Source organism: Gouania willdenowi, chromosome 1 (assembly GCF_900634775.1).
Source record: "Gouania willdenowi chromosome 1, fGouWil2.1, whole genome shotgun sequence".
NCBI lineage: Eukaryota > Metazoa > Chordata > Actinopteri > Blenniiformes > Gobiesocidae > Gouania > Gouania willdenowi.
Genome location: NC_041044.1, coordinates 31,368,985 through 31,441,073, shown reverse-complemented (window position 1 = coordinate 31,441,073; position 72,089 = coordinate 31,368,985). Strand labels below are relative to the sequence as shown.

Below are 72,089 nucleotides of genomic sequence, written 5' to 3'. Positions count from 1 at the left end.
CTAGGGGTGTGGGGTGGGGGGTGCTATGGGGCCTCCCCGGGGGTCGTGTTGGGTGGGTGTGCGGGGGCGCGGTGCGTGGCTCTTGAAAAGTTTAAAAAAAAAAAGAATACTTCATGAGCCAACCCACCACAATCTGTCTTGTTTTTGTGCAATGCCTTACTCTAATAATGATCATTTGTATATTGAATGTGTTACAAAGATATTTAAATTGGCTTTTATTTACTTGTTTGTGTTCTTTGTGTATGTGAAACCTTTTTATTAAAATTAAATAAAATGTCAAAAATGCAATTTTGCTCATGTTTTCTCCTTATATATAGTGTCTTTGTGGATATGGTGAAGACCACCATGCAAGTGTTAGAAATGATTCTGATAATAATAATATTAATTCTGATTCTGATAATAATAATATTAAGTACTTGGTACAAAAAAAAAAAAAAAAACGGCATATAAGGGGTCGCCAAAAGAAAATCTTGCCTTGGGCGCCAAAGAGGCTAGGGCCTGCACTGCTCCCAAACAACTACTAACCAGGCCCAGACCTGCTTAGCTTCCGAGACCAAACGAGATCAGGCAATGACAGGCTGGTATGGCCTTTTGTTGCTGGTCTTGCTCCAGATTTGTTGTATTTGTTCCTGATTGAAAACTTGATCTTTGTTCTCAGCATTTGATGATCTGTGGAGCAGTCAGCTCCCTTCATGGCACAAGTATCGATTAAATCATGTCTGTCCTTCTGCCTGGTGATGACAAAATCTATTAAGTGCCAGTGTTTTGCATCCATATAGCCTAATTTGATTCTTTATTTCTAAAGATGGTATTTGAGCACAATGCAAGTATTCACAATTAGTGTTGCACTTTTCCATACCTTGGCCTCTGATGACATCTGACCATTTGTCAGCATCGTTTCTCACCGGCACATTAAAATCTCCAGCCAAAAGCAATTAATCACCTACTGGAGCTTTATGGACGACTTCTCCAAGTTTGCTGTAGAAACATTCCTTAGCATCATCCCCATTTGTCATTGTTGGAGCATAGATGCTAATGATGGTGGCATAGGTGTTCTTCTGCATTGGTAGTCTCAGCGTCATAATCCGATCATTCACAGGTGAAGGTCCTGTTCAAGTTTGCTGGCTATTTCATTCCTAATGGCAGATCCTACTCCTGACTCCCTCTGTTCTTGCCTTGATTTCCCACTCCAGAAGAAAGTATATCCATGGTCAACCATACTGTCATAATCTGGAAAACGAGTTTCACTCAGAGCTGCTATGTGGATGTTGTAGTGATTCAATTCTAAAGCCACCAGAATGGTCTGAATATTCAGGTCTTGCCTCTGTATATTCCACTCAGCCAATTCCAAAGATTTCCTCTTGCCTTCTAGCATACTTTTCACTGGGCCCTGGAGCGGAAGGAGGCCAGCGCGAACCTTGTTAGTCCGGGCGTCTTTTGAGCTGGTATGATAATTCAACTGTTCAACCATTTCATGAAACTGCTTACAAAAAAAAAATGTTTAAAGTACTGCTGGCTTTTGCATTCCCCGCAGCACTATCTTGGCAGAACGTCAAAGTTCTCCAGTGGCGAGGACAGGCCAAGACGACGGCAATAACGCCTGTTGCAACGGCTGGTTGATTGTACAAGTTGTTGGTACGCAACCTCTGGTGATACCGCAGCACCCCATTGGGATTGGTCATATTGGACCGTAATCAGATCTTGTTTTTCGTTCTGTAGGATGTTCAGCCTCTCACCCTCCTCACTGGCAGCCAGTGGGGTTGTCGGTTTAGTCGCCGGCATTTTGACCTGCGGCATGTAGTACCAGATTACATGGTACTAGTAATTTTGCCTGACCTGACTTAGGCCTTATATATAAAACTTCAACAAAATTTCACTTTGACTTTATTTTTTCAAATTTAGTCATTGTCTGTGAAGATTGATCGAAAATTTCTGCCATCAAAGCTAACACTGAATAGTGACGGTGAGCCCTCAAACCTCCCACATTTCCCACTTCAATCATATTTTGACTTCACTTTGTCATCATTCCCAAGCTGACAGAAATCATGCAATATATTGCCGCTTGGTAAAATAGACTACATTTGGTTGGCTGCACATCAGCAAATATAATGTAAGCTTGTGGCATGATTCAGTGTGACGATGACCAGTGAGGTGCAAAAAATGCAACAGATCATCTGATGTATATGTTCATGACACCCTGAGCCAGTGCAGCCAGTGTATGGCACATATATGTTCAGTTAGTAGCATGAAATTGTCTGCAACCTGGGTTTTTTTTTCTTCAATACACATTAGGCATTCGTTTGTATTTACCTTACAAATAATTAAAAAAAAACATTTAGTTGGCAGTTCATTACAATGAAAGCTTTTTGCTGCCTTTTTAGACCAAAAGATTCATATAGCAATTAAAGGATGTAACCCATAAGTAACATTTTCACCCATTTTGGCTTCTGCTGTAGTTAGTTAGATTTATCCAATGAACAGGTATTATTACATTTTTTAGTATAAAGTATAAAAGCTATGACAGCAGCTTTACGAAAAGTCACATTTTGTTTAACGCCTTGAAAAAGAAACGTTTACAGTAGCATTTTATTGATTGTATTGGATGAGATGCATGTACACACAATTCAGTCAACTCAGTGAGGAGCACTATATCTTTACTAAATTAAAGACACCATTAGTATTAAAAATTGAAGGTACTCTGTGCAATAACATAGACTTTACTTGTTTGACGTTTGGGTTTCAAGCAGGTGTCATAATGTTAAAGTTATGTCTTTTTTTAATGTTGTTTTTTTATGTTTCTTTGTGAAGCACAATTCAAGATGCATCAAATTATTTACCCAATAAATAGCCAAGACGTAGTCTTCCTATACTCACATGACCAGTCCTATTCAATTATTTCTAGTTCACTAACTTGTTGGCTACACAGAGCGAGAAGATATTGTCAAATTGACAATGAAGGAGTTTTTAAGATGCTTCATAGCATTTATTAGACCTTTCACAATGCTTTGAGAGTGAGTAAAGAAAACAAGCTATGTGTTAATAGGGATGAGAGCTGTTTTTAATTGGTTGAGCAAGTGTGTTACCCTACACTGTTACATACATATTAAATACTGGTGAGATATCAGCCTGTACAACTGGGGAATTCAACTATACATAGAGCACAAGCAGGTCACTGTTTATTAAAAAGCCAATAATGAATCTGGCAACACCTCAAATTACATACAACATCATGTAAAATATGATAAAATTAAAATAACACAAAATATCACTTTTGCAGTTATATACTGTAGTTGCAAGGCATTAGCTCTGAAGAGCCTATGTTTTTTGGGGGGCTTTAGGTATATGAACTTGATGACTTCTCTTACCTCTACATCCAAGGACTCATTACTTTTTTGTGTTCCGAGAATGGTACTTTGATCTCTGACTTTGTTTTATGAAAGCTTTTATTCATTTAGTCCGTTCCTTTAAGAAACCTATAAAATGTAGTACTGTTATGGCAAATGGTGCTTTCAAAAAGCAGAGGCTTTTCATTATAATATATACCCTTGATAGAATTATTCTGAGCGTAACCAAAGTGTATATGTGCTCAGTGAACCTTGATCTAAAAGCTGGAGGATGAAAATCAAAATAAAGAGGATACTGGAAGCAGATGGATTCTGGTTTCACAGAAGAATCTTGAAGAAGATGCGTCATGGAAAATTAATTCAACCTGGTCGCTTGGAACATTAAAGCTGATATCCGGAGGATGAAAAGAGAGAGAGAAAATTACAGGAGCGAACGTCTCGATGTTCCTCCACTTCCTCCCCCTGCCTCTGCCAATCTACCAGACGTCTTTTGTGCATGCGGATCGCGAAACATAATAACAATGTTTAACACACCAACACACATGTAATATTGTTTTTCACTAATGAAACACTTATGGTAGTTTGATTAAAACATGTTTATTAGCTGTCCATGAGAAATCTCGCCAAATCAGGGTCCGTTTGGAAAGCTTAAAAGCCGCAAGTCCCTCCATCTTTGAAAAGCAGCTCTGAGATAAATTCTGTTGCGATCACAAAGGTGTTTATCTGCAAGCTTTGTATACTGACTTTTCTTTTGTTTTTTAGTAGAAACTTTGGAGTTTCAGAGCGCTCCTCCATGATGCTATGCTGCTCAGAGTGATACTTGTTTGCTGTTGTGACAAGCTGCCTTGTTTTTGTTTATGCACCCGCATTCATGTTGATTGACAGTATCTGCTACAGGAAGTCAAAGCCAATTGGCTGGGCGAACGCAGTGCAATTTGCAATTTGTATAGGGATCTATAGGATAAAAGCGGGACTTATATACATTGACATTTATGAATGACCACCGGCAGTAGACCATAGTAAAAGACTAGACTGGGTGACAAACATTAGCATTAACAATAATACTTTTGTATACTGCATTTATGACCAAGAAGTAGAAGAACCATTAACACAAATGTCTCCCAACCTGCCAAAAGAAACCAAATATGATACATTTTATTGAAGCTACAAGATTGGCTTAATGTTGATTTAAAAAGGGTGGAAGAATCTCTTAACATGTTCTTCAAAACACTGTTAACATCATGATAATTATAATACCAGGGTGAAACAAGAGATTTTAGCAAAGATACAAATCTCTAATTTTAAAGTCACAAATACTTCTGGTAAACCAAGACAAAAAGCAACCAAACATAAAGAAAAACATTCTGTCTCATATGATGAAACACAATATGCAAAGAAGGTTGATGGAATCGTGATGCAAGCGGTTTACGGTACATTTCACCTACACTTGGTTGACTGCAGTTAGTCCAAAGGGTAAAATGTGTTTGGAGGAAAATATTGTCTGCACAGCACCCCGGAAAAAAAGCGCGACAGATCACCCAACACATTATCAAGCAGCAAGCCTCAGGAGAATTTGTGTCTACAGCTTCTTCTTGTGATTTCACAAATTGGGATGTCTCTTGCATCTTGTATCGCGCCCAGTCACTGAGTGTTAGCCCACCTAATTTTGGTTATCTTCCTCTTGCTCTGTGGTGTCACTTTGTTTTCCTTTTCTTTGGGAGCTCAGCCTTTTTTTCTGTTCCTGGCTGCTAGCTGCCATTTACTTTCAACAGCAAAAATTGTGCAAAACAAGGCAACAATGTACGTCTTATTGGCCTATGTTTTAAATATACTTTGGCTTCCTTGTTTCGGAAGACGGGAATCCATAGCTGAATAACTTAGTGGTGCATTTGCACAGTATATTTACTCGCTGATATTTTCAAGCAGGTAAGACATTTGGCATACGGTAACCATGTACTTTTAGATTACTGTATTTCTCCTTCTCTTAACAATAGTTATTGTGTCAATGCATCAATGGATCATTGTGTATATCCATTCATTTTTTGACCTGCTTGCTTCATTTTCAGGGTTGCAGGGTCTACTGGTGTCTATCTATCTATCTATCTATCTATCTATCTATCTATCTATCTATCTATCTATCTATCTATCTATCTATCTATCTATCTATCTATCTATCTATCTAAACTGACACAATAAATGTCTCTTAATTGTCCATAACCTAAAGCAAAACAGACATTATTTGTTGGCCAAACTCAAATGCATGCAGAAGTTTATTCCCCGTAGATTCGCAGAAACGCAACAAATCAAAGACAACATACAGTTTAATAGGTTCCTGAGCCACATAATGTCACTTTTATGTACATGGTCCATAGATTTTTTTTCTTTTGTGGGGCCACAAAAAAATGGCATCATGCAATTTTTGAGGGAGTTAGAAAGGAAAGAGATAAAAATAAAATCCTACTTAGTGGCTGCCTTAACCTGCAACAAACATTGAGATAAGATATATGATGGCTTGGACTTAGTGGCATTACCAAGTCACTGTTAAGTCACTGTACTGAACATTGTATTTAAACTTTACTTTAGTTTTTTATTCCTGCTTATCCAGAACTGGGATACGCATGCTGTTGAAGTCTCAGGGTGTAAGTCAAGACACGCCCACCAAGATAGGAGGCTGGTCTATTACAGCACTATCACAGACAGACTAATTGCGAGGCCACCAGCATGACTTGAACTCATAATCTTTGCACTGCAGACTTTAACACAAACCAATGCCCCAGCAAACAGTCCTCTTTAATACTGATGAGTGATGGAAGCGTTCGGGAAAGTATGTATAAGTTTGACTCTTACTAACTCAATCAATCAATCAATGGTGGGAATTAAACTAATTATTTTGAAGTCATGATTTGTAAAATGAATATGATAAATTCAACTTAAAGTAATGTGGTTAAATGAGTTATGCCTGTAGCATTACTGTAGTTGCATGAGGAGTGGGACTGAGTGTATTGCAAGCCTCTGGGTACTTAAATGTTTTAATGTTTCTTTTCTCTGCAAGCAGCTGAAGGAGGTATTAATCTCCCTGCAATGGAAGAACATCACAAGAAACTCTGACTCATTACTTACATTACAGTTTTTCTCAGTGGCTTTTGTAGATTTCTGGAAACATTTTCGACAGTTGCACAACTCTGAGTGCATTTGTCAAACCAATTTATACAAATGGCAAAACACCATGGATCACCTAATAAAGCCGGTCTCTTGCTCAACATCCCTCATTCATCTCTCAACAGTAAATGTCTGTGGTAAGTGCCAGAATGACAAGTCCTTGTGTGATTGTGTGCGGAAAAGACAGTCAATATGCTTAATCATGTTAATATAACAGAGTACTCTGGAGGGATGTAAGCTGTAAGTTACACCATAGTGCAGTCAAACTATTCTAGCTCAAGAACCCCCTTTGTCCGACTACAGCAATTTGCTTAGAAAACTATTTAAAAACAACTATAGAGCATAATGATGGAATGAGTGAGTGATAACACACATTCTAAATAATCAAATTTTATAATTAAGTGGAATGAAACAGTGCTTAGTGCAGTGGTTCCCAGTTTGATATCAACAATTTCTGGCGCCCCCAATACATTTTTTTCAGAATTTGTTTTTGAGCTCAGATTATTATAATTTTTTTAAACTGCATTTTAGTTGAACTAGATTGAAAGTATAGAAATACAGTTGTGTGTCATTTTAATTAAAAAAAGAAAAAAGAATGATTAAAACATTTCAAAAATGTATTTTAGTTTTCCAGAAAATTCAGGCAACTGAATGGATTTATTACTATACTTTTTATAAGTACCACCTGTAGTGCCATTGCATAACCCTAGGGGCACACGTACCCCCATTTGAGAAACAGTGCCTTTGTAATTTGTTGATGAATCATGTCATTGTGATACAGTTCGAGACTATTCAATAGAGACCCATGAAATACATTCTGATCAACATTATATAAACAACTGATAATGTAGTAAACAGCAGAGAATTGCACATTATCATTTGAATGGATGTAACAAAATATTTACTGTTCAAAGTAATTATTTGCGGGTCTATTCTCCCGTCTGGACTCAAGCGCTTCTTTGCGCGCCTGCAGTTACGCAGTTCTCTCCAACGCGTATTCTCCGGTCCCACCGCGCGTAAGGAACCAAAAAGCACGTATTTGTGTGAATGGAGGCATTTTTTTTGGGGCTGTCTAGAAATCACGGAACCTGAAGTTTTCCCAACGCTTGTAAATGTCATTGAAATTCGTGAAAATGATAAAGTTCGCTTTTAATTTGAAACGCTTTCATTGATAAACAATGTAACAGGTTGATTTGATTAGATTATTGAAATGTGACTGAGGATCGGCCGCATTCTGTCCGAGTCACAGTTAAAATCTCTCTCCTTGATCATCATCATCATCGCTGTAAAGCGTGACTGAGTTAGATGCTGGAGATATGAGGAAATAACGCGGCCGCAGAGCGACCTGCTTTAATACAGAGGGATGTTTGCAGTGAAACAGAACTATTGGCTTCCATAATACGCAGTTTTAAATATAAATAGTTTAAAGCGACCTGAGCTGAGCCTCATTGAAATATGTGTGGAACAGTTTCTAGTCCATCCTCATCTGCATATGACAACTTGTTTCACTCTGTAGTGAATCAAACCGTGACTTTACGTTGGACATAGTATGAAAATAGTTGAATCACTGTGACCAACATGAACAGAAGCCTGCGTCTGTCAGAGTTTTAATTAATCGAGCAGCAGCAGCTGAGTGATCACAGGTGCTGCTGCACGACGCACGTGTCCGTGTGGCTTCAAATGTAACTACGTCCATATTTCTAGTGCAATATAATGTTTCACCTTATTGGGGCGCTGCACTTATTCCAGGGTTAGAAGCACGTAGGAGGAAAAGGACTTACGCACACCGGAGAATGCGCATAAAGCCAGATTCAACCCAGTACGTAACTTTTGGACTTACGCACATGGGAGAATAGAGCCCTTGATCCACACAAGTGAAGATTGACCAAGAAGTCCTGAGAACTTCAAATTTCATCATGACTGAGAAAAGCTGTAAGGAAAGTTAATTCATTTAAAGTAGATGCTTAGTGTTAATCAGCTACCAACCTCTTGCTTTATTTGATTTTGTTTTAGAAGGTTTATTTGTTCTTCGGTTCAGGGATGGATGTGGCCACCTAATCCACTGGGAAGCAGGAATGGAGAAAAAGTGCATTTCAGAAAAGGAAACGGGACCTGAGAGAACTCAAGGAAAGCAAACTAATCTTACGTGTTTGTCCAAACTAAATATAACCACATTTCTAGCAAATTAATTTGCTGGACACTGTTTCAGTCCTTGCTCCTGATGTTATGTTAGTATGTGACGGACAGCAGTGCTGTGTGTCTTCCAGCCACTCCACAGCCAGAACTCTAATGATGATGAATCTGAAAAACAAAAGCGGGACAAGATAGGAAAAGGCAGAGTGGGACTGAATGAATTACCTTAAGTGATATAGTTCAATTGTTATTTAAAAAAATGTGACCTAATGTTCAATTAGATTATCTTTGCTCACAAAACAAACTTAAAGTGTAAATCTTAAGCTTTTTTTGTGGGATGTATACTTTTACTCAATTTGAAGCTGCAGGGTGTTAATTACAGAAGCACATGGGCTATTAAATGAGCTCTGAATGTAATGTATTTGTTGGCTAGTCAGATATTTATGAACCAAGTGTGTAATGTGTTGTTCTTATAATAGAAAGAAGATTGATTGTAGAAACACATGAAAAAAAATGAGTTAACTTCAACATAGGACTGCTGTTAAAGTGAAGCAAGCAATGATTTTTAAAAAATCCATAAAACAAATTAATCCCAGAAGTCATGTCTATACCACCTGAGCCACAGCCACCCATAGTTCATTAAATTGTAATTATTGAACCAGGTTACCTAACATCAAAATCAGCTGTGATATATTTATATTTTTGTTAAAAAAAACCGATGGACAAATGCTTTGAGGTTTAGAGCCTAAGGGGATTCTTTGAAAAGTTAGCACTGAGACAGATGTAATTGCCCTGGCTAAAGTAAAGTAAAGTTTTCTTTTTTTAACACGAAGTCACTCTTGTCTCAAATATTTGATTCTTCTGGCCTTTTATTGACCCTCAAATGGAATGACCTTTAAAATTCTCCTTGGCACTGTATGTGACAAAAGCCAGAAAGTTGTAAGTCGGAGTTTCCATAGTGATGCAAAACGGATTTCAAAAGTTGCTTTCTTCAAAATTACGTTCCCATTAGAATACCAATTTTAAATTATCCACTCAACAGTGAACAGTCCTGAAACTTCGAGGCTCGAAAAATGAGCTTTGGACGACTCACAAGAGGTTTAACCTGCTTTAGTCACGTAATAGGCTTTTGAATCAATGTTACTCTTTAACTTTGTTGGACTGAAATACAGCATTTGTTGGAAGATTAAAATTGGTTCTCATCTTATTGCAAATTGCCTTCCTTGGTTGGTTATTAGTTCTAGTCCTATACAGGATCTCAGAGGATCTCTTTTGTTTGATGATATTTAAGCAAGTGAATCTGTTCAACAGGTTATTTTGCTATTTGTTTCCTGTCTGTTTTGTTATTTCCTCCTTAGATAATCTTCAATGGTTTGTTTTCAAAGTAATTGTCTAATTTTTTGCATCAATGTGTTGGTTCTTTTTTTCTCCCCTATCCCTGTATATATTTACTTTATTGCTATCTTCATAATTTCCTCCCTAGAGTATGTTATTTTTCTTATCTGAATCCTGGTTTTCCGATTCCATTCGATACAATCTTGTATGGGTTTATTTTTCTCATCTTCATTTTGTTTTGTGACACATCTCAGTGGTCTGGGTCACAGCACATCTGGTAATCTTGGCATGGTACTAAATTTGTCTGTTCATTGTATACATTTCCTGTTGGAATTCTTAAGACTTGGTTCTTATGATGTTTGGGAGGTAAAAAGTAAAAAAAAAACCCACTACAACAGAGATGCAAACAGCTGTGCTTCAATCGAAGTCTTGTTGTGGCAGACATCCTACACCTACAAGGTTGAGAGGCCATCTGGGGTCACAAATTACAGACCATTGGCCCTGACGTCTGTGATCGTGAAGACCCTGGAAAGGCTCCTCCTTTAGCTCCTGGGGTCACAGATGCAACAGGCACTGGACCCCCTACAGTTTGGGTACAGAGAGAGCATGGGTGTGGAGGATGCCATCCTGTACTTGCCTCACCGGACACTCTATTTTTTCAGTGGCACCGGGGGGTATGTAAGGATAATATTCTTTGACTTCTCAAGTGCTTTTAACACCATCCAGCCTACAATTCTGAGGAACAAGCTTGAGAAACTGAATGTGGAGCCAGCTTTCATCACATGGGTCACCAACTACCTGACAAAGAGGCCACAGTGAGTCAGGCTCGGGGACATGGTCTCTGAAACTGTGGTGACCAGCATTGGAGCCCTCCAGGGAACTGTTTTTTCCCCTTTTCTTTTCACACTGTACACATCTGACTTTGCCCACAGGTCTGCATCATGCCACATGCAGAAATACTCAGATGATATGGCTGTGGTGGTATAGGAGGGTCATCTCTGACTTCACACAGTGTAGCAGGTCAAACTGACTGGTGCTGAACACAGCAAAAACGAAGGAGATGATTGTGGACTTTAGCAGGTGGAAACCTCATCATCTACCCATTCAAATTGATGGGGAGGGCATTGAAAGTTGGATAATGAGCTTGATGAAGTCCATCAGCAGTAACCCCCTACACGACACTGTGGTCACACAGAAAAGCAGCCGGAGTGACAGAATCCTGTCCATGCGCAGCAAGACTGAGAGGTTCAGGAGGTCTTTTATCCCAGCTGCCGTAATGGTACGTTCACACCAAACACGTTTTGGACATCAAAATCGTGCCTCACGCACGTAGTTGGACGGTTGTGCTCATTGAATACAGACGAGGGGAGGGGCTTCTCTGTTGCCGGTGGTGTTCATACAATAGATGATCAATGGCGATCAGTTACATTCATAATTCACCCAGTGACTGTGAAGTGGTGGGGAACATTGTGTTGAGAAGGCAGTGTTTCCGGTCAGATGTATTTTGGTGTGACTCAGTGTGTGCACTGTGATGTTAGAGGACTATAGAGAGGTGTGGTTGAATGGAGAATAAAGTTTGGCGTTCCTTGGTGAACACGCCCCCTCCAACTCCCGTTCATCGGCTCTACAGAGAGTGGCTTGCCTTTATTTGTGCCTTGGCACCGTTTATGGATTCACCAGAGCTGCGCTCAGACAAGAGTCGCTTTCAGCGCTACTTCCGTCTCTCCTGTGCTCAGTTTGATGACCTGCTAACACGCATCGGCACTTGCATCTCCTATCAGGACAACAACTACAGGCGCTCTATTCCAGCAGAAGAGCACCCGTCCATCTGTCTCCGCCTCCAGTTAGTGTTTTTTCTTCTTCTCATTATTCTGAATATGTCACGGTTGGGGACAATCCTGATTGGTCGACGCGCCGCGATATGCCCTAAAAGTTCAACAATCCCAACTCCAGCATCGACCGCGTTGGAGGCATCGGACGCACGTCAAACGCGTCTACCCCGCGAAAAGATTCAAAACGCACCACACAGGAGGCGTGGGACGCACAGCGGGACCTCGGACGCTCCCTGGAAGCGCGTCCACCATATATTGTGAATGTACACCTGCCGCTTTTGACACTTTCGACACGTTTGGTGTGAATGCACCATAACACTGTACAATAGGTCCTGCTAATGTGTATTTTTGTTACTATTTTTTTGTAACTTTTTAACATTTTATTTATTTATGTATTTATGAGTATGTGTGTGGAATGTATGGCACACTGTATTCTATTGGGGACTTGAATGTCCCCTTCTGGGGATGAATAAAGTATCTATCTATCTATCTATCTATCTATCTATCTATCTATCTATCTATCTATCTATCTATCTATCTATCTATCGATCGATCTATCTATCTACAACATTTTAGAGTTTTGAAGTTTTGTTGTTTTTGTTTCTAAGTTATATATTACTGTACTGTATGTAGGTAGATATTTGTTTGGGAATACATATATTTATATGCTTATCCATATAAATGGATATATAGCTCTATATATAAATTTAATTTTTATTGTATATTTCATTTTTTCCTTTCTGCATTTGTATTTAGCTTTCTTTTTTGCTTGCTCTTTGTGTCATTTGCTACTGTAACATGTGAATTTCCCCACTGTTGGATAGAATAAAGGATAATCTAATCTAATCTAATCTATTTGCACTGTATAAATAAAGTTACATTTAATTTCATTTAACATTATACAAAATGTGGACATGTACAGGTATAAGGTGGGGTATTGATATGGATATTAAAGAAGTGTGCATACAGTCGTGAAAAAAATAGGACATCCTATGAAAGCCTGTTTATTTTTCTAGCATTTTTAATACATGGATATTTAATTTCAATTTTAACAATACTGCTAGATTAAAGTAATTAATGAAATGAAAATATTTTTTACAAGATCATCTGAAAATATGATTCTACAAAAATGCATATTCTAACTGAGGAAAAAGTTTGGACACCCTCACATTCTTTTCCCACTTATAAAGGCTCAAATCCCACAAAGGTGTTTGACGACAGAACTAATGCAAAAGATAGCGGAGGCAGGTAGAGTATGGTGACTCGAGGGTATTCTGGGAACAACAGGTAAAGGGGTACAAGACACACAGAAAGCCTTAGTTTTTTTTTTTTTGCTATCGTTTAATACTTATTTTTGTTAATGAATTAAATATCAATGAAGTGATATACAGTAACCCTTGCAGTAACTCCGGTATCGTAGGTGGCGGTATGCACGTAATAAGTCATGGTTGCAACCTGCCATTAAACCAAAAGAAGAAGAAGAAGCAAAGTGTTTGACAACAGGTGCAGATGATTGTAGATCATTACTCAGCATTTTGAATGAGTCCTGCCCTATCTAAGCCTCAAACATGTAGTTTGGTGTGCTCCTGCCTGTTGAAGTGAGACTGAGCACCATGATGGGAGCAACAAAGCTGTCTGAGGCCTTCAAAAAGGACATTGTAGCTGCTTATGAGTCAGGTAAGAGATTGCCATTGTCTGGAAAATAGTCTACAAGTGGATGGCAACTACCATCATGCCGTGGTCTGATAGTAGACCAAAAGATACTAAAAGAGGTCTCCAAAAACACTAAAATGTCATCATGGCACCTACAGCAGCTCTGGCTACTGTTGATGTGAAAGTGTATTCCTCTACAATCAGAAAGAGACTGCACAAGTTTAAGTTGCATAGGAGTTGTTTAAGGAGGAAACCTTTGCTCTCTAAATATCAAGGCGAGAGGGAAGTTTGTCACAGAGAATGTTGACAAAGGCCATGAATTCTATTCTTTGGACAGATAAGTCCAGAATTGAATTACGTGAACACGAGAAGAAAGGACATAAATGTTGATGTAAACCAAATACAGCATTCCAGGAAAAGAACCTCATTCCAACTGTGAAGCATGGAGCAGGAAGTGTCATGGGTGTGAAGCATTCTCAAACAAAAAACAACTTTTTGCAACAATTAACAACAAAACACATTAAAAAAAAAAAAGCCAGGTTGGCTATGGATACGTTAAACATATCCATAGACTGCCACTCTATGCATATGCAGCTTGCCTCATTGGCCGCTTTAGATCACATGATAGGTACACCACATGACTTAAAGTTCCATCAGTGTTATTTTAGCTCATATTTATTTTTTGAGCTACCCCGCTAACTCTTATTTCATGCCCTAACCCAGGAAATACCCTGAAATGTTTTTTTTTTTTTTTGTCTGAGATGTATTTTTAAAAGTGTAATTTGCCATAATTTATTTTTATTTTTTTTTGACAGTAAAATTTGTGAAAGAGATAAGTGTATAGTTTGCTATACTCCTTTTTCAAACTTGTGTTTTGATTCCCAATGTGATGTAGCCCCACAGAAAACTATTCCTCTAAAGGATTTGTTGATACTGTTTCCTTCATCTGTGTGAGGTGGAGTGGGAAAGAGCAGCTTAGTTGATGATGAAAGCCTGTTTGTGCTTTCCTGATTTTAGGGGCCGTTATCTCAGCTCTGTCTGACCCCTCCCTCTAACATAGACTTGGCTTGGTTCCGAGTTGAAGTTTTGTTGTTTTAATATTTAAATCTCTTGCACACGTACACACACAATCATACACGCACCCTCATTTTCATTTCTTAGAGACTGTGGCACTAGAACTCCATGCATAGTATGGTTTATCTTCATCTCTCCTACTTTGTCTTGAGTCAGATTCTGGAGTCACTTGGGTGGAAAGAGGACATTATAAACTGTGCTTTGATGTCAGATTTTTGCTCCTCCAGTGGATGCATGCTACCTAAAGAAAATACTGTAGTCCTTTGATGGGTTGAAATAGTGCTGTATATGTATATTATTTGTGTGTACAGCTATTTAGTTTTACTGAATGGTTGAAAGATAGTGTGACTATTGCCATTAATAATAATTCCATGCCATTATAGCTTCCAAGATTTGAAGGCAGAGTAATCAGATACTTGTGCATGTCATTGATCAGGAGGGTTTCTTATTTGAAGGTTGATTTTTTTTTTTTTTTTTTCTTTTTCAATGCATTATAGGTGTGCTGTTGCCCACAAAAGTTTGACAACTACTGTTGTACATGTTGAATCACTTATTTATTTTAGTGATATTTGTTTTTACAGTGTCAAATTCTACAATGTGGGAATAAATATATTAAATGTGACGAAGCTCTGCTTTTTAACTTTTCTTTGGTTAAAGTCCTGTTTTGTGTTTTTTAAAAACCTCGGTTTGGCTGCTGATTTCACTTTAAATGCGTGCAGACTTTTTTTTTTTTTTTTTTTCATCAAAGTGAAGCAGAGAGAGCCTTTTGAGCAACCTTAGCAGTCTGTCTATGCTCTCTTCTTCTTCACCATCTTTTTACTGTGTGTACAGTATATATATATATATGTGCTTTCATCGCCCATACAGAACATATTCAAAGAGCATTTGTAAACACAAATCTTTATATATTTTTTTTTCTTGATCGCAGTACCATTGTTTACAAAAATCTATATGCTTAAAGAATTATCATGTTATACTTTAAAGGTTGTAAAAAGTTGTAGCATTAACACAAAGGGAATGTGATGCATCGATGTGTTTTTGTAACTGCTATGATAACAAAAATGTTTTTACAAAACTATTTCCGGTATAATAAAAGCAACAAGAAAACCAAATAATTGCTTTACCTATTTTTTTTTTTTATAAATTATTACTGTATATGTATATAATTTAAAACAAAAACATTAGGTAATGACTTGAGGTGGGTCAATATAATGACATTTAACTGACCTAAGAATTACTTTAATCAAAAAAAAAAGATTTAAATGAAAAAAAGACAGATTTTGTAAATTTTTTAATTTAAAAATCTGTTTTAAAAAACTGAAAATGTAAATATTGAAATTTGCTTTGTCTAGTGTCACAGCTCAGCCAACATATAAACCACTGAGGCTGCAGGTATACATTCTGGTTAAAAAAACCTGCTCCTCATTTCTGCTGATGAGAATCTGATGCACCAGGATTATTGTTAATCTGCATGGAAAAAGGACAAGACTATACTGCATGACGGAAAACCTTCCTCAACTCCCAATTCGCTCCCAAATGATTTTGCAGTGCAAACAAGCCATGTGACAACATTTAATTGATTAGATCGTGGTTGCAGTTGATCAATAGCTACTTTGCCCCCACAGACGCACGCTACTCTGAATGTTTTTGTTACGGTCTCAATGGATCTTCTTCCGGGGAAGTTATATTAACAACTATTAATCTGTGAGGCAAGACCTAATTAGAAGGTAACTGGAGAGCAGTGCTCCTATATTAGCAAACGAAATTGTGGTCTCTGTCTACATTTGGAATTGATTGAAGCAAATAGCCCCAAGCCTTGACACAAAGTCTGACACAGCACAATGTCAGCTCCAGCTCAGAGCTGATAAAAACTCTGCCGTTGAAGCCACGTCAACACTGACCTCCTATTTTCATTGGGAATAATACATAAAGTAAAATTTTGTCTGCCATTCTTATTACTTCCTATTAACAAGAAGACATAGTCATCAACATCCCCCGCCAGATTGGTTGTCATCATAACTCACAACCTTTTCCTAAATGTCCTAAATCTAAGAACTTCGATGTATACATAAGAAAATATTATCACATCAGAATATAAAATTACTAACCATCTTGAACGGTTTCTAAGAAAAGCTGTCCCCTTTGAAGATACCTCAGTTTAAAAAAAAAATAAAAAATGGCGTAAGGACAATAACTCCGGAAAAAATAGTTGTGCGCTTCTCATTTTCAAACTCCGTCAAGGTATTGTTATCCTGAAGCCACACACCTAATTGGTTATCCTATCTTAAACAGTTTCTGAGAAAAGCTGACCCCTTTAACTCAGACGGACAGATGGACAAAGCTCAAACCTATATCCTGCTCCTACACTTTGTGGCAGGGGATAAGAAAAGTCTCAGCCACCTAACATGGAAACAGAAATGCTGAGGTTAAACAATGATCCCACTGCGCCTCATTAGGAAGGAAGAAAGGGCAAGGGTCACGAATAACATGTAGGCTACAACAAATATCTATTGATCCTGATTTATCAATATATTCACGCAATGCCTATATGTTCATGAACACTGACTGGTTTAACATTTACTCCTGTTTGACTTTGTGGCTTTTTAACACTCTTACTCAAAGGCAAAGGTGTAAATAGTACTGATATATCTCTATAAAAGCAAGGAATCTCTGTTTCTGTGTGTTCCTCAAATACCTCTGCGGATCAGGATCAGACTGAAAACAAACTGGAATCAGAATAGATGGGGCTCATCTCCGTACAGTGTACTTGCCAAAAATATATGAAAGCACAAGTTATCACTCTACATATTTCACAACAAAATTAAATGGCCCTGACGCCCGAACTTCAAACACAACGTCATTTGGCCATCCATTCAAAAGCTACTTAACCTCACACTTTTCTATAGCAATGCATACTTCCTACGGGCACTGCACTAGTTCTACTCAAGTAAAAGTACAGTTACTTGATTTAAATTGTACTCAAGTACAAGTAAGTCATACCTAAAATACTGAAGTAAAAAGTAGCTCAATTAAATAGTACTCAAAGTGAAAGTTACAAATTACTTTCACCCCACGGTTCCCTTGCATACAGTAAACAAATCATGTAGATACAAAGGAAGAGACTAAATCTTGTATGATTGGAACTTTCTCAGGCTTTAAGTATAGCTACGTTTATTTTCCTGAAACCTGAGTACAGCAGCCCGCCTACCTGCTTGTTCTGATTGGCTGAGTTGTCTGAAGTGCACCCTCGTCAGCCAATAGAGTGCGGCCTATGTAAGTCTGCGACATTTGAGTGGATTTTTCTTAGAAATTTGCTAAATTATTGCAATGCGCCCAATAAAACAGTGTGCTTTATAGCCTGGAAGTTACGGTACTTAGAGCTTCTTTTTCGTTTTGTCATTTGCAGAATGTTGTAATGAGTTTAAGGACTGTAATTATTCTTCTGCAGTGAAATAAAGCTTCAACTCTCCATTAACTAGCAAATTAGCTCCCAAACACTCAAGGTGCCCTTTGAGAAGTTTTACATTTGCAGTCTATGATGGGCCGAGCTCAAAGGGGAGATCCCATGGTTCATTTGGAAATTCAAGTGGCAACATCTTTTAAGCGCTGCAGAGAAAACAGACTACCAGTAAACCTGCTTCATGTTGGAATGCAAAACTCGGCACTAATGAAGCACATTTTCTTGAGGGCTTTGTAACAGAGTGAATTCAAGTTTATAATGGTACCCTCATCTAAATAAGATGGAGACATGCATATACAAGTAAAGATCTTTGGGGGTGACTTTGGGCAAAAGGGAAAGTTTTTGTGACAGTATTTCTCTTACAGAGAACATTGGTTTTGTGTCTGTGGGGGTCAATAATAGAGTGCTATTCACCTTTGCAGCCTCAGTGGGGGAGGAACAAAAATAAATGATTTCAGATCTAAATTGGATCCAGTGTTCCAAATGGACTTAAAGAAAGGTACAATTCTGCCTCAGGCTTAGTTTTGGGCCTGTTTTCTATTGTACAGTTGATTTTACCCTTGTTTTCTTGTTTTACATTGTTTACATTTGCTGTGCAACATTTTCTCATCATTATATCCTTCTTTGCACTTAAATTTAAATATTTTTAATCAACTGAACGTGGACCTGCTATCAACTAGAGAATACAAGCACTTATTCATTAATTTTTTTATTTTTTTATTTTGTCAAGTTTTTAATTTGAAAGTCCAAGTTTTTTTTTGTTGTTTTTAGGTTGGTTTTTTTTTTTGCAACATGTAAAAATGCTAAGGTGAGCTTGGACCTTTACTCAAATAATGTTAGGTAGGGGGCCAAGAGAACCGCGTTTATTAATTCAGTAATTCATTCTTTAAATCTGTCCTCCATGCTGCAGACATGTTTTCAACTGGCTTTTAACTGTTTTCATCCTTTCATATAAAATGTCAATGGACAGATAGCAATGTTGGAAATGCTGGGATGGCACTGCAGGCAGCAGGAGAACCCCCTCGAGGTTTGAATAGTGATCAAATGACACCACAGTGAGGTGCACGTCTTCTATGGATCGCAACCTCAATTTACTGTATCTCACATCCAGGCCTGTAATTGAGTTTTTCCCTCGTTCTGTTACCTGACAACCTGTCTGATCTTTTTAATGTTGCTGTATAGAACTGCTTAGTATGTATAGGTCTTACTGTGATTGACATGAAAAATAGAACAATGGATTGATGTGATTTATTGGATTAGGATGCTTAATTTCCTTACACAGGCAATCTATTTATGGCAGTATAGTTGCATTGCATCTTTGCAAGCTGTGTTTAAGAAGGAATACACTTCAAAGCTGTTGTGTTACAGCCCTCCTGGAAAGTTGGATTTTATTTATTTATTATTACAGACATTAAATTGAATTGTTCTCTTTGGTGCCAGATACTCGCCAAGTAGGTCACGGTATGCATAAATAAAGGTGGGACGATACAGTAGCTATATCGTATGACAAGATATCGTATAAAGTATCACAAGATGTATCATCGAGAGTTTGAGTTGTATCTTGAGTTAAGGATTTAAAAAAAAATATTCCTGTTGAGTTGAAAATGTCATACCCAATATATCAAGATTCAAGATATATTGAGTTTTCTGTTTAAGCGATATAGGAAATTGCAATATCGATTCACAATATATTTTTATTTTATGTCAAAATACTTGTTTTAGGAGCTGATGTTTTTACTACTTCAGCATGAAAACCACAGTTAGGTTTCTGAGTGCATCCTAATCATAAACCCATAAACGAGCCACACTACAGAACTCACTGACACATGATGTCCTTTATAGGAAAAAAAAGGCAAAAGTGGCACATATTGTGCAGCTGTTTAATAAATGTGCCTGTGTGGCATTTTGAATCAGCTTATTAAACCCGGAATTGTCTTTCTAGTAAGACTGTTGAGAAAAAAATATTGAGGTATGAATTTTGGTCGATATTGCCTAGTCCAGTTAAAGTCAAATAAAAGTGTGCTTATTTTTCCAACTGCATTTTTTTAAATGATCATTTTGCAGTCTTTTTTCATTTCCCAAATAAGTATCGTTATCGTGAGCCTCGTGTCGTCAATCGCGGCTCAACTAGTCTGAGACGCTCAGATGTTCTATCCTTCTATCCTACTCTGTTTGCCCCTCTGTTCATTAACCCCAACCAGTCAAAGCGCATGGCTGCCACCTCTGATCCTGGTTCTGCTGGAGACTTCTTCCTATAAAAAAGGGGACCTTTTTCTTCCCGCAGTCGCTAAATGCTTGTTCATGTAGATCTTGTTGGGTTCTATGGCCTATATTTTGTTAAGCACTTTGAGACGACTTGGTGTAATTTGTAGTTTGAAGGCCTACTGTAGACTTTTATATTTTTTTATCAATACATCTTTGGCTAAGTTAAATTTCAAGGTCTGAGTGAGGACAGCCCATGTTGTGCAAACTGAACCGAACAAATTTGAGTCATTGAAACCATGTAAATAGAAGGTTACGATGGCCTTAAAAGCTCTGGGGGGGCTGATCAGCGAGGTTTATCTGATGTGAACGGTGGGATGTCTGGAGGGAACCTCATCTTGCCAGCTGTGAATGCTGTGGTGACACTTAAGGAGAGTCGAAGCCCATCTGGCAGCAGTGTAATAAAACAATGCAATCTCTCCACAACACTAAGCTGCAGGACGTCTTCATGGAAAACATTAAAACATCCACCTTGAAAGTCATACAAAATATATACAACTGTAGGACATGAACTGCAGAAAAACCAGCTATGATAAAGGTGCACTGCCTCTAATATTCCAATATCCTGTTGATGTCTGCTGACACAAGATCATGAAATGATTATAAACCGCAAGGAAAATGCATGTGTTATTCATGAAGTTTAAAACAGTGGCAGCAACAAGTATCAATCAATCTTACTGCGTCACCGAGTGCGCGCACGGCGCCCTGACTGGCTGCTGCAGATGAGGGTGGAGGAGAGGAAGGAGAGGTTCTCTGTGTGAGTGCGCGTCCACATTCAACAGGCTCTGAAAAGATACGCGCACATTCTTGCTGATCAAACCTCAGAGATCAGAGCGCAATCTTGGCGAACCATGAATTGGGTTTTGGAGACATTTGCAGTGTGCGTAAAGGCGCATGAGCAAATCTTGTAGCGAGGCTCCTACTTTTGCTTAAATCGTGAGAAAGTGACTGAGAAGAAGCCGCTGGAGACGAGGATGGCAGCTCCGCAAAACGGATCCAACATTACCACCAACTACACTAACCAGTTCGTGCAGCCGCCGTGGCGCATCGCTTTGTGGTCGGTCGCCTACAGCTCCGTGCTGGCGGTGGCCGTGTTCGGAAACCTCATTGTGATTTGGATCATCCTCGCACATAAGCGCATGAGAACGGTGACCAACTACTTTCTCCTCAACTTGGCATTTTCGGACGCATCAATGGCCGCGTTCAACAGTTTAATCAACTTTATCTACGGCGCGCACGGGGATTGGTACTTTGGAGAAGCCTATTGCAAATTCCACAACTTCTTCCCGGTGACGTCCGTCTTTGCGAGCATCTACTCCATGACTGTGATCGCAGTGGACAGGTGATAACAGAAATAAAAGAAGCAATTATTAAATGCTGGACAAATAGATTAATATATACATAATCAAAATAAAAGGCTTGAATAAAACGACCTGAAAAAAAATAATATTTGATAAGAACTTTTCTGTTGCATCATAATTAATGCTGGCTGCAGGTGATACATTATATAAGAAATATTCCTTTTATTATCATTTGTACTTGTTTTGTTTAATTTATTGAATTTTTTGTTGGGCTTCTATTTGCATTCAATCACTTTTTCATCATAATTAATTTTCAGCGTTTGGGAGCTACTGTATATGTGGAATATGACCTTTCCGTCTTCATCACCCTTCATCCAGAGACACAGAGTCTTTGTGTGCATAAATATCAGATCATAAATATGACATTTTGAGTCACAAATAATGTAACTATCCACTCCATCACAATCAATGTCTTCTACTTTGCAACACACTTGTAATTAAAGCCATTTGTACCAACTTGTACCCCCCAGGAGGAATTTCCATTTGCTGAGCTGCTACCAGGATTGAACCCCTTTCTTTGTGCTGTTGGCATTACATTATGTAGTCATTATAGCTTGTCCCTTCTGCTTCCCTATTGGTAAAGCCTGGTACCTGCTTGAAATTGGCATGATTGTGCTGGGAAACAGGTTTATAAGCAGAATGACTACTATCTCATACACAAAGGAGCTATTCCACAGATTTAATTTTGAATTTTATTGCCATTATAAACTAAATCAATTTGTAGTGGTGATGTGTGTGCCAACACCCTGGAGAAGAAAAGCCTTTCCTCCATGTTTTTTTTCATGCTCTGATGCTCCTGCACCCTGTCACAAGCAGTCATACTAGCTATGATCTTTGCTCGTCTCCACTGTAGCACTTTTCTTTTGATTCCTTTGTCAATTAATCCCTGCATGCCCCTGTGGTTTCCAGCAATGTAAGGATGTAGTGTAGATCATCAGCTGGGCTTTGATACTCATCAGTGAAGCATTAAATGCCATAATGTTTGAATGAAGGGATTGAACTGATGAAGCAAGCCGGACCTAATTAAATGGGAAAAAAAAAAAAAGGAAAACATACAAGCTGCATGCATGCACGGTCTCACATATGAAGATTTGTGGGATATCTAATTAGTGGGGCGCTTTGCTGCTTCTTGACACGCTAAAGGAGCATTGGGTCACACCAGGCACTGTTCCTTTTGGCTGTTCTCCAGCTACTTTCTAGCATTTGTATTTTTGCCCTCTAGCATCCTTTCTGTTTAGTGAACTGTGCGCTAAGAAGAAACCCACTGGCATGACCTATGTGATGCAGATGTAGCCTCCGGGTCATGCTTTCCGTAACCTTAGTATGGTGCTGTCTGTGCTCTGATGTCTGGAAATGGCACGAGGCCACAGTTCGTGATCATCTGGGATTGTGTTCTTCCTGCTGCTGGATGACTTTCCTTAGGAAAATTCATGAAAGCAACACTGGTTTCTGCATATGTGAGAGGTAAAGCTGGTTGTGGTTCAATCAGACCACAGCTGGCTTTGTATTATGCATTTACATATGCTGTATATAAATTTAAACAGTGGCTGACATCAGTATCAGTTTTTCTGCCGATATTGAAAAACTGGTACAGTATGTGCTGTTCTTTTAGGTAACATATTAAAAATGAATATGGTAATTTTCCATTACTTAAGTTAAATATGTTTTCTTATTTTACACATATAACGTTTATTTGTGGAATACATCCAGTTATTTCCATGGATATATCATGCAACCTAAAATTAGGTTGATGGGGAGGGGGATCTGTATATAAGTGTGTGTGTGTGTGTGTGTATATATATATATATATATATATATATATATATATATAGACCCTTTCCAAAAAATTTGAATATCATGGAAAAGTTGTTTAAATTCCATTCAAAATGTTAAACTTTCATAGATTATAGATTCAGGTCCCACAATTTAAACGATTTCAAGTATTTATTTGTTTATTTTTATATAATTTAGGCTTCCAGTACAGTATTTAAGCTTCCAGTATCTACAGTAAATTATAATTTACTGTACATAAAATAGTGAGTAGAAATTATGTGGTTATCTAAAGGCAAACCACTGTTATAGCTATAATCCAGTCTGTGTGAAAGCCTTGCAGACTAGAGTGACAGACAAGCAAGTTATTTGTTTTACTATAAACAGCCTAATTTATCACTTGGCATGAATACTGTTAGGTTTTGTTCACTTGGTACTACATTATTGCCTCTGTTACAGTGCTTTGAGTTTGTACACATCAAAACGATATCCCATCCATGGTAATCAAGTGATACTTCTGTTGTTCAAAGGCTACTGAGCCTGCTTGTTTGATGCTTAATATAACTGTGCTGCTTTATACTAAACACTTTATTGGATATTTAACAAGAGTCGGCAAGATACAGCACTTGTAACAGCCAGGGCGTCCTAGTAGTTGTCCCACTGTGAGTGTTGTTAACTGAAGTGTCAAGGCCATAGCGAGTGTTTACAATCTTATGAAGATCAAATCGCCGTCTCCAAGCATGCATATGATCTGGTTTCAAAAACTCCTCAGCAGCCTGAGGTCCTGCAGCTCTCTGGTCATATCTGTTTCATTGTTCAGTTACAAAAAAAACAACAACCTAAAGACATTTTTTATCCTTTTTAGGACAAGATTCTCTCTAAAACATCTTGCAAATGAACAAGTGTGGATGAAATAAGTGATACCCCCCCCCTCCCCCCCCATCAAATATAATTATTGATTTTTATATATTTAAACAGAAGTACACACCAAAACCGAACAATCAAGCAAAAAACAAAAATAGTCATAAACAAAAGAGAACATGGCACTGAAAATAAGAGCTGTTTTCCGAGCAAAGTAAATGCATAAAACCAACACACATTTCTTGTTTAAATCGGTTCTTTATTTGAAAAAAAAAAAATTCCTTTTCATTTTCATTCATTCTATAGAGACAGCTCAAATGTGTTTTAATTCCAAACAGAATTACATATTGATTCTCAGGTCAGAGTTTATTACCTGCTGAAGAGTTATTTTGACTGTTGTCTGAATTTCAAGGAATTGTCTTATTCAGTCTGTTTCGTGCAAAATAGTTTGGTTGACCTTATGGATATTGTAAAAGCCTTTTAAAATGAAATAACTCATGAATGTTAGCGCTAACATCCAAAATAAAACTGATGCTTTATCAAGTTAAGCAGAGCACATTTCACAAAGAATGATAAAGTTTTAATAAATATTAATATATATATATATATATATATATATAGGATCAAGCTGTAAGCCTGCAAATTTATTCTCCACCAAAATCATACAGTGTGATTGTATTTTGCTGCAGGTACATGGCCATCATCCATCCCCTGAAGCCTCGACTGTCTTGTAAGGCCACCACGGGGGTCATCATCTGCATCTGGAGCCTGGCTGTGGTCCTGACTTTCCCTCTCTGCTACTTTTCCACCATCCGAGCCTATTCCAGCAGGACCCTCTGCTACGTGGCGTGGCCTCGCAGGAATGATGACAGCTTGATGTAAGACACCACAGCAGCAAGTCTTGAAACCTGAGGAATCTATTTAAAAACAAACTTCACCAGGAAAATTAGTGTTAGACACAGGTTGAACTATATATTGCTGTTTTTAATAAGCTTTTAGAGCTCCGTCAGACCTTGTTGACCCCAAACTTTTGATATGTTTTGAAAATTGGGAATACGGACACTGAGCCATTGAGATGTCAAATAATGATTATAATTCACTTTTGTCATCATACATTTTTTTTCATTTCTTTTAATGCTTTAAATGAGCATAGGGCAGGATTTGTGAAAAAAAAAAACATTCATTTTAAGTCTTTTAATGTTAAGTAAAAACCAAAAACAATGAGCCTGCACACATCTGTGTGATTTGTACTGCGATTCTGGACTAGAGTTTCCCATGTAGTCCTGCAGACGTGACGTCTATTGACGCTGATGCGCGCTCTCAATGGCTTGAGGCGTCCACTCTGCTGGAAAAAAGAAGTAGAAGAAGACGACGACTTGGAGACTGAAAGAGCACAAGCACAGTGGACTGAACTACTGTTTGGTTCCGCTAAGGCATGCAGGGGCATGCGCGGCTGTCTTGCAGTTACAGTGCGGACCAGGCCGCATTTTTTTTGTTCGACCCGAACCTGACCAATGTGAGCCCGACCCAAAACCGACAGTTAAAACCTATTTTCTTTTCTCATATGAATTAAATATTCATGTTTATTTTAGTGGTAAGCCTGCTTTTACTAACAAACACAAACAGGTGTGCAGTGAGTGCAAGAAACCCTGTGGATCTACTTGCATAATCCACGTATCAAAACTAAGGATAATCCATGTTCTTGTGCAGAAAAAGGATTGATTTGATGGTTACTAGATAGGTGAGGAATCCCAGTCCATACCCAGATGGACTGCAAATCAATTGCTGACTAATCTAAGAAGTCATTTCTCATGTTGCTCTCAAGGGGACTCAGTCAGTTTAAGATTGAAGTGGTTCTTCTACTAGTAGTTAAACCTGCAGAGGGGAAGCAGCTGAGTTCTCGACACCATAAATGTGCTAATTCCAACAAGTGAAGTAAAGCATCAATCATTTAATGCACAATTTATTTTATTGTTTTTATTGTAAAGCCAAGATTTTGCTTTTTGAAGATTAATAAAACACACACACACACACACATGCACACACTGCGAGGAACAAGTGTGTTTTGCTGTTGCAGCAAAATTGATAAAGCCTTGGTTTGAAAGAAAAGTCCAAAGGAAATACAACATCGTTCAAATGTGCCATCTGTTAATGGGAGAGATAAAGAGCAACTCCAGGATGCATACTAACACTTTAGCAGACCCTTGGAGCCAATGGACCCAAGTTTAATGAAACACAAGTGAGGAAATGAGCGCATGCTTAATTCTTTTTGAATCAGTGTTTCCCCATCATTTCTGTTTAATTGTTTATTTTAACTAATGCATATTTATTAAACTCTTGACTGAAAGCTACTTTAAGTGTATGGGGAAAAAAAACATCCTGTGTCATGTTTTTCTTTGTTCTTGCTTCTTCCTTTAGGTATCATATCATTGTGGCAGTTTTTGTCTACGTGCTGCCTTTGGGGGTGATGGGCATCACTTACACTATTGTGGGGGTGACGTTGTGGGGAGGTGAGATCCCTGGAGACTCATCTGACAGCTATCACGGGCAGCTCCGTGCTAAACGGAAGGTAAGTCAGCATGAGGGTAAATAAAGCACTGAGGCATGGCAGAGAGAGTAAGGCATCTTTTTTGACAGTAAAAGGTAACGATACTCAGACTTTGTCTTAATTTTGTCAGCTAAAGACCTGTGGCTTAATTTATTCACTATATAGGTAATAATCTGATGAGAAAAGAAGTCATTTTGACATTTGAACCCTCCGATTATCCTCAATTATAACTCATTTTACCCTTGGGGTCAATCTGACCCCAGCGATATTTGCCTCCAGAAAATTATTTTTAGAAAATTGTTGACCGTGTGTTGGTGTCGGGCACTTTTTTTTGTTGAATTTGTTGAATACGTAAATAACCGCTTTATAATTAAACCATGACCTGTTCTCTAGCGCCACCATCAGGCCAAATATTTAAAGTTGAATCAATTTATCTTGAATAATTTTCATCCAAATCTTCTCAAATTTCACAAGAGTACAAACCCTATCGGTTGTGAGTATGCTTTGACCTTTCCCGCAGCGCCGCCATCAGGTCAAACTTTCAGTTATCTTGAAAATCTTTCATCCAAATCTTTTTTTAATTTGGGGGTGCACATTCATGGCTCTCACAGAACGAACCCTATTGATTAATGTTCGTGACTCCCCTTTTCTCTCATAAACATATTTATTTACTTATTTTGATCACTTTTTGTCACATATTTGGGTTTATTCCTTATAAAGTCCTCTGTCTCAGCGCGTCCTCTTCTACGTCACAGACAGACATTTTACACAGTAAAATAGCTTGAGGTGAAATTGACCCCAGAGGAACGCCAATGCGTGCAATGTGTTCAGCACTTAAAAAAAAAAAAAAAATCATTTTGATAATTTTATGCTTAATAAGTTACACCAATCAAATTAGGAAAAGTCATAAAAAATGAAGCAAAAAACCAAAGTCAACTATTATTTTTTTGATGATAAACATTAAATGGGGTCAAATTGACCCCAAGGATAATAGGAGGGTCAATCACTGCTAAGCTTTGGGCTCATACCAGTTTTTTACACTACGTAGTCTATACTGCAATAGAATTGATGTCACTTATCTAGTAGCTTCGAGGGCAAAAGCCAAAGTAGATCATCAGTTGTTCACCAAGCTCTATCACAGAAAAAGGACATTTGTTTGCACTGTAAGGCACATTGACAGCAGGAGAACCATAAACCTGTTACTGCGAGGCAACATAATGCACCCATTCACTGCTCAAAGTCATTTTCACTGCTGTTGTTCGAGTCTGTTTTCAACACCAGACAACAAAGAAGGGCATTAAAATCAATTTTCTTCACTACATTAAAAGGATTGGAGCGCTTTAATTGCCACACGAAAAGTTCGATTGAAAACGTTCTCGCTGGTGAAATTAAAACGAGCAATATTGTAGACACAGCTCAACAAAGCCAAGTGGACTTTTAGAGAGTCGGAAAAACGGAATCCTTTCTCCAAAAGATGAGAACATCAGTTTACAAAGAACACAATAACAGTTGTGATTGAACGTGGAAACGTTTGAATGAGGGAAACCTAGATTCCATGAGGCACAACCTTTGTGACTGTCAATAATGGACATCAAGTCTGTAACATTTATCCAAACAGACACCAGTGTCTGGAGGCAGTTTGAGATCGTCTGCTCTGTGGTGGATGTATTCCATACCAACACCTTTGTCCTGAGAAGTCAACATCACGTTTTAAACGTGTCAATGAATTGCAGACAATGCTGCTGCCGGCTAGAATAACCAAACAGTGTGCAGCACATTTCTAGGTCATAAAGCGATAAACCGTTTTAGACACAGTCATACTGAACTTTGTTTAACTAGATGCTATATTTCAAAAAAATGTCATGTTGGATGTTTGGCTTGGTGCACATGTCAATGCTTTATGCATTAGTTTTTAAGCACCAGCTTCAAAATCAGTACTTTTTGTTTGTTTTCAAAAATGCAACTTAATTATGGTTTTATGTACAGTAATAGAACAGTCTTTTACTTTCCTGTCAGTGGTCGACATTGACCACACCCATATGTGAGTGTTGCAAACAGGGGTAGACTGGGATAAACATTCACCGCTGGCAATTTCTTTCCAGACCAGCCCACTGCATTGTCAGCGACACCATGTAGACGCCGTTATTAAGTCAGTGATGCTCAATGTGTGGCTCTTCATGTCTTAATTTTAATTTTATTCCCCCAGAAAACCTTAGAGGGGGGCACTTTTTCACCCCATTTTACCTTTGTCTAATTTTTGCCCCTTTTGACAATTTTTTCATATTTTAGCTCCTTTTGCCCATAAATATCCATTTTTTCTTATTTTTTGTCCATTTTTGCAAGTTCTTTTTGACACTTTTATCAAATTTTTGTCCTTTAATTTTTTTTGCCCATTTTTTATACAAATAAGCTCATTTTTGCCCATTAAATTCCACTTGTTTCCTTTCTTTGATACATTTTGCCTCTTTTTGTTTCATATTTTTGCCCTTTCTCACTATTCTTTACTATTACGTACCACGTGGTTCCTCTTTATTTGCCCATTTTTTGGTCACTTTTGGCCACATGTTGCCATGTCTGCCTCCACTCGCTCGTCAAAAAAAAAAGCATAGCGGACCGGACCACTTTGGGTTGACGGCCCACCGGGACAATGCCCGGTATGCCAGATGACCAATCCACCCCTGGTTGCAAAGCCTCCTCATCAACCTGGAAACAATGATCAGTGTCTGTTCCGTCAAAATATATAAGACATTATCATCATTAGTGTTCATAAGTACATTTTTATTTAAAAAAAAACAAGAAATCAAAAGAAGTTCTAAATTAAAGTGCCAACGTCTTTAGTTTTAAAATCTTGTGTTTATCTACTGGAGCCTGAAGATGGTAAAGCAGGGGATAGTTGGTACTCTTTCCTTTAGTTGGAAGAAAAAAAGTAAAATAACAACGTTGTTAGTTATTGTGGGTAAATCCATTGTGGAGACTGTGAGCCACATGCATAGAAATCCGACTCAAACATCTCGGGACTGGACTAACAAGTGCAGTTATTTCTCTGTCATATAATCTCTAGTATTTCATTAACTCCAACAGAAATGTCTGTGCGCTCTCAGCCTGGGATTGAATGTTTCACTTAAAATGTGTTTTTCCACTTAGTATAGAATTTGTATATACTGTGTATCACTCCGTGTATCAGTCCGTAAATGTACACAAATAAGATAACCAGGACTCATTTTACATTTCACATCCACACACGGGTGTGATTTTACAATCACACTAGTCTTGGTTCAGAGAGTTTGACTTGGTTAGTGATTGGCAGCTCAAATCATTCTCTTTCCAGTCACTGCTGCTGCGTTTTGTGGCAACAGATAGTTATTGTAATTTTTATCCCAAAGTAATACTGTATATATGAATATTTGATAGGGGTCAGAGCAGCCCCTAACCCAGATGGGCAGCTATGAGTATCATGCAGTGTGAATATGTAACATTTCTGAGCACTTTTTGTGTCTGACATATCATTTCAATATTCTCCTTGGTTTAGCTCTATCAATGCAGCTAAAGGCATCTCATCTTAAGCCTTTTTATTAATTAATGGAAGAAATCGTTTTGATAAAACAAGTTCCATTACGCTTTGACTGTGCACATTTCTTATTTTTATGTGAACACATTATTGAACTATTTAAAGTCTATTTTACTGCACCTTAGTTAGTGTTCCTCATATAATTGCTCATCTGGTTTTTAACAATATTTTAAATAGATTTCTTATCATATAAATAATAATATTTTAGTAAAGTAGAGTAAACCATTTATTGGCAGAATGTTCCAAACTCTTCCACGACTTAAGATGAAGTCTTGAGAGGCTGCAACATACAAAGGAAACCAGACAACTACATATTTTATTCTAAAGACAAACAAAGTAACAACAAATATTTAACTAAAGGATACAAAAAGACTAGACTAGAGAACAAAGAAATACATGCAACAAGGAGAGGTTCTAACTCCCATGTTTCCTTAGTGCTTTTTCCTCCTTCCCCATCTATGTGATTACCTTTTTCTGATTCTGGTTATTACCTGAGAGAGGAAAGTCGAAGGCATGCTGAGAGGTTAGAAAGCACCAGCCGTAACTCAGAAAATAGAAGAAAATGTCAGTAAATAGAGAAGGTTTAAACTGATGGCAGCGTCACAAACGAAAACATTTCAGAATTAGTTTAGAGCTTAACAGTTTTTTTTTTTTTTTAATCAAAGAATAAAGTTTCAGGGCCAACTAAAAAAAGAAAAAGAGAAAGAAACGGTTTAATTAGTAATTACATTTCTGGACTGAAATAGAGGACAGAAGGAAGTCTGTCTGAGGATTTTTGGTCATAATAGATAAACATGTCCGGTTGTGCTGGCTGATAATAAAATAATGATAAACTAACAGCTGAATGAGAAGGAGCGCACACTTAGAATCTCCTCATACAAACCAAACACTTTTCAAAGGATGTTTTTCATGGTTAAGGGTCTTTGAGCAAAGTCCTCCCCGCAGAATAACAATTGGCTACGATGTACAAACACATTAATAACTCAAACAAATCTGAGTTTTTAAAGGCATCACTTCATGTTAGTTCCGATGAAACTTTTGCTGTCTTTGTACTTTCAAAGACCTTTGGAAAAACCCATGTTGATACCATACATACTATTAGTACAGCTTTAGTTGCGTTGGTTTATGTCATTATGTCATTTTCTTAAGATCATGGTACATACTCTGATCAGCCCACCTTCTAAACCTCTCTATAACCTACGTATGAACCTACCTATAAAACATGGGCAATTGCAGGGACGTTGGTCAAGGACATCTCACATGTCTCTGAGCTGGACAGTCCATTCATGCTATTAGGTGAAGGAAAAATAGACGGCGCTTTTAACTTTGTTATGCCAAAGTACAATTTCATTTTGTTTTACAGTAATTACTCATTCAAACAAAAAGCCAAACAAGTGATTTCATTCAATACAGAGTCTAAGCATCTGCATGCTTCCATATCCTCCCATACAAATACTGTATGTATTGATCTCTACTGTTTCAATTACTTTTGAATCTTCATATCAGAAAACTGTTCTATTGGGAGCTTGTCTTCAGATCAATAATGAATAAGAAATCATACATTAGAATGGGTTTGTTGTTTGTTTCTGCACTGGGGTGTTGCGTTTTTACAATAACATTTGCAAAATGAAGAATGAGCATAGATCTATAGATCTGGTGTCCATCCTTGACAGGTTTACACAGTGTAGTCACATCCCTTTTTGAATGCTGCTCAAGATTTTAGTTAGTGGTTAAGTTACAGGCAGCCTGAGGTCACACACAGAGAGATTACACATCAACACCCTAACTTTTCTCTATACTATGCAATGAACAAGATTTAGAGTTGAGAATCTAGCACATTAGCACTGGTGGTGCTGCTACTTGGCTTTTTAGAAGGTTTTGGTTTTCTCAATGTTCCCTGGTTTATCAAGAGTTTCAGACCGACAACCCTCTCGTTCCAGGCTTGCTTTTAGCAAACTCTAGCCAAACAACACATTTTGAATGATTCCATCCATCCAATTGATATGTAATTACAGAGCTATCTCCTGGTCAGTTCTGGTCAGACCCTAAGCAGGCCAGAGATCGTCATACACTGATAGCACTCAACAAGGTCTCTGCCTGGCTCTGCTATGTTATGACTACCACATCAGCAAGATGCATAACACCAAGAACACTGAACAGCAGCAGACTTGCTGAGGAACACACGCTGAATGTTGGTTTACCTCTGAATCCCAGACTGGTCTGTTTCCCAAATCTCTTTGATCAAATAAACCCTGTGTCCGCATCTGACCAGCAACCCTAAATCTTGACTCAGTCTCATTCATCCAAAAAGCCACAGCATGATTATCCATTGTATTCCTTCAGTCAGGGTTAAAGGGGGGTCTGCTGATGCCTATTTGATGCTAACTCTGGGTGTATAGGAGTTTCTGTCTCATACCTACCAGAAAATGCACCCAGGCCTTATTTGTATCAGTTTTTTCATTATTAAAGGGGGTTTAAATGTGTGTTTTCTCCTTCAATGCTTTTTTTTTGGTGGAGCAGTGTGTGCTACACTCCTAAACTAAAGAACTTTGATAATGTTTGTAAGTGATGCTGAAAAGAGAGTAAATACAAAGCACAAATTATATTCTTTGATGTACAATGGCCAAGTTTTGTTCAACATAAATAGAGAGAAAACGAAAACACAATAATGAAATAAACACACAAACAAACAAAAATAGACTACAATACATTAGGCTGTAATGAGAAATGTGACACAAATCTATTGCTTTAAACAGGGTGTCTCTCCAGCAACAGATGAAACTACGTAACTGTAATCACATTTTTGCAATCACATCAGTGATCACAGCATTAATGCAAAAGCCCCTTTAGATATATAGTTATCAGATGAATTAAACATGTTTACTTTGTTCAAGAAAGAACTGCCATGCATGACTTAACTGTTGTGTCCAGTTTGTTGGTGGTGTTGAAGTTCAGCCTAATGGATATAGATCAGTGCTTGGAATAACGGCATTAGGTAACAGCGTTTTTTTTTTCAGTTACGGGGTAATGTAACTAATTACTTTTTACGCCGTTATCGTTACTGAACGTTAAATGTGGTGCGTTACATGCATTGATTGAATAAACTTTTATCCGAAAGCATCCCCGGCTTCTTACTCGGCTGTAGTGAGGAGGTGGGTTAAAAACAAGGTGAGCGATTATGATTGGCTAAGGCGGCGTCATGTGTCATGGTAGGCAATCAGAGCCAACACACACACACACACACACACACACACACACACACACACACAGCAGATTGGATGAAGCAGCAGAGATGGCAAGCGTGGAGCAGTCCAATGAAAAGTTGACATTTTTAAGGTGACGATACAAACACTACTTTATATTAATTGTGGTCAGAGACGAGAACGTGAAGTGTTCATTATATCCATGAGTGAAGACTTTGTCCGCATCCGTTGTAAGCTACTCAAATTTAATGAAGCACCTCACGACACACGCATCTAAAAAATCTGAATTATTTGACATAGAGCAACTTTTTTTAAATTTTTTTTTATAACAGTAACGCAAATAGTTACTTTAATGAGTTACTTTTATTATAGAGTAATTCAGTTACTAATTCAGCTACTAACTTTGCAACAAGTAGTGAGTAACTATAACTAATTACTTTTTGAAAGTAACGTTCCCAACACTGATATAGATATACATTTCATGAAGGGACTTTATTTCCAGAACTGGGAATGAGTTTGAAGCCTCTGTTTTTCAGCGAGAGAAAGCTTGACGCTTCCATTATTCTGTTCCATTCTGCGGTAATCACTGCAGAACAGGTGTCTTGTTTTAAGCTGACTCCAGAGGTGGTTTTGTCAAAATGTCATTCTGACATGCAGCGCTAATAAGTTGTCATAAGACGTGTCATATAGCTCTGTAGTAGAATATTCTCTGTCGAACTTGTGCTGTATAGGCTCCATCAATGGTACATTATTTTTCTGCTGAAATTCAAGCAACTGTGTGTGGCGTGTGCATGTGTGTAGGGCTTTGTTGGTGTGTGTGTGTGGGGGTCTGAGGATTTGGATGATTACCTTTTAGACATCGTATATTTCCTCAATGAAGGTAGAGCAGTGCTCGAGTGCAGTTTATGTGAGCGTCAGACTGGCTTGGAGAGATAATAGAACTCTTCTAATTCCAGCTGGACAAGTGTCGATAGACCATCCTCAGAGTGCCAGACAGCGAGAGACGGGTGTGCTCCATCAAGAGGTCTGCATGTTGGGTAGCCATTTTAAAGGCCATTGTAAGAATCTCTCAATGAAACATTGTTATGCAAATCTTATTACACAGTAAGTAAGTACTGGGTTGGATCTTGCACTTTTAATTTGCCTGATGAGCTCCTTCATTCTCACCCATTTGTGTAAAAATTAATCTAGTGCCTTTTTCACACACTAACAAAGGCCTCTGCCAATGCTTGGTTCAGTCATGTTGGAGTGAGATAAGTTTGTTCCAGGCAGACTTTCTGGCCACCTGTTATGTGGCCTTTCTTCATTCCTGTTACTATAACTGGCCAAAGCTTATTAAAAAATACAAAAGGACTGTCAAGCTTAGTTTTGTTTTGTGTAAGAAGAACTTTCATGAGATGATGAACATTATTGTCATTTGTTAAAAAAAACAAGGAAAAACAGTTTAGCAGCTCTTATTAATAATTTGCAGGAAGACGGACACATTAAAAGAATAATATTGGATTAAACACAAACGGCGGATATTTACAAGATATATTTATTACCTCCGCAGTAATCTTTTCTCTGGCGTTTGTTTATTTCTTTGTCTGTTATCAGGATTATGTCAAAAGTGCTTTATGGAATTTGACACAATTTTAACAAAAGATAGTCCTTATGTCATGGTAGAGTCAATTACATTTTGAAGGGGATCCAGATCAAGATACTGATTTTATTTCTGTTCATAAATTACCTGAAATTTGACTCTGTTGTGTCGAGTTGGTTCCTGTTATGGCCCTGGCCGTATTATTCTGTCTGCTGTCCTTCTTAGTTCTTCAGCCCTAGTCAGAGCGAGATAGCTCTCTAAGATGGTGCAGCTTTGACGTCGGCTTCCTTTGATTGATGAGGGCGCAGAAGGATTGTATGGCTGCACTGATTGGTCATACACTGCAATACCATCATCTTCAAAAGGGGACTAGAACTGTCAGCCGGTGGACACTCAACCTTGACAGCAGTCGCCTTTGTGTGTTTCCCCCAAAACTAATGCTGCGTTCACACCAAATGCGTCTTCTCCAGGACCAGATGCGTCTGCCACACGAAACGTTCCGCAGGATCAAAAAATGTCCCCATTCGCTTCATATGCGCGTTTGAAGTGAAGCACGGCCCACCAGCGACACATCCAACTCTGTGAGTTTCACTGCCTGCTGAAGCGAGGAGCTGCGCTCCTTTTTCTCCTCCCATAAACATAAACCACCAGTGAAAAAAGCCAGTGTGATTAGCAGCTAATGCTATCCTAGCTCAGTGCCAACTTTCAAAGATGAAAACTACAGAGAGAACTTTTACCTGCTACTACCACCTTCTCGCTGATTCTCCTCTACGCCAAATTCTTCCTAGTCCTGACCCGGTTATAAAGGCCGTGTCATACAGCTCCATGTGGTCATGCACAGCTACTACTCCATGGTTGAATGGGTGAACAGACCGGTGTCCGTGTTGACGGCCTGACATCATCGTCAACAAAGACTCTGATTGGTTTTCGTCATGCGAAACAGTCGCGGAAGTTCAATATTTTCAACTCTTGCGAATGTATGAATATGACAAAAAATCGGGAGCGCACTCCCACGCTCTTCACTCAAGGATCAGAACAGGAAAGATTTTGCATCTGAGATGCATCTATCCATTGACTTTGTATGTAACTTGTTTGCACGAATGCAGTGTAAACGCAGAATTAGTCTCCAAATCCATCTTTTGTGCGAGTTTGGTAGTGAGTATATTTTGATATTTAGGTCACTTGTATATATTCTGAACTTTGTCATAGTTTCTCCACTTGTACATACTTGGCATTGTCTGTTGTTTTGAGATGTTTGAGATTGTTTGTTCCTTTCATGGTCTCTCTACTTGTTTGTTAGGCCGCTTTTTTATTTGCGTTCCCTGCTCTCCTAGACTGGGGCATAACATTTTCTTAATTGCCTCAGTTTCATCGTGATTTCTTTGAAGTGTGAACGATCATTGTACCATAATCAGGATCACTGATTGCCAATATCTGGCAAAGAGGAGATGTGGCACATGGCGGAGATTTGCGCTCTGAGTGCTCTTGTTTACAATTTCATTGTTATACCCTTTATTTAACCAGATAAAAGCCCCATTGAGATTAGAACTCTATTTTTCAAGAGGGACCTGGCATGGCTACAGCAGAAAAGTTACAACAATAAATACATTCATACATCAGTACGTCAAAAACCAGCAGTTCTGGTGACATCAGCTCAAAACAAGCCATCAGAATTAAAAACAGTCACATTGTCCAAGACTAGCGCTTTCCCGGTCCCTTAACAAATATTTAAATTCCCAACAGATCAGATCTGTTGGTTTCATATCAATCTGGAAACTGTTCCATGAAGAGTGGGCGGCATATTTAGAGGCAGTTCTTTTCTGACTCTGGGAACAACCATTTTAATAAAATCCTGAAACTGTAGTCTTGATGGTTACTAGACCTTATTAGATATGTGGTCAAGTAAAAAGGCAGTAGTCCAAGAACAGATTTATGGACAAATAGCAGCCAGTGTGAGAGTCTATGGGCAGACAGATAGGGATGGTTTGCAGCAGCATACAGCAGATAGTGATGGACACCGTATCCACAACCAGTAGTAAACCGTAGAGCACAGTGATACACGGAGTCATATAGAGTTAATTTGTTTTTTTAAAAAAGAATCTCATAATGTGCTAGAGTTTTTGTTTGTCTTTAGCGATACAGTTGCCTTAAGTTCAAACTGCAAAATATTTTCCTGAGACTTTTTCTTTACAAGAAAATATAAAATGTCTTTATTCAGAGTGATAGTAAATCCTGCAGTTCAACCAGTTGAGATTGTGCAGCTATGGGGTGATTAGTGTCTCTGTGCAGGAATGTATATGGAGGATTACTGTTTTACCTCAGGCTTTCATTTTGAAACCAAGAGCGGTTCTGAGAAACCTGACTGAAACAGTAACAAACCATGGGACCTTTTCTATTTATAACTGGTCTGGGCTAACACTAAAATCTCAGACTAGTGTTGATTAATTTAGGAAGCTTGTTTATGGACTGTGGCAACAAACCATAACTCTCATAGGAGTTCTGCTCTGAAATACTTGGGCATCAGGGGAATAGTGTAGAGTGATAGTACCTCGGGGTGTACTTTAACAATAAGTTGGACTGGAGTAAAAACACATAGAGCTGTCTACAAAAAGGGCCAAGGCCGACTATTTTTTCCTAAGGAGGCTGAGGTCCTTTAACATCTGCCGGACGCTGCTGAGGATGTTCTATGAGTCAGTTGCGGCCAGTGCGATCTTTTTCGCTGTTACATGCTGGGTTAGTTGGCTGACGGTCACAGATAACAGACTAAACAAACTGATCAGTAAGGCTGATGATGTCGTGGGGGAGGAGCTGGACACCCTGACGACCGTGACAGAGAGGAGGATGCTATCCAGGCTTCAGTCCATCTTGGTCAATGCCACACACCCTCTCTACGCCGCACTGGCCCAGCAGAGAAGCACTTTCAGCGGAAGACTCCTCTTACCCAGATGCACCATTGAATGCCACAGGAAATCATTTCTGCCTGTGGCCAATACACTCTATAATGCCTCCCTCAGATAGTCAGACACCCCTCTTTTTTAACCTGACTCAAACACAGTTTCTTTTCATTTTCCTCTTTTTGCACATAATGAACCTGTACAGTTGACCTTTTATATATGTATAGTTATATTTATATTTGTTCTTAATAGATGTGGCTTCTATAATGTTGTCGGTTAATCTGGAGCCATAACGAAAGTAATTTCCACCTGGAATTGTTAAAGTATCTCTGATTAAGTTTCTACCATCCACTGAGCACCTAGGTTACAGGACACATGCAGGCTTTGAGATGAAGTAACAAGCTCCTCCATGTGGATTGGTATAAATTCCAATTAACACATCCATATTGGGAAACTGAATGTAAATGTACTGACTGCAGTAGAGGATTTCCTGAAATGATTCATTTGGAAGCAAAGACACACTCCACTTTTTCTCTCCTAATTTGTTTCATTTCACCCGAATCACTCTCTCTAAATCAATCACTGACTTTTCCGACACGCTGCCTGTTAATCTTCATTTTCAGTGCGTCACATTGTGCGCTGTTGGTTCGATTCGCTGTGGTTTCATACTAACTAATGAGTAGTCATTTACAGGATTAATGAAGAAACATTGCCCCACTGCAGCAAAGCATTCACCAGGATTGCTGTGATGCAGTTTAAAATATATGCATTAAAAATGTCATTAGCATCTGACTTTCATTACATTTTGCCTTTAAATTATTACCAAACAAATGTATTTCCCACTTTCCCTTCTGCTTGTTATTGTCAAGTGCTGTAATTGCTGAGATTTTATTACATAGAAATGGACTACATGAAGTTTTTTTAGCATTTCATTTTGACTTATTATGAATAAATAACCAAATGCTGTTATGCGGTTTATCTAGTCGACTCCATGTTTGGCAAAATGAAATTACCATCAGCCGACAGAGCTGGCTAAAGGCCAATTCTGCTTTCAGTCAACCTGTGGCTTTTTTAATTTACTCTGTTATGGCTCATTACATCTCTTCTTAGCCTTGTGGGACATCTTTCTCATTAAAGTTTGGGTCAACAACATCAAAGTGACCTTCCAGTGAGGAAATGTTCATTTTTGTCAAAGCACATACTGTAAAAGTGATTGGCAGATCCCTTTTTTTTTTTTTTGTCGGATTTTTCTGGTATCTATACATTCACAGTCACCATAAATGTACTTTGTTATGATTTCCGACAGTTCATGCATAAAAAGATGGAACGATATAGTGTGCAACAAGATAACGCAATAAGCTGTAACACAGGGGTCACAACACGGTGCCCACGGGCCTGTTCTAACAGGAGCTCTGTCTAAAATCTGATTTACCTGGCAGGCTTCAAACTCACAAATATAAATACAGGTGATGGATGTATAAATGGTAAATGGACTTGATTTTATATAGCACAATATGCCCACACTGAAGCAGTCTCAAAGCGCTTTACATAACAGCTCATTCACCGAATCACTCTCACATTCACACACCAATGGGACAGGACTGCCATGCAAGGCGCTAGTCAACCACTGGGAGCAACTTAGGGTTCAGTGTCTTGCCCAAGGACACTTCGACACATTGTCAGGTACTGGGATCGAACCCCCAACCTCTCGATCAGAAGACGACCCTCTACTACCTGAGCCACGGTCGCCCTATAGCCTTAGTAGAGTTCAACACTGCTGCACTTGATAAGTTTTTGTACTAAATTAACCATGTTTTAAGATTTATTTTCACTGAAACATTGGGATAGATTCAAGTGTTGCAGATGGGATTTTGCTAAGGAAGCTGCAGTATGTGATAAGAATAGTTTTTTTTATTTAAATACAAAATTGTAAAATTGTACAAATGTTTAATGTTTTAGTGGCTAGCAAAGTAGGAACAATGATTTCCTATGAAATGTAAGGAAAATGAAACTTTCTCGAATTAAGAAAAACAAGTGTTGAATCATTTCCTACCGTTTTTGAGTTACTGCCAGTTTTCCTTATTATCTTTCCCTTTGAATATATATCATAGCCCTTTGGATTATTCAATGCCTTTGAAGTAGCTCACGGTTTCAGAAAGGTTGGTGACACCTTCTGTAACACATCACAAATTGTATCGTGGAGGGTGGTATCACGAGATGGAGGTCAGATTAAAACAATCCAGATTGTTTCAGTTCGTTTAGATTCTCTATATACCTATTTACCGCTGGTTGAAAAGATTATACAACTGCAATTTAATCTTTTCTTTTTTCCTCCCCAAAAATGTATCGTCATTGCCAGCCAATTATCGTCTATCGTATTGTATCGTGAACTCAGTGTATCGTCCCACCTCTAGTAAATAAACAGCAATGATCAATTTTGTCATAGCAAACGTCAAGTAGATCGTGATTATTTGGCCCGAAGTGAACATTTTATCCTTAAAGTTGATGTGTAACAAGCAGAAGAATAGGGCAGCATATTAATGTAGGCAAGGCTGTCAGCTACCAAAGAAGGATGGTAAGACAAATGAGTCGGAGCATCTTCAGAAGTGCCTGTGTTGTGGCTTTTTCCCCACTCTGCAGCTCTCAATATGTAATTAAATTAATCCAGAGAAGAAAAAGCATCGGTGGCCATACCATGGCTTCTTGTCAGCTGCTGAACAAGTTGATGCTGGACGTAGCAGGAAATTTAATGGAAATTCTAATTGACAAAAAAGATGAATGCGTTAAATCGGGCATGTCAGTTGCACATATAAAAGCATAGATTATCATTTAATCTCTCACCATATCATTTCCTATAGAAAAGCTGAATCCTCTTGACAAATATCTGCGTATATTTGATAAACCAACTTGGATTTAAAACACTCACTCAGAAAAAAAAAACACTCACTCAGAAAAAAAAAAACACTCAGCGACACCCAAAGCAATTAACATGAACTTCATGACTTTTGGAGCAGCCTGGCTGCACAGAATAAATCAGTATGGTAAGTGACGTTATTACATCTTGATGCAATATCTAAGATAAGTAATCAAGAAATTTAAAAGGCCCTAGCTTAGTTATTTAGGTTTAATAAGATACTGTAATTTTTTAAAATTTTTTTCAAAGAGAGGCCGCATCTCTAGGATTTAATCCACCAACCAGCAGAAAGCCACTGCATAAATACAGTATATAATAAATTCTGTGCCACGGTAAAAACACACTATATCTGTCAATGGAGCTATTCAATGGAACAGTTGCAGTAAAGAAATGAAAACCTGCAGATCTATGGAAAAAAAAAAGAAAAGTCAAACACATTTTTACAAACCACAATCTGAATGGATTATGAGTAAAAAAAGGACTTTGAGCTAAATCTATAGAGATGTGCAAGTCTTTCTATGAAATACCAAGTCATACTTTATTATAACATCTCCGAAATAACAAAAAGGTGAAATGTTCACATTGGACACTGAAGCTCTTTATTACTTTTATTTTCATGATTCGTCTCAAACAAAAAAAGGGCTGTGTTATCCCTGCACAATAAAATGCTCTGACACTTTCACATTTAGACAATGAGGCCATACTTTCCCTCAAGTCCTCTTGTTCCTGAATCCTGAGTGAGGATTCACAGCCTAAAGATGTCATTCACATTCTACTTTAGTCAAAATAATGTAACACATTGTTGTGCTTTAAATTCATTTTGAAATCTGCTCCAAAGCTCCAAAGCTGTTGACCTTCATTCTTGATTCAAAATGAGATTTTTACTTCAAAATGCTCTTCTCTTATGCTTTTGAGTTTTTAAATATCACAAGAGCATAAGATCTTTTTCTATTTGATAAAACTGGAAATAGTCACTCTTTTCTTTCTTTCTTTATTCCTCAGTGATCAGCTGTTGTCCCCAATGAGCTCTCTCTTTGCATTTGTCTTCATGATTAGTGTAGATTTGACTGAGGAACATCTAAATCCATTCGGATGTTTTAGTAGCATGTCTAGAATTTAGTTTCCTGAGTGGCCCATGAACCCTAAATTATGTAATGTTGGGAGTAAGGATAAGAAGAGAGATCAATCACTGACCACGTTTTATATCAATTTATAGACAATCCATGCTGTATGAAACCAACATGTCTCCCCAAAGCAATGTCCAATTCTCAGTTCTTCTTTATACAAACTTTGAACTGCAAAAATAGCTAATTAATCACCTTTAAAGTGCCTTTTTTACAGTAGTTCTACAGTGGAAAATGAATCAAACAAAAAGTGCAAATTAAATTTTTCTCCCTATCATCCAAACACGTAAGCGAATACTATTAAGTATTGTGGTTCAATGAACATCATGTACTAATTTAGTGGCTCTGTTATTGAAGTGTGACCCTGATGAATAGAGAAATCGCTTTTAAAGAATAAAAGATCTTTTTTCTCTGCCCCCAAAAGGTTTTTGGTACCCTTTGAACAAGCTCTGTCACCTATGAGTTGAGAACCTCTGCAGTGTGGTATGGTAAAAAAAAACAAACGACTTTTTAAACTTTTCTAAAGAACAAAGTGCTTATTTGCACGTGTGCATCATAAGTTACAGAGAATCACAACAGTAAAACTATGGAGTTTTGCTTGTTCTGAGTTCATCAGAATGGTGTGACTGTGAGATGAATTCTGTTATATATTTGTTTTATTTATTCCTTTTCTGCAAACTGTTCAACAAAAAAAAAAAAAAACTTTTATCTAATTCCCTGCCACTGAAGTTGGCATCAGACATTCATTTAAATCAGATTATTTTAACTGCAAAACAAAATCCTCATCGTGTCACTTAAGGCCATGGCTGTAAAGTTTACAACATAAAAGAAGCTACAGTTGACCAATCTAAGTGCATTCCCAGCAGGTGCTGAAATTGTGGACACCTTCGGCTTTGTTATTCTTTGAAAACTAGCACTTTTACTTTGGTATGTGTCACAAATGGCATCACCACATGAATAATGCTGCCTGAAGTTGAGGTGGAAATTAAATGTTGCAACTGCAGCCTACACTTACATTGATTGATCCCTTGAAAAGGTTTTACTTCTGTCCCTTTCTCTTGCAGCACGGTCACACTTGTTATTCACATTGTAACGCAGGCTTTTTTTTTTTTTCATTTCTCACTGGAAATAAATCTCAGTTCCACTCCCACAGAGAGAGATGAGTGCAACGTGAAAAGAAGTGACACTGTCCCTTTGAGGGCAGCCTGACTGCATGTAAACGTCCAATTCTCTGCTCTTTTATCATCTCTTATTCTTGGTGCTTTGGCAAAGCTCATTTACAGACAAAATTACCAGGCCAGCTCAACATTAAAACCTATAAAGTGCACTGACAGATATTCTTACGGTAACATGACCGCGTTTTCAAAACTTTAAGAAAACAGGTGATGTGATAACAGGTGATGTGATAACTCTCATTATACAAAGCATTTATTAAACAATCGCACCAGTTTAGGGTTGATTCTTAATCAATTATCCATAGAAAATGTAAACATTGATATTCATACAGTATTATTTTAAGCTTAAAATGAGTCATTGCCATTACCTGCCTCATCAATATTCTGCAGCTGGGTGGTCACACCCATGGGGTAAGATTTGTCCTAAATAAACAAAGGTTGTGATGTATGAACTTTATTTTCATTTTTTAAATGCGATGGGGTACCGTTACTGTCAAAAGCTGCACTTTATTCCCATGGATATAAATCTCATTCCTGTGGACATGAATCAGACACAATAAATGCTGTAATGCAGTAAAAATGTGGATGCCAATCGCCGTTCAAATCACGTTCATTCACTCCCATGCAAACAAAGTAGAGAGATTAACTTCACCTGATCTTGTTTGCCTGTGCAATGTCCCAATTCTTCTTCTAAATCTCGTGTTAAACAGCGGTTGACAAACAGTATTTTGATGCGTTGCGGGACTTTACTCGACACATAATGCCTGTGACCTTGTGATGGAATTCGACATTATCGTATCGAATTCGTGTCCACAGGACTGAGACACTGGCAAATTCACTTGCAAGTATATGTATAGAAAACCATTTACAGTCAAAAATTTTGATGCAATGCAGGCTCCATTTTTGATAAATCAAAAATCTGTGTGGATGATTTGTGTACAACTTAAGTGTACCATAATTTATTTAGTATTTGGTGAAAGTTACAAATCTGTAGTACATATGGTTTATTTGTTATGAATTCTCTAAATGTAGAACATTAAAAGGCTCACTGTAGCAACACCTTTAAGACTATTGGCCTGTTTTTGCAGCTGAGCCAACGTGGAATGGAACTGGAGCTTTGTGCAAAATGTGGTGATTGTTTGAGCTTGGTATGTATGAAAAAGAGGAAGATGTAGAAGAGGAAAAGAAACCAGAGAATCTGAAGAAATCAAACACACACTGAATTAGCCGAAATTGTGACACAAAATAATAAAACGTTTTGTTACAATTGTCCAGTTAAATAGCCCAACTATAGGTAGTAGTGTATCTGTATCTGCTTCCGGGTTTGTTACAGCGAATCCTATTCTCATGTTTGATTTTGGAAAAGGTATTTACATCGGATTCTCTTAGTGACGCAGCCCTCCTTATTTAACCGGTCTCTGCATGAGGAGGACACTGGCTTGTGCCCCCCTTAAAGCTGCAGCATCGAGAAGCTATGGTTCATGTCGGGGATCGTACCAGTGATCGACCCTTTGATTTCATGTCTGCTTCATTAACCATTAGGCAGTGTAGTTCTTAAATGCTTGTTCGTTTTTTGGTTCTATTGAATTCCTCCTTTTTTCTTTGCCACAGAAAGTGGAGAAGATTTTAGATATTCTTTGTTTGTTTGTTTAAAAAAGATTCATTAAATGTGTGTGCAAAACAAAGTCAGTTCAGATATGGGATAGAATTTTTTTATCTGGTGACCTTCATACACAGACCTTAAAACCACAGCCCTCCACAGGAAATGAAAGGAGTTGAATGAAAGCTGCTGCTTCTTTGTCACTTGTTGTTTTCATAAAAAGATGAAAGGACGTTAAAGAGACTGTGTCCGACCTTGGCCCAGAAAAACTGATGTTTATCAGTTGGTCGCCAATTTCACTGATACCCAATAACGCTTGCAGGAAAGGTTTTAGTCAGAAAGTTTATTTCGTTCTCTTCTTCTTGTGGGTTTGTTAGTAAAGTAAAAGATTACTCACTGTGTCAGGTTGAATTACCAAAGTTCCAAACAGAAACAGTTCAGGAAATACAAGTGGTTTGTGGTTTATGGCCCTTTTACAGCACTGCACCAATGTTTATCCTGTAGTTACAACACCAGCCAAATGCCACTTAAATGAATGGACACTTGGCTGGTGTAGGTGATACATGAAATATCAGTCAAACAAACATCTTAGGGCCGGATTCACTAAGATCTGAAATAAAGGGTGGTAAACCAGGTGTGTCCCTAAATCCTTTGATGGTGCAGTTTCTTCACCTGCCGTGAGGAATTCACTAACATTGCGGCAGTTATAGGTGCGCGTATAGACATGGTTGGGACCGCCCATTTAATAATGTGGAAAACAAAATGAACAACAAAAAAAACTTTAAAACCTAATGATATTCTTTCCCCCTAATTTAATGTCTGTTCCATCAGTTCCTGTAACTTTGCTCTTATTAGTCAATGAAAAACAGGGCAATTTGGACAGAAACCCTCCTATTGATCTGATCGGTTGATGCCATTGATCTGTGTTAATGCAGCAACAGTCTGTCAATCATTTGATCAGCTCCATTTGAAAATGATCTACTGACCATCATCCAGCAGGTCTGAGCCCCCGAGCAGTGCTTCACGCATACTCTCATTTGTGAACATTGTTCCATCACTGCGTAAATTAAGCAGCTGATCAGCTGATTCTGGCCTGACGCTCCTGCCATCAACGCGACACGAGACGGTGAAAACATGGAGCGAAAGACACACAAGCTCCCTGGAGCGGTTAATCTTGACTATTGTTTTATTTAAAATATTTTCATATACTAGAAAGGTTAACTGGAGCCTTTTTTAATCTCTGCTGTGTTTTGTGTTAACGTTCAGTGCAGCGATGATCTCTGTGTGTGTGTTTGCACCTGCTTGTCAGTTGTAATATTTTTGGCGCATAAAAAAGTCAACGCAAACAGTTCTTAATTTGATGAACTGCATTACGTCCACTGCATTCATTTTACATTACATGAACAAATACAGAGTTGCCAGGATTAGTGCACAAAAGTGACAAAATGCAGATGTTTTTATGCTGTATTCTATTTATTCATTTATCTTCTCAGTTTCTTTTTTTTAAACTGCATTGCATTTGAACTACATTTACAATTGAAAAAGTGAAAGTATAGAATACAGTTGTTTAAAGATGTTTGTTTTTAATAAGAAAACAGAAGAATAATTTCAAAATGTATTTTTAATCAAATTATTATTTTTTATAAATTACTATAAATTTCAGGTGATCCCACATGGGGTCACGACCCCAAGGTTGGAAAACACTGCTTTACTTCCTTTGGTCAACCTGCAATCCATTCGACAGCAGTTAAATCACAACACTAAAACTGAAATTTAAAAGCAAAAATGCCGGCAGGTAACTGCAAGCAACAATTTTAATTTAATAACCCATAACTCATTCATATATTATGATAAATACATCAGCCACAATAGCGATCAATTACACTGAGGGGCAGATTCACTAAGATTGTAAATAAAAGTGTCCCTAAATCCTTTGATGCAGTTTTCTCACCTGCTGAGAGGAATTCACTAAGATTGCAGCAATGATTAGCGTGCGTGCAGAAGTGGGGGAGACCGCCCTATTTAAATGAGCGTTTTGCTTGTTCAATGTTGAGACGCGAGGCGTTAAGTTGGAGGCAGATGGACTTCTGTCCTGCTGCACAAACATTTAATAATGTTTTTGTTTTTTTTTAAACTACTTTAAAACCTAATGATATGTTTCCCCCTAATTTAATGTGGCTGCTGCATTATGTCCTGTAACTTTGCTCTGATCAGTCCATGAAAAATAGACAGATTTGGACAGAAACCGTCCTATTGATCTGCCATTGATCTGAGTTAATGCAGCAACAGTGTCTGTCTATCAGTCGATCAGCACCATTTGAAGATGATCTACTGACCATCATCCAGTAGGTCTGGCTCTTGAGTATTCATTTGTGAATATTGTGCGTAATTCTGCATAAATTACTCATGCTGCTCAGCTGATTCTGGCCTGACACGACACTCCTGCCATCAATGCGACAGAGTTTTACAGTCAAAACATGGAGAGAAAGACACTGGAGATCGAAGCTGTACGTCCGCAGCAACATCCATGGATCTGTATTTACAGTTTTTGGTTTCTATTGTGGTACCATATACAGTTGTACACTACTGCGTATTGCTATTTTTGTTAATTAGTGCTTACATAATACGTATGCTTTTTAGTGCAATATATACCCACATTTCTGCATGTGACAGTGGTGACAGAGAGGAGGAGCCTGTCCAAGGTGAAGGTCATCTTGGCCATCTTGAGTACCACCCACTCCATGATGTGCTGGTCAGTCACAGAAGCACCTTCAGCACCAGGCTGATCCAACCACGGTGCTCCACAGAACGCCACAGAAAATCATTCTTGCCTGTGGCGATCAAACTGTATAATTCATCACTGTAACCTCATAGCTTGATTGTTGTAAATATCTAAATCATATTTGTATTATTTTTGTAAATAATACGTATCATTATGTATTATCTGTATCTGTATTATCTATCCTACTTTATTTTCTACTATAATGTGCGTGTATCTGATCCCTATTTTTTTTTTTTTTTCTGTGGCTGTAACATCAGCAATTTCCCCCTGGGATTAATAAAGGAATTCTGATTCTGATGTGCATCTGTGTGTTATGGCCATCGTGCAAATGTTATAGCCAACATAGCACTTAATAATCAAGAAAGTAGGGTAGTGCACAGTGTAATATACTCTTCATATTCCTGCACAATATTCTGGCAATGTGCATTATGAGAACCTGAGCCTCCAGGACTTTAGTATTACGGCACTTTAATTAGCATCACTTCAATCTACGATGTATGATTGTCATGGTCCCTGCACTATGTCACTAGATTATTCACAGTTGTTGTTATGCTCTGTGTGTTTTATTCAATTACTGATGTTTGTTTGATGTTAATACCAACCTGCTAATGACAGGGACATGGCTACAATCCCATGTACATACATTAAATGTTTATTAATACAAATTGCCCAATTTAATAAATAAACAAATACATCTAAAAATAAATTAAAAAAAATAAATCTGAAATATTTAGCTGTTTTCAGCGTCACTGCTTTATCTGAGTTCACAAGGTTGTGAGTTCTTCCCTTTTTCAACTGCGCCTAAGTTTCCTACCTTTGTCTATAGGCAGCATGCCTTATTGAATGAAATGAAAGGGTGAATTTCTCTGTGGCAGGGATTTTCAAACTCAGAGTTTGGTGACGTGTGGAGAGTGTAACCTGTTTTACGCCCTGTCGTGGCAGGAATAAGGTCAGGTATTGTTGGTTTGCTCCTATATATTTTTTGCGCCTTGATGGTGTTGTATTTGGTACTATTGTGTGTGAGAGATGTGTGTTTTTTGTATTGGAATGCCCTCCTTGACCTCAAAATAAAATCCAGTGCTATTGATGCATGAAAAAAAAAAAAAAAAACGGCTTGGAAGCCAGCATGACAGATTTGTTGTCAAAACAAACCCCTAAGCATTTTATATTTGGGACCAAAAACTGACAAAAAATGTCTTTTACCAAGCTGTTCCAGCTCTTGGGAGCGTTAAACAATGAACTGTTTTTGTTTTCAGTTTTAGTGTCCACTCTAGATTTCTAAAAGGCTATGTGACTTGTGAGCTAAAAGCTATTGTCGTTGCTTTAGATGTATATAACTTACAGCGAGTAATAAACAAGAGCATGTTAAGTAAGGTAGGAAAAAAAAAAATGGAAAATTAGAGGTTTATGACATTAAAATATATTTATTTTCATAAAACGAGTGGGGGTAAGGAACAAACAAAATGTAAAATAACAACTGAGTTTAGTAAATTAGTGAATCAAGACACAATATGTTACCAATTAAAACACGTTTTTTTTTTTGTTTTTTTTTTTCTGCTTTTGGTAAAATACAAATCTATAGCTGAGATTTTAAGCACCTAAAAAAAAAGCATCTAAGTTTTAAGTTTGTAAATTCTACCAAATACATGTATCTTGTAATAATGGTTAAACAAGTTTAACTTCTAGGTCTTTCTTTTGTGTGTTATATTTACAGTGAGCTGTAATTACAGTTTCACTGTATCCAGATGACTGGTCACTATCCTATTTATTTTTTTAGTTTTATGTGGGTTTCATCGTCTCTCCTTCCTGTCATTCTTTCCTTTTTAATTTGCCATCTTAACAAAGGAATAGTCAGAAATTCAGCCCTTATTTCAAGTTGTCAATTTTATCTGCAAATGCAAATTTCCTTGCATGTGTGAAACCTTGTCTTCTTGCCTTTCACTCCATCACATATGACGGCTTACTCCCTTCCATACTGATTACTCAGGGATCCTCCACTGTTTTTACAAATGTGACCTAAAGCTTTTAAATTGTCCTTATTAGATGGTCTATGCAGAACAAAATGCATTATTTTTGCACCATATTTGTCATATTAACTTTTAAAACTGGAACTATTTTACCTTGTGCTCGGCCGTGTTGAAATTATGTCAGTGATGACACCAATCGCCCCTTTTAGTTCATTGAGTTCTATCGGAGGTGAAGCAGCTTTTTCAGTCAAAATGACAACTTGTGCTGCTTTGGGTTGCTCTAAAAATCAGTAAAAATTAAAAAAAAAATATGATATGAACCTTTTGTTTACAGTAATTTGATAAACAAAATGTGAGCTGGAAAAAAATCTACAACTCTGCTGTTTTGTAGATCAATCAATCAATCAATCAATCTTTATTTGTATAGCGCCAAATCATAACCAATGGTATCTCAAGGCACTTTACAGTAGAGCAGTCTTAAGGATGGACTCTTCATTTTATGGATACACACATATGCATATATACGTATATACACATACATATGTATCCCACACCCAACATGAATTCATCATGGCGGCAAGGAAAACCTTCTGTTAAGCAGCAGGAACCTTGTGTGGATCCCATTCCTATGATGAACAGCCATCCACGTTATGCTGTGTTGGGTGTGTGCAGAGAAAAGGGTGGAGACAGAGCCGCTGAGTCTCTGTAACTCCACACTGAGGATCCCACGGACCTGCAAGACAAAAGCCAGAAGGAGTACAGGAGCAAACACACAAGGGAGTAAGCAGACATAGAGGGAGTGTTTGAAAGAGGAATGGGACCCTCTCCGGTCCCTCTCTAACCTAAATGACCTCTCTCTTAACGCCCTCTCCAACCTCTCTCCAACCGAGCATGCCAGACCCCCCCCCCCGGCAGTCTATGCCTATTGCATCTTAATTATGAGCTATGAGCTGGTTCCTAACTAAAAGCTTTATCAAAGAGGAATGTTTTGAGCCTAACCTTAAAGGTAGAGAGGGTGTCTGCCCCCCGAACCGTGGTTGGTAGATGGTTCCAGAGAAGTGGGGCCTGATAACTGAAAGCTCTTCCTCCTATACTACTTTTAGAGATGAATGGAACAACGAGTAGTCCAGCATTTTGAGAGCGTAGTGTTCTGGGGGGATTGTATGGCACTACAAGCTCCTTGAGATAGACTGGTGCCTGTCCATTTAGGGCTTTATAAGTGAGAAGAAGAATCTTGAATTCTATTCTATATTTTATGGGAAGCCAATGCAGAGAGGCTAATACAGGAGTAATGTGATCTCTTCTCCTAGTTTTAGTCAGTACACGTGCTGCAGCATTTTGAACCAGCTGAAGTGTCTTAAGCGACTTGCTCGGGCAGCCTGCTAAAAGAGAATTACAATAATCCAGTCTAGAGGTAACAAAAGCATGGACTAGTTTTTCGGCGTCGCCCTGAGACAGGATAGATCTGATTTTAGCAATGTTACGGAGATGAAAGATGGCATGAAGAAGAGAAAAGCTCCGTTTGTACAGTATGCAAATACAGTACAGGCAACCAGGATCAACATGCTGCTCTGAGCAGAATATGGTGCAAAATAATGTGTTTTGTTAGACTTAGATCTTCTAATAAGGACATTTCAAAGGTTTTAGGCCACATTAGTAAAAACAGCAGAGGATCCCTTTATTATTAAATATTTCCTTTATGGCAATTTTTCATTACAAACTATAATGAAGTATTTCCTTTATCACAATGCGGTACAATATGTTTTGTTTAAAAGATGCTCATATCAGTGCTTGTGGCATTTTATTAACTCTTGGGATAAAATACTTTGGTTTTTGCCTCTATATACTTCCTCTCTATACAACACTTTGACTGAGTACTCCATAGGGTCATATTTTAAATAAATTAGACATGATTTAATTTCCTTTTGCCGGAGAGCCTCGGCTGCTGCTCCTTTGTCTTCATTCTTTCCATTTATTTATCACTCACCCCAAACACCTCAGATAATACACTGCATACTACTCAGAAATCTGAGCTGGCTTGTGTTATTGTTTCTATAACTGTGTGAGAAAGATACCACAAGCCCGTTCTTTGTGTCATTCTCTGGCCAACTTGGTTTGTGTTACACTGTCAGCTCTCAGTAGCTGTAATTTTCTAGCTATACAACTTTAGAGGCCAATTAAAAGAGTTTCTACAGGGCTCACTGATGCATTTCTGTTGGTCTTATAACACAGTTATACACAGTGTGTGTCCAGGATGTTGCTTGAATCTTTTGCACAGTCTGTGTTCATTCCCGTTCTGCTCATTGTGTTGCAGGATTTATAAATGTGTCAAAACATTATTTTGAAGAGACTGCAATTAAACAGATGCATACCCTGGATGTTCTTCAAGCCAGATCTTTGTGAAATATCCCTTGTACACACACACCACAGACATACACACACTAATTTCCAGGCTGCTTCTGAGATCGCTGACACTCCTAATATGGACTGTTTCAACAAGAGCTGAAAGCCCTTTACAAAAGAAACTCTTTATTTATATGTTTAGCCAGTTGGAAACGTACAGTCTTTTATAATGACCTAACAGCTTGTATTCCTAAGCATGTGTTACCAGAAGCTCAGAAGTACTACATGAGCATAAGTACTGTGTCCTACCTCAACACCACATGTATAATGCTCATTGTACACCCTCTAGATCAGGGGTTCTCAACTTGTCTCACCCTGGGACCCACATTTTGCCATGGCCATTAAATCATGACCCATTTTTTTTTTGTTTTTGTGTTTTTTTAGAATTCAATCAACCATGTTTAGTTTTTCAAAAATAGCTGTTGAAAACACACAGGGTTCCCGCGGACCCCTAAAAAGTCTTAAAAGGCATTAAATAGTGTTGTGTTCAAGACCGCACTATCCGAGACCAAGACTTGCCCGAGACCAGAATGCACCGAGACCAAGACAAGACCAAGACTTTCGGGAGCCGAGACCGAGTCAAGACCAAGACCGAGACAAGCCGAGACCAAGACCAAGACCAAGACCATAAACATTTTTTTTCCAATTTAAAAAAATATATAAATAAATAAAATTATGGCAAGGTTCGACAGTTAAATAACATTCTCTCTTTAATTTTAGTTTATTTTAAATACATTTGACGGACAAAAAAGGTGCCTGCAAAAAATTAACTAAAATATTAAAACTACTACTGCTACTGATAAATTCACAATTATTCTACATATTTGAAAACAATATTTTTATGTCAGCTGAATGTACAGCAAGTGTTTAAAAGCATTTCTGCCAAGAAATAATGATTCTTGATTCTGATTCTTTCAGTTGTTCAGGTTTAACAAGTCACAGATTTCACAAGATATTTTTTTAGTTTGAAAAAGCCTTTACACAGGTTATTTTTATTAATTCACTTAGTTGATATAGTTTAATTTGGTTGCTGTAATATAACTAGGATATTCAATTAACAAAGGTTTCCAACTGTAACTGTAAAAGTGAAACTTTCTGAAATAAAACTACAAACAAGTTGTCAGCAGTCTAAAAAACAAAGATCTACAGGTAGATGTGAAACTAAATAAAACAAACTCAACCCCTGGAACAGTCATGTAACAAATTAATCAATAGTTCTTGTTGAGAATTATTATTATTCTGGATACAGTGGAAACAGAACCTATAAAAAATAATTATATTGTGAACCTGTTTATATTGTGGGGAACATATTGTATACATACATGTAATTGGAGTCTAAAGACACAAAAAAAACACCACTTTAAAAGATAATAGACTACTATAAGACCTCTTTACAGTTATTTGACTCATTCTGTGATGCGCGGCGATGACGCGCTGGTGACGACATAATCCAAGATGGCGGCGGCCCGGACTACAGCCGATATTATGTAATAAAGCCTTAAAAGACATGGATATAATGAAAAGAGTGGATGGACAGATGCATAAACATGCGGACTTTCACACGGACACACAGGGACTTATTAAACACACACGGAGTTATTAAACACACACGGACCTCAGTAAACACGGTAAAAGGAACGGGCTTCACCGCTCGGCTGGCACTAGGACCCAGAAGCAGAGTAAGTGCGTCCCCTATCCAGCATTCACAGGCTGTAATATCATCAGTTTATCATTTTACCAGTTGTTAGAGCTACTGTCTTTACCAGGGAGATAATATTTATTACTGGTGATTGTTTTCTGGAGTTTTACTGGGATTTTTACCGGTGATTAGTTCATTTCTCCCTTGCGCTCCGCGGTCCAAACTGACACCGCAGCCACACACACACACACACACACACACACACACACACACACACACACACACACACACACACACAGTCACATTAAGGAAGGTTGTGGTCATTATACAGGGTGGATTAAATAATGAATAAAGGATTGTTTTATCCCGTTCTTCTCCGTGTTATTATCACATTATAAAAAAGGTTAAAAATAGCAGGAATTAGTGCTGGTCTCGAACGGTCTTGACGGAAAATCCCGAGTCCGGGCAGCCCGAGTCCAAGACAAGACCGAGTCAAAATGCTTCAGAGTCCGAGACAAGACCAAGACCTTTAAAATTTGGTCTCGAGACCGGTCTCGAGACCAAGACCGGTCTTGACCACCACAACACTAGCATTAAATGAATGGAACTAAAAAATAAGGCCTTTATTGTCAATAAAATGTCTTAAATCAATGTTTCAAAAATCTTACACAAGTATGAATTTATGATTGTAATTAGCCTCACATTACAAAATAAATGGTAACATTGTTTTTTGTTTTGTTCTTTTTTTAAATAAGATTTTTCTTAATGGCTTTTCTTCATAGTTTAAATTTTTTTGTATTTTTGTTGTTTTATAGATTTCTGGCTATTTTTGTTGTCATCTTACGTGCTTTTGGAGTGACCCTAACTCTATGTAATGGATGTGGCGCTTTTTTCCCCCTAATTGTGTTTACTGTGAAGATGGTGTTAAGATTTAAATTCAAATGGCATTAAGAAGTCTTGAATTTGATTTGATTGAAGATGTAGAAACCCTGATATTTTTTAAAAACAAATCTATATATTTTCCTGTGCAACATGCATCTCACAGCATGCCTGTCAATAGAAAAGTTTCTCTCAAAATAAAAGACAAGTTCAACAGGAAAGACATTAAGTATTTATTTATTTTTGACCAGCTGTCCGCGACCCACCCAGTACAGGTCCGCGATCCACATTTGGGTCCCGACCCACCAGTTGAGAATCACTGCTATAGATAATCCTTTAGATCACATGTGTCAAACTCGAGGCCCAGGGGCCAAATTTGGCCCTTTAGAGCGTCCAATTCGGCCCACAGGATAAAGTCAAGATGAAAGAGAAAACATGAATCATTGTCTAATGTACTGAATAACAGTCTGTCCCTCTTAATTCACAATTTTGCCATGATTATATGACATGACTACAGTCATGTTTAATAGTTAAAAACTCTAATTTAAAAAAAAATAAAAAATCTGCAATTTTTTACAATCCCAAAAGGAATTCTCTAAATTACTCATAGATTGGTTACAAAATCAAGGAGTTTTTAAATAAGGATCAGAACTGATATGTGTCCTTTGTTGTTTGGATACTGTCAGTGCTTTACATATTGTATATACAGTATTCAGTTATATGTGGAAGTGCAAATTAGGGCACAATAATGTTACAAATAGCTCTTTTTTTCCCACCTCAAAATCTGTGGCCCACTTGTGATCAAACTGCTCTGTATTTAGCCCTTGAACTTAAAGGAGTTTGGCGCCACTGACTTAGAAGACGGACTAATTGTCTGTCCACAAATTTTTTTTTTTTTTTTTTTTTTTTAGAAGTGGCAAGAACTAAAGCGTCTGAAGGGAACTAAGGGTAGTTTTTGCGTTAGAGGTTGAACAAATGTTATTAAACTGTTTGTAACTGGAGCAATCAAATACTGATCCTTGTGTTCATACAACGCATAGTTGCATAAACCATATTGTGGTTGTATGACGCCTCTCGTCCTGGCTGATGATAATTTTGTCTGTTCCCCTTGCAGCATCCCCTGACAACCTCTTTCCTTGTCTGTGAAAATCACATTGAGATACAGTCACACAGCATGATGTCAATTTTCATGATCATGAACTTCAATCCAATCTATTCTTAAAACAACACCCTGCTGTGACAAATGCTTTCTAGCGTGTTGATTTAAAGGTTATAAACTTATTTTAATGGTTTCATAAAGCTTATATTGGATGGATGGATGGATGGATGGATGGAGAGAGTGTCACTCGTCAGTCAACAACAAATCCTGACTTTTACGAGACTGCAGCTCTGATTAAACAGCACATACTGTAGCTTTGGAATAAACACACAGTCCCTTACCTTTACCACATCTTCCCCCTTGATAACGACAATACATCTTCATGGTTTGTTGATAAACAAAGCATCTTACTTTGTCAAGGTCAAAAATGTTACACACAAGTGTATAATTGCTCCGCAGTTTTTCTTAAACTCGAATTGCGTCTTCTTGATAAAGGAACACGCAGAGTGGATATTTCGCCATTGTTTAGAAGCCGCCAAGTGTAGTTTAAACTATATAATAAGACTTGTGTTAATATCATAAAGTTCCTTGAAACGTGTCCTCAAAAATAAAGGGTGCCAAGACTTGTGTTTGGATAACAGGAGGGATTCAACGTCTGTTTTGTCTCTGACCACCACAGTGCTTCAGCTTGTTTTCATAAATCCCTGCAGCTCTAAGGGGCAACCATAGGAGATCTTCCACAAATGTCACACACAAAAATATCTGTTGAATACCTGTTTTTCTTTGAAAGGAAGAAAGAAATTTACATTTTTGGGTTTGGTTTTTAAGTTTCCAATAAGAGAATACTGTATATGGCATAAATGTTTTTAAAGGGGCAGTATTGTGAAAAAATCACTTTACAATGGTTTTGCTACAGTGATATACATTCCTTTAGTCTCGTTCAGAGGGCCTAAGCTGAAAAAGGTCTGTTTCCTCCATCCTTTGTTATCCACATTCTGTAAAAAGTCAGCTCCAAACGGGTGAGGTGGATTTTCACATTGCGGCAACTCCTCCTCTTGACAATCCTGGCTCCTCTTCCCCTATAAGAACATGGCGGTTTAATATAGAATATACATTATACTTTATTGTCATAAATGTAAAGCTACATATACACAAAATCTATTCTCTGCATCTAACCCCTCGATGAGGAGCAGTGGGCAGCCATGGAGTAGCGCCAGGGAGCGGTTCCATTTTTAGTATCCGTTATATCACCTTGTATTGACTTTGACATGATCTGACGTGTTTGTGACCCAATGCGACTCAGCGGTTGGACAAAACAAATGATTATCATTTTAAATGCACTATTCCTGTGGTCATAAAAGGTAAGGATGAGAAGAAAGTGACTTAGCAGCTTAACACTCCGGTGAGTGTTTGAAACAGCTGACCGACTCCGCTGCTGCTACTGCTGTGATAAACACAAACCCTGAGGCAGCACTGAGACAGACTCACAATCACAATAGCCGCTTAAATAGCCATGTGTTTTACTGTTATGTGCAGTTTTTTGGCTGAAAACAATAACAGTGTGTGGATAGCAAAAGAAAATTGCTTTGGTGATCACTGATCACCCTCGCAAGAGCGAGGCATGAAGTCTGCGACTACAGACCCGCCTACTCATGAATATGCATGAAGGCCCAAAAATCACCTGTTTATAGAAGCATCATTAAATGGACTTTTCAGAACTCTGGAAAACAGGTGAGTTTGGGAAAATAAACCTCAAATACTATGTTGTTGGGGTTCTTAAAACAATTGGAAATGGGTGAAAAATAGCATAATTCTGGACCTTTAAACATTAACATTTAAACATGTTGTTCACAGCATGCCTCATCATAAAGAAATACATTTTATGTTTCTCTTGAGGCTTTTATTTTGAAGCATTTTTCTTTGAATTCATGCAAACTTTACAAATCTGTTCAAACCAAATCAATCTGATGGGACCATATTTCTTTTACAAACGACATAAAAGGTTGGCAACGTGGATGGCTTTTACCTCAGGCTGCAGGTCATTTTGTGTTAACACTGATCTGAATAAGTATCAGATCCTGGTAACATTGTTTACTGCAATCTAGGATTAGGAATTATTTCTTAAATACTTACGTGAATGAAACAAAAACATTTAATAAACCTTTCTGATGTTCTAGGTTTCAGGTGCTGCCAATCTACAACAGTGTAGGCATTCCTTTATGTTCCAGTAGCTGTGACAGCAGGATGGTAGTTTAATCTGTTATACTGTATATACTGTTCCTACCCTACTCTTGTTATCTGCACTTAGTACAAATTGCGTCTCTCTGACAGCTTGTGATTTTTCCTTTGTATCTCTCCCGCTCTGCTCTGCAGGTGGTGAAGATGATGATTATTGTGGTGGTGACCTTCGCCCTGTGCTGGCTGCCTTTCCACGTTTACTTCATCGGGATAGGCCTCAACAAGCGTCTGACCAAGTGGAAGTACATTCAGCAGGTTTACCTGTCAGTCATGTGGCTGGCAATGAGCTCCACCATGTACAACCCTATCATCTACTGCTGCCTCAACAGCAGGTGGGTTGTCATCAATGGCAGAAACTGTTTCGCAATAATTAAAAACTTTAGTGACACTATACTTAAGAGTGTGAGTATAGTTACCTCAGCCAAGGAAGTTATATTTTCACCTGCGTTTACAGTATTTGACTGTTAGCAGGATTATGTCAAAAGTGCTCAATGGATTTTGACAAAACTATAACCAAAGACAGACCTTACGACATGGAAGATTACATTTAAATATTTGAGGTGATGCAGATCAATATACAGATAGGGGATCAGTTTCAAAGATCCAAAAAATCCCTATCTCTCACCAATGGCAAAATTTCAAAAATTCATATTTCAATGACTTTGGTGTGTTGGGTTGGGCGCACAATGACTTGGTGATTAACACGTCCGCCTCACAGCAAGAAGGTCCTGGGTTCAAGCCCTGGGGTGGACACTTGGGCCCTTTCTGTGTGGAGTTAGCATGTTTTCCCTGTGCTTGCCTGGGTTTTCTCCGGGTACTCCGGCTTCGTCCCACTATCCAAAAACAAGAGTCTGAGGTTGATTGGGGTCTCTAAATTGGCCTTAGGGGTGAGTGTGAGTTGGGTGTTTGTTTGAGTCTTGCCCTGCAGTGGACTGACGCCCTGTCCAGGGTGTATGCCCAATGAAAGCCTGAGATGAGCACCAGCAGACCCCCGCGACCCTGAAAAAAGGAACAAGGTGGTCAGAAAATGGATGGATAGATGGATGTTGTGTTGCTTCCTCAATAATTCCACTGAGTTTCATCCAAATTGGATCCAAATTGCACCTTTAATCATGATTTATATTTAAAAAAAAATGTATCTACTTTGTTACGAATGGGAATATAAAATTTCTTACAAGCCTTCAAAGTACGAATGATCATGGTACCTACCATGATTAGGGTTACTGATCCAGATAACTACCAGTATCTGGTAAAGAGGATATTTTTTCGAGACATGTCTATATTTACATTAATCAATATTTGTTTGAGTTAGATATCAATATATATGATCCTTCAATAAATCCGCATGGCAATAAAACACAAAAAATCTATGACCAAGAAACATACAACCCATAGTTGATGTTTTGGCACAATATCTGAGTACCAAGAAAAACAAACCGTGAAGTGCTGATCTTTGACAAGTTTCTAGACTGTCAATGGGAGGGTCGATTTCTATAGCCTTGTTGTGTCTAGCCACACCACAGTTAAAGGTCAAACCACCCATGGGCTTTTTTTTGCAGCTGAATGCAGAATTAGAGGAAAGGACAACTGCTTTATTCCAAAGAAAGAAAAGTCACAATGAATGGAGGGGGATGGACGTTAGATGTATCAATCTGATGACTGCAACATCATACAGGTCTGCACCAGATCTCATAACAAGCAGCTCAATGCAATCAGAGGTGTTAAAGCAGTCCATCATCAATGCCTCTGACAAGAGATAACAAACAACTCAGGTGTTGTATGACTAAACAACCAACACTAACTTGACTTCTCTGGTTCTGCTTTGTATATAGTGCATTTGTAATCCTAAATTTAACCATATTAATTGGATATATTCAGGACACATACTTATATATGGAGGTAGATTTGTGTCTTTCTTTATTATTTAATCCAATAAAGAAAAAACTTTTAATTAAAAAAATCACTTCAATAAAAAAAGCCTTTTTAATAAAAAAAAGTGTAATTCAATCAAAAATAAATATTGTCAATCAATGAAAAAAATATTTGAGAGCCAAATAATTCAATTTGAAATCTTTTTTCTTACCTTGATTTTTTTTTTTTTTTCTTTGATTGAAATGTTATATTTTTTGATTGAAGAGTAAAAACACAAATGTACTACCCATAATATGGCCCAAATACAAAAAAAAATGACTTCAATAAAAAAAAACCAAAACATTTTAATTCAAAGAAAAAAAAAACATTTCAATAAAAGAAATTCAAAGAAAAAATATTGATTTTTTTTATTGAAATACACTTTTGTTTTTATTAAAAAGGTGTTTTTGATTAAAAATGTTTTTTTTTTTTTATTGAAGTATTTCTTTTGGATTAAATAATAAAGACATCTACCTCCATACTTATACAACATAATTTACAATGCCACGATCCTCAGTCTTCATTAAACCAAGACTCTACCTGCTGAGTCACTGCCACCATTAGTCCCTTCTTTGCATTTCTTTTATCCTATTTTCTCAACATGTTCCCTGCCTTCTCTGCCTGCTAATGAGTTTCATTGTGTTGATACATTCCCAGGTTTCGTGCAGGCTTTAAACGTGCTTTTCGTTGGTGCCCATTCATCAAGGTATCCAGTTATGACGAGCTGGAACTACGCTCTACACGCCTCCATCCAACACGTCAAAGCAGCATGTACACACTGTCACGAATGGATAATACCATGGTGGTGGTTTATGACCCTGCTGAAGGCGACGGTGCTTCTGGCAGCGGATCCGCAAGGAAGCATTCCCTGTCAACTAGGAAAAAAAGCTACGTAACATCTCGCCACACAGAGATCAATGGGTGCAATGATGCTGTGCCTAAGATTCTAAACGGTGGCGTTCCCACCGCTAAGCCTGAGGAATTTTCTTAAGGAGATCGTTGGAAAACATAGTTCAAGCACAATCCTTACATGTGATCAATTCAGTGCGATACACCCAAAAAAATAAACTGAAAACAACTTGTGTTTGCTTAATTAGGACATTGGTGCATAAATGCAAAATTTGATATGTATGATTCTAAACCTTTAAGCACATTAATACAAACTGAAACTAAACTTTTAGTTCAGTTAGGTAAAGAAACTTAGGTTCATAGGCAGCTGAATTTTAGTGCAAATAAGTCATTGTACACCATTAACACAACCCATTCATCGATTTAAAAAACACCTACAGTCAATTTAGTATTGTTTGCTATAGACCTGTTGTTATTAAAGTACATGAAAACAATTGGAGAATGCAAGGTCATCATAAAAAGACTCCAATCTTTGTTTAAACCTAAACAGAAACAGGGATTACCTCCATTAGACCAAGTGACCAGCAACTCACAAAGGAAAAAACATACTGGGAAAGCTACAATTTCATAAGTCCCAGGCTGAAGGAAAATGATCATATTATGACACAATTGATCATTTTGTAATGCATCCAATGAGTTAATCAGAAAAATATGGCAAAGTTCAAATTAATCAATTTTGTTGGCTTAATTGTACATACACAATGTACAGTATATGGAATAGTTTTCAAGAGTCCTTGTTAAGAAGGTCACTTTTACCTGTAAAATAGAATGATATATATATACATATACATATACACTATATATGACATTATATATAATGTTTTTTGTTTTCATCTGTAGTAAATACTAACCATTTGTTTTACAGAAGTTGGATTTACCAAGAATGGTAACAGAGTCTATCTGGCTGTGTATGCAGCTTAGTGTTTGACTTGGAATGGGTTATGTAACATTGTAAGAAACATTTCATGGTGACTGGCAGCAAGCCACGTGTGAGGATACATTTGTAGTAGCCTGTCAATAAACAGGCTGCTGAATGAATGAACTGACTGCGGGTGTAAAATGTGTTTGAAATGCATGTCTGTATCAAATATTTAAAAAAAAGCTGACGCGCTGTTGCAATTAGTGTATTATAGTGCCGTTGTCATGTGCTGTTTTTCTCTCCTGCCTTTGTGAGCTGGGATTCCAACAAGCAGCAGATTACCCTCTGTTAAGTGGATTTACAGTTAAAAGCCATAAAACACATTGACATGGAAACAACAGTACAGTAGTAAAATAAAAACACCACTGTAACTAAGTGATTGGAAAACCTTAATGAGATGTGGTTAAGGGCAGTCTTTGCCATTATAGATCTTTCCGAGTGCTCCAGAAATCGTTTGGTAAAGTCAATATTACATGTAAATTTCTTTTTTGGTGCACATTAAAAAGATGCGCCAGGGAGAAGCAGAGAGTTACAGTGAAGCGTGCACTGTGGTTTCTTTTAGATACAAAGCTACTACCTAAAGTATTCAAGCTATTACACGAAGAGTTTTGACACTTCATTGTGAAATAAAACTTAATCAGGAAAGCTCCTTTCCACAGTCTATTCCACCAATGTCCTCCCTTTTATTAGATAAAATGTATATATATATATAAAATGCTTTGTTGAAATGTATTCACTAGCATTTATTTGTGTAAAAATATCACCCAAAGCACTTTTTCACCGTTTTATATATTTTATCGCTACTTTGAAAGAAATTACAACTCTCACATTTCTTTCAGTTACCAGTACAATCCAAAGACTTTGGAAAACATTGATTATTTATATACATAGTAAACTACCAAATTGAACATTTCTCATGGTAGTGTAAAGGTTAATGAGCCTGGCTTGTAGTCGGAGGGTTCGAATCCAACGTGGGTCATCACTGTGGGACGTTGAGCAAGCCTTAACCATGTGTTGTACGTCACTTTGGATAAAAGTGTCTGCTAAATGAAATTGTAAGTAGTTCTCTTCTTAAACTCTCCAAACAACAAAATCTTACTGAATTGTAAATGCATCCTTATTATGAGAACTGTGACATTGTTGGAGCCAATTAGAGGTCTCACTTTTAAGATGACAAACAATAGTCTTTAAAGGGCATGACAGTTGTACAAAGCTTCTAAATGAGCTGATTTGAAAACTGCCAAACTAATCCCAAGCCAGTTTAAAATGTGTGTAGACAAGATGTCTGACACCATGAGGGACGAGAGCATATGGATACAGCATGTGGGAAAAATCAAAATGTAAACGTGTGAGCTCCTAAATTTTCTAGCCGTGGACAAATAGACCAATGGGCAAATGGACCAGTTGACAAATGGACCAATGAGCTAGTTGGCTAATGGACCTGTGAACTAATGGACCAATTATGTATTGATCAGTGGTGAGCCTGGCAGCCCAGCTAATGTTAAAAAAAGCACTTGTGATCTATTATTGATATTATCATTATAGTAGTAGAAGTATTTCTTCCCCTTTTTGTTGCTGCGTAAGCAACATAATGCACTGTGCATTCGGACCCTTTTAAATCAGGACTACCATTACCACCTTAACAAGTTAGAGCAGCTAGTCTATTAGTTTTGATTGACCCCCAGTCCCTTATCCCATCCCCCTGTAGCGCCATCTACAGAATTGGAAAACTGGCTTTTCTAACAGGGTTTGTTCTTGGATTGTTACATTAGTTTTTTTGTATGTCAATTAGCATTATAAGCAGTTTTGAATGTTAGACTTATTGAAGGTATTTATTTAAGAATGTGGAAAAATGCATGTTGAGCTTTTCGGTCTTATGCATTTCCAAGCTGTATTTTAATTAAGTGAACTTTGATATACAATATCAGTCAAAGGTTTGGACACACCTTTGAATGGTAGTGTACGTGTGTTTGTATTTGGTGTTCAAGCCTTTTAGGCCTGTACTACGCAGCTGGATAAGTATATCCTTGATTTATCTCCATTAGTGGGTTTCACATAACCAAACATTCTCCAACATGCCCCTGTCCTAGAAAACCTGGATATGAACACACTCACATTTAACAAGTTGATTTCAGAAAGCCTACATGCAGGCTCTTGTGACAGGGCTAGAGATTGCAGCGTCAGACCAATCACAAACACGAACAAACAGTGTAGAGCAATTTATGTCTCAATTGAGGAATAATTCTTAAAAAATATACTGCTACATAATACATACTATATAATACTGCAGAAAAAGCAGGAAGGAATGAACACAGCTGCTGACACTGTAAATGCGTAAAAACGTGAGTATATACAATACTAATTCAATTTTATTCAATTCAACTTTATTTGTGTAGCGCAAATTATAACAGTCATCCCAATGTGCTTATCAAAATATAAAAAATCCTAAGAAAGAAAAAACCAACAAGATCCACATGAACAAGCATTTAGCGACAGTGGGAAGAAACAACTCCCTTTTAACAGGAAGAAATCTTCAGCAGAACCAGGTTCAGAGGTGGCAGTCATCTGCTGCGACTGGTTGGACAGAAGGATGAATAGAATAGAGAGATAGAACATCAGAGTGTCCCAGACTAGTTGAGTCATGAACCACAGATCAGGAACTGCCACCATCAGCTTTACGACACCTGAAACAGAGAAGAGAGTGAAGAGCGAGGAGAAGGCACTGACTGCAGAAAAACATGATACAGTATTATAAAGTCAGCCTGCCTTGACCTTGGGCCTCACTTCCAGTGGCCTAGTCAACACTTATTATAAAGGTGACAAATCTCTTCCCGTTTTTTGGTAAGCTAACAGTGACTCCAAGGACTGTAAATGTGACTGTTCACAGACAAGCCCATGTCCGCTCTAGCATTTAGGTAATGATTCAGTCCTGTTTATGCGGATTGTAAATCATAACCAGCTACATAAATCCATGGGGCGATAAACAGACAGCACTTTGATCAGCCAGTTTCACTTTATTACATCACAGACGTGTCTTTATTCAGGTAGTCCTCAATTTATCACACACACACTGGGATGAGAGTGCATTTTTTCACTGTAGTATGTTCCTGCTGATGCTGCCAGTGTCATTATAGCCACGCGTATGTATGAATGAAAGAATTAATGAATCATTCATTCATCTGCAACTGACTGTAGATCAATCCATCAGTAAATGAAAGGATTGTATTTGTCCAAAAAAATCTTAACTTCCTAAACGCAGCTGTATGATCTGCACCAACCAGGATATTCTAAGAATGGGCAGGTCATTTTCTAAGAGAACTGATTGGTCAGGAGGTGGGGCTTTTGTACTCGCTCAGATCTTATCCACTTAATAACCTGGTCCTGACCAGGTTAAGTGTTTTCAGCCTAAGTTACCATGGTTAGTTAGCCAGCGTCATAGTATAGGACATACGGAATAAATCCCGGACGTTAGCACAATAAGAGGGAATCCAGCTTTGTAGTACAGGCCCTTTATGTTTTAGTCTGTATATAGAAGTGTCGGTTTGAATGTACAGTACAGTGCCTCTGTTAAGCAGTGTTTTTACTGCTTCCCCCAACCCCTCATTCTTCTTTAATTGTTAATGAAAATTGACTCCCACTGTTGAGGGGTGGAGTTTTTGAAGCTTGTTGTAAATGAGGACATTAACTTTCATACTTGGATAGCAAACTATTTTCTCATTAATGCATTTGTCTTTGCATTGCTGTTGGCTTATGTATTCGCGTAATGCAGCGTTACTGTTGTGATCTTTGCATTGTGGTGAGTGTTTACATATAACTGATGATAAAATGTCGCTGAGACTTGTCGCAAACAACTCTTTACCAACTAGAAAAATGTAGTATTTGGAAGTTGTTGATAGTAGCTGTAACATTCTGCAGCATTTTACCATATTTCATCATCATCAACGTACATATATTTTTTAACTTACAATGACTTGTATCACGTATTTTAGACAAAATGTATTATGTCTTTTAAATTCATCAGATCAGTGGTATTGATGTTGGTGGTATTTATGTTCTCTTAAAAAACTTAAGAATATTGTTGTCTTGTTTTGTCATTTTAGGACGTGAATACATGCGCTGAAACTTAGAAAGAGCAGAGGAGAGTCTCTGTCTCAGTTTTAAACAATATTATTGTTTTAATGGTGATTTAAATTGACAACTAGATTAGCCTTATTCGTATGCAGCAGCTTTTGTCTTTCTGTGCAGCCTGCAGGTCTGTAGCAATGCATTTGTCAGGTATGTTTGATATGTTTTTGATGTATTAAAGATGTATACTGTAAAAAAAGTGTTTCATGTGCTCATCGTACTATCTTTTATGTACATTTTCAATACTATAAAGGGGAAAGTATGACTCTATGGGCCTGATTTACCAAGATCTTAAAGAAACATGCAAAATTAGGACAGGCAAACAGTTCCAGGTTTGATCAGTTTGATTATGCATGCCACATTAATATATTTGCATTTTCTCCTCCCAATATTTAGCCCATATTGCATATTCATTAGAGGCAAACACACTAAATGGATGGTGCACTAAATGAATATTTTTGAACAGTGTTTTATATGTTAAATGTAATTTTTCCTCTTACCAAAATAATTTATGTATGGTAGTTTGTGGTAAATATACAGTAACTGTGCACACTAATGAATTATTGGGGAAATGTGTTGGTATAGCAATGCATATATATTATGCAATGTGCTTTACATGATTAAAAGTGAAAATAAAATAGAATTAAAAAAATCTGTAAAACGTGTCAGTAAAATAATATAAAAAGGAACAATTATACCAGTAAATTTTGCTTCTTCATAAACAGACTTTTTAATATAAAACAAAAGATTAAACACCAAGAATTAATGGAGAACATGCTGCATTAAAAAACAGGGTTTTAAGGCCTGATTAAAAGTTTATTCTACACCTGTGGAGGTTTGGAATAAATAAAATGTTATAAATAAAGAAATAAATGTACACTGCTTTTTCTTCTTCATGTTTAGTCCTGATACTGGATGATTCATACAGAACTAACATATTGAAGATGTATTTTGGTCCACAGACCAAGTATTTTTAAGTAATGGTCTTTTTGAGTGTGTTAATGTATTTTTTTGAAGTTTTTTTTCTACCAGTTAAAACGTCTCCCTTTTCACTCCCTGAGCCACACTGCTAAATTCTAATGCATGTAAACTGCAAAACCATTTCTTTTATACCAATTGATATACTCTGCTGCCTTACACAGCGTGTCCATCACCTCTGAGATGAAAGAACTTCAGAAATGTCTTTCAAAAAAGCTTCTTATACCTGGAAGGCGAATCAAAACATATTTCTTGGGTTCCCCATCTAAAAGGATTCTAAATGGAACTTATAAAGAGGTTCAGAGGGGAAGAAATGTACTCAGTTCCTCTGCAGACCACCTCGCTATCAGGAAGAAAATCTTCTATTCCCAGACCTTATATCTGTTATGTAAAGTAAACTAAGTAAATAATCCTTAATCAATTCATCCGCCTTCCTTCCATTGTCCCGAGAAAGCCACTATATATGTTCTGCTCATGTTTGTTTCCACCTTATTGTCATCTGGAAATTACCATCAGGCCTCATGCTGCACTAATGATAAAATGTAGTGGCGTGATGTTACTCATTGGTATTTTAGGACACATTGTACAGACATGTTTAAAAATCTTCATCTTCTGTCTCTAAAATTCTTGAACTGTCGTGTTCTTGAGTGCTAGTGTTTTCTGTATCTGCCTCCTTTGACAAATCTTACGAAAATAAATGTAGCATGATGAAACTCCTGCAGATTTTTTACCCCATTAAATGGTTTTGCAAATAAATCCTGCTTGTTAAACTACAGCAGAACACTCTTTATCCAGTGCCCACACACACACACACACACACACACGCACGCACAGTGTCAAATTTGTTGTCTTCAAAGAAATACATAACTCCCAAAATGATGGCATCATTCATCATCTACACTACAAACAGATTCTTGAATTCTTAGCAGCTGGTGTAAGGAAACCATTATGTGGCAAGACATCCAGCGAATGAGACAAATGTGCAACTTTTTAAGCTTTCTGTATCATCAGGGTTTGCAAATGCATATTTTCTCACAATATTCTGTAATATCAGATGTTTATACATTACCCATTGGGCTTATTGCTTCATCTGTATAAGCTGCCATTTTTTAATTTTAATTTTTGAGTATTATATTTGGACAGTTGCATCTTTTATTGAGTTGAACTCACAGGAAATGTTATTATATACACACACATTTGAATGTAAAAACTGAGCATGAGTGAGGAAGAGAGGGAAAAGTTAGGCCACGCCCACGAGATGTCTAACGTGTGAGTTCCCGCAAAAATTGTGCCTGTCAGCTTGGAAGATGGTAGAAAATGGCAACAAAAAATAAATAAAAAGAGGCAGTTGGATTTAAAGAGTTATTTTTAAGCCAGTAAGTGAAGCTAAGCCTAAAGGTTGTTTCTGTGGAAATCACAGAAAAGAGCAGCAGCACAGCAGCAGTTAGCGTAGCGAGTAGCAGCACCTGTAGCGATAATGCTAAGGCAGGAGAACCTGCCTTCTACAGACATGACACAGGAGGAGAACTATCCAGGGGACATGAGGAGGACTCAGGGACAGAGAGAAGAGGAGACAACGGTGAAAGTTCTGCTATGGACATTGAGACCAGGGAAGTTTGGACTGGCAGTTCAAAGCCAAAATTAGCTGCTATTCTTGGATTATGAAAGACTTGGCTGTGAAATATGTAAAAAAGTTGTAAGGATAAAAAGTTCTCCTGTTTTGGACAAACAAAAGGTAAGCACACATTATGTTGTGGCAGTTTTGAATGAAATAAGACGAGGTCGAGTTGAAGTGTTACAGGTCAGATGTAACACAAGGTTTATTTGGTCAAAGGGTTTTTGGTGCAGACCGGTCTGGGATTCAAAGGTTTCAGTGTGTGTGTCCAATGGATCTGTAGTTGTTCTGTGCTCTCAGGGTTTTGTATGCTGCTGATAGCGATAAGCATAACAATGACAGAGTCTTTGAGAAGAGGCCTTGGTAAACGTCATCAGTACAATAGTATCTGGCCTGCTTAGGGCAGTTTGACCAGAACCAATCAGGATAGATTCTGTAATCACATATCACATTCTATTTTCATTTTCGGCTGTGCTGCTGATTCATTAGCGGAGTTATGGCCTGGGTGTAAAAGTTAAAAGTGGCTAAATTAGCTGTGAATTTGTGCTGTCCTTGGTTCTGAAACATGGCAGATTTTGACGGCTGTCACTCAGAGTAAGAGACAAATGTGCTCTATAACCATTCTTCCTTAAGGCTGATTCATTATTTTTTTTATTGAACATTTAGGTTAATTAGTTGTTTGTGTTCACATTGGCAAAATGTGCTTTCATTTTTTTTTATTCCAAGACATTTTTGTCTCTCTCTTACTGCCGAAACAACTCGCAGCCGGTGTTACGGGACCTGATGATTCACAAATTAAGCACTGGACACACCCAGTCTACAAGTATCCATGCTATACGAACTGCTTACTTAATGCTCACTGTAGTTCTCTATTCACAAATATTTCAATCCAACCTACTTGCAACAGATTGCAGAGCCGACAGGTGCTCGTTTTTTATAGAAGAGGCGGGGCCAACAGTGGTGGTTTGGGATGGAAGAAGCCACCAAAACGTCACAAATCACTATTTTCAGCCAACAGCCAAAACTGATTGTAATAGCAGTAGGTTTCAGCCCATAGAGGGCAGTCACTCTTACATTTTTACAAGAAAATACACCAAATTGAAATTGACTAAAATGTTAAGAGTTGGACAAGAATCAATCAGCAACACTACTTTATACCCAAATCCATTTGTTTTCAGCGAAAACAAAATGTGTCTTTTTGTTTCGATACTGTTTAAATAAACACTGACATTTGGTTAAAAAGAAACCTTCAATTTACTCCTATAATATAAAGGCTTTAACTATGAATTCTTAAGTGAATGTGTTACTGTGTACATGTGTTTGATAAAGCAGTAGAAAACTACCAGAAGAAGAACCTGTTGTCTTCTGAGAGATTAAGTTTGACCTGAGACATGTTCAAAAGAAAATATCAGCTTTATTTAGTTACTTTTGACAGGGTGCAACCTATCAACATAAGCTTGGAGTCAAATCAGTCATGTGTAATCAGACTCCCATGATAGCTGTGATAGGTGACAGCTACGGGGGAAGGTCACTGCGGAAGCCTTTTTGTTATCATAGTGTGAAAAGAACCAACCATTCTCCCAGGCGTCTTCCACACTTGTTTTTTCCAGGCCAGACTTATAAATGCTGGTGAGGCCAATCCCTGTCAATGTCAATTGATTCATCACTATCAACCAACACATAATCGTCATAATAATCACAGACTTGAACAGAAGTACTAAAGTACACATTAGAAAGAGGTCATTCTAGCCATTGTGTTCACTACATTCTCCTCACATGGGTGACCTTGGCTCAGGTGGTTGAGGGGTCGTCTTCTGATCAAGAGATTGGGGGTCTGATCCCAGTGCTATACCTGTCCATGTGTCAATGGGTAAGTCACTGAACCCTAAGTTGCTCCCAATGGTTGACTAGCACCTTACATAGCAACTCTGTCTCATTGACGTGTGAGCGTGAATGAACGAATGAGCCGATATAGCAAAGCACTTTGAAACTACCTCGGTGGAGATAAAGTGCTATTTTAATCAAGTCCTTTCACACAGATGCCCTTGAATGATTGTTAATGTTAAACATAAATGTGACGTAACAATGATATCCACTGTGAACCAATCAGGCCTGGAAAAACTGGTGAAAATAGACCTGTGCACTGCATAGTTCCCACCCCACGCAGGTACCCAGCAGTGACTGAATTAAATAATGAGTGGCTCTAAATATTAACCTTCACTATAGAGTTTACTGAGTGCATGGAAGAGAAAAAATCTGTCTGAAAGAAACCTAAATGAAATGAAACTACTAGGAAAAACCTGTAATCTCCACCAAGGTGACATCTAGACCGCACTAGACTGGCTGCTCTCTGCATAAGCACGGAGCTTGTCTGAATTATGTATTTTGCAGTGCAGGTAGGTTGTGTACTGTGTGCTTGGTGAATCTAGTTCCAGCGATATTTGTTTTTTTAACTGTATGTTAAATTGAGGTTTCGTTTATTCAGACAAGGTTTTTCAGGAAATTTGTATCTCCCGACATGTTTCAAACGCCAGTCATTGTCAGAGGAGATCTGCTGTGAGAGTTCTGTCTTTGATATTTCCTTTGAAGTTTCACTTGACTTCCATGTAATAGTTCCAGGGTGATTAAATTTGTCTTTTTTTTTTTAAACAGTATGTTAAGTTGAGGTTTTGTTTATTCAAACAAGGTTTTTCAGGAAATGTTTATATCCCAACCTCTATTTGTATTCTGTGCTTTGGTTCCCCAGCAGTCTTGATTTTATTTATAAAGTGATAACAAGGCAGACAGTGTCATATGATAGTTGGAGTTGTCACGTGAAGCGTAATTAGCAAGATGATTATTTTCCACTTGCATTGTTTGAGAGACATAGGCTAGTGGTCTTATGTGTAGAATTTAAAAGCCAGGATTATTAGTAATATTAATCGACCATTAAACATTGTTTACAGGATATTTTTAATGGTAAGTCTGTCTTTACAATGGTATGTGACAATAACAGTGTGATATGGTAAACTCGGCCTCCAGTTTCAACCACAACTGCACAGTCTTTAGTTGCTTAGTGATTCACTCCATGAATGAAGACAGCTATTAAACAAATATGTCATTGCAAGTCCAGTCTGGAATGACACCGAAGGCAATTATAAAGCTGCAGTTGGTATAGCAAATTTAATGAGAAGATCCATATTTATACCTGTTTAGACTGAATAAATGTTTGGGTATGTAATGAGCTCAATGGAAATGTTCCTCAGCTCAACATGACCCCAACCTTTCGACGTAAGCCGAGGATGTCTTAAGGAAAGGAAGAGGAGATGGTTAGATATAATCACGATGCTCTTTTTTTCCCCAGCAAACCAATATTGTGTTGGTTTTTGGTCTCATCTGGGTTCCTTAAAATTTATACTTAAAAAATTAGACCCATTTCAAGCCAGCTTTTCTCACCACCTTACAAAAGACTTTGAACATAAGCATTACCTTCTAAATTGCAACATACAAACCCTAAAATGCAATTCAATTCAATGCCTTTATTGCCATTACACAAAGTATAACAAGATTTGGGAGCTTCTCCTATTTACAGTACAGAACATGTTGAAAGAGTACAAACATTACAGTTGGTAAAGAAAAAAAAAAAAAGAGTGCAAGTTAATTAACAATATAGTGATAAAAAAAGATAAATATTTAGACATTTGAAGAAGATAAAACATATTGCACAGAAGTATTGCACAGGTGTTGAGTTTACATAGGGTAGGGTTTATGCACCTTGTATAACATTAAAAATA

At 37.8% G+C, this 72,089-nt stretch overlaps 1 protein-coding gene across 2 annotated transcripts; it reads left to right on the top strand.

Moving 5' to 3' along the window:
- Positions 1–20,969: 20,969 nt before the first annotated feature.
- Positions 20,970–64,302, top strand: tacr3a (tachykinin receptor 3a). Of its 2 annotated transcripts, none has more exons than XM_028458759.1 (5): positions 20,970–21,594; positions 24,934–25,122; positions 26,663–26,813; positions 57,995–58,191; positions 60,428–64,302. In XM_028458759.1, exons 1-5 carry the CDS (start codon positions 21,227–21,229, stop codon positions 60,759–60,761), a joined length of 1,239 nt encoding a protein of 412 aa, XP_028314560.1. In that variant the 5' UTR covers positions 20,970–21,226; the 3' UTR covers positions 60,762–64,302. The 2 variants fall into 2 exon arrangements, with proteins under 2 accessions (XP_028314560.1, XP_028314566.1); XM_028458765.1 differs by lacking the exon at positions 60,428–64,302 and adding an exon at positions 59,419–59,489.
- Positions 64,303–72,089: the final 7,787 nt, after the last annotated feature.

Coding starts and splice junctions, on each gene's coding strand:
- tacr3a (XM_028458759.1), top strand. CDS start 21,227: ATGGCAGCTCCGCAAAACGGATCCAACATTACCACCAACTACACTAAC. Junction 21,595..24,933: donor ACTGTGATCGCAGTGGACAG/GTGATAACAGAA, acceptor ATTTTGCTGCAG/GTACATGGCCATCATCCATC. Junction 26,814..57,994: donor AGCTCCGTGCTAAACGGAAG/GTAAGTCAGCAT, acceptor TCTGCTCTGCAG/GTGGTGAAGATGATGATTAT.